The sequence below is a fragment of the Paracoccidioides brasiliensis genome (assembly GCF_000150735.1).
Source record: "Paracoccidioides brasiliensis Pb18 unplaced genomic scaffold supercont2.6, whole genome shotgun sequence".
Lineage (NCBI taxonomy): Eukaryota > Fungi > Ascomycota > Eurotiomycetes > Onygenales > Ajellomycetaceae > Paracoccidioides > Paracoccidioides brasiliensis.
In genome coordinates this window covers 731,023-801,318 of record NW_011371363.1, presented here as the reverse complement: position 1 = coordinate 801,318, position 70,296 = coordinate 731,023, and the positions used below count along the sequence as shown (strand labels likewise).

The following is a 70,296-nucleotide window of genomic DNA, read 5'->3' as shown; positions in this document are numbered from 1 at the left end:
CTTAATATTCATCAACTATCTGGCAAATCGTCTACATGAAAATGAAAACAGAACACTGGCAAGCTTTTCCATGACAGTGATGATAATATTGATTGATATTGATATCAAATCAAAATCCTCATTCTGAAGCTCTTTCTCTTTGCTAATGAGTGTGAAAGAGAACATTTAGACACAATTGTTCAAGAGAATAAAGCTTCTTTTTATGATCATTATATTCAATGCTGAATTTATGATATATACAATGTCTGTTGAATGCTTTGATATGGTAATTTCTCTAATCTTAATCTAATTGAACTCTGCTGACCATGAATGAAGTGAAGAACTATCTGTAAGAGACTATCAAAGAGTCAGACAGAAGCTATTAAAATATAAAAGCAGTGCTAAAAGAATTTATCTCAGAAGATAATGCAGACATGAATTGAGAGAATTTCTATTCATATTTAAAAAATTATAGAGCTAGAAGAAGTCAATAAATATAAAGAGAGTTGTGAATAAAATAAGTGTATATTTCTACATTAAGTTTGATGATGTTTTTAGTGTATTTAGTGATAGAAAGAAACTTCTGAAATTTAGACCTACCTCTATAGCTCTAGCTAGTTCTTTGTGTTTATCAGTTAAAGTTTCAGACTATCAGAATTTTGAGTAATTTGATTGATGCTTTTTGAGTATATTATCTTTGATACTTGATAGTATAATATTATTTATTAACACTGTTTTATTCTCTAATATGAATTCTGATAATTCAGCACTAATATCTCATGAAAGCTTTTTTTGATTTTTTTTCCTCAATACTCTCATTTATTCATTGAGCTTTTTCAAAGTTATATTGATTAGATAATAATAAATTCTCAACTATATTATTATCATCTAATTGTATATTGAATTGAATAACTTCATGATCTGATTCTAATGCTTTTTCTAAATTAATAAATTAATTCTATATTCTTTTCTTATATATAGTTCTTTAGATAAAAAGATAAGATCTATGATTGACTTTTTTAATAGATTTTATTTATAGTATATTTTATTTTCAAATTTACTAATTAAATCAAATTCTTTCAAGATCAGTCAATCTATCAATTTGATTACTCTTATAGATTTAGTATAGTCATCATTTCATCATGAGTGATAAGCATTGAAATCTTCACTTATGATTGATTTTTATTTACTGATAAGTTAAGAAGAGCTCTATTCACTGTCTAGCTACTATTATTTTCCTGTAAAAAATTTTTACTATAAATATTTATTACTCTAGGTTTAACTTTAGTTTTCTCTGGTAAAAAACATTAGTTAGGATATAAATTTTGAAATTGATGTTCAGTATTTAGATTTTCTTCTTATATTAGAATGAAATCAATTTTCTGAACAAAAGCTATATTTAGACAAGAATGAATAGAAATATTACTTCTTCCTACATTATTCTATCAAAATGTAATTTTAGAAGAAAATTTTTGCTTTTTTTGTTCTTTTTTTGTTGTAATAAACATTCAAATCACTATATAAATAAAAAATATTCTCTTTTTAGCATTGTAATTCAGTATTATTAGTGATTACAACAGCTTCCATAGAAATCAATTTCTGAGATCTAAGATTAGATATTCTTGTAGGAGTAGTTGAATTGATAGTTTGTTTAGTTTTTACTAAAGACTTGCTTTCTGATCATCTCTCTACTTGAGAATTCCTTCTTTTAGTTCTACTTCTTGACTGAGAATTTGCTTTATTCTTATTAGAGACTGTTTTATACCTTCAATTCTCTCTTGAAACTTCACCTCTTTTATTCTTTGAATAGAAAGAGCAAGTTGAAAGCTATTGATATGTGATTTTCCTTGCAATTTTTACACTTAACTGTGATGTGAGAACATGATTTACTCTTCACATCATATGTGATACAAGTGTGATCTATTGTGTTATAATTTTCTACACAAATCTCACATGCTATAGTGTTTGCAAGCTTCTATAAAGTGACCTCATTTTTGACATCTTTTGCATTGAATATGAGTTTTGACTATGAATCTGGAGTCAATATATTTAAAAGTTTTTAGCACCTGATCAGCTATAAAGAGTGATGAGATTTTTGTCTGTTCTGAAGACTCAGTTACAATTAATACTGATTCTACTTTTTTCTTTTGTCTAATATCAGATTTGCTCAGTTAAATAGAATTGTTCTTCAGTTGAATTGTAGAATTATAATTTTCTATCTCTTTCTTCAGTACTGTCATGCCTTCTTCATCATCAAAAATATCATTGACAATGTTGTGAATGATTGATTTTTTTCATTTTTCATCTTTATCTAATTTGATCTCTGTCTGTAGTTTTTTTTTTTTAATAGAGATCTTCATTCTTTCTCATTTTCAATCAGAATGTTAGCTGAGAATTCAGATAATGTGATAATTAATTACTACAGAGTTTCTTTGACTGATGTAACTTTTTTTATTTTAAAGCTTTTTTTTTCCCTCTAAGACTTTCAGAGGCACTGACTGACTGAGCAGAAGTAGTAATAGCAGTAGCAGCTATTTATGCAAAAGTAGGCTTTTTAACTGCACACTCTATGCTACTTTTGATTGATTTTGAGTGAGATGAGTAAGAGTTTCTTACCTAGATTGACTAGTTTAAGACTGAAATGAAATATATCTGATTGAGTTGATCATATTCACTTTGAACTTGACAATCTCATGAATTTATTTGCTTTGACATTAGAATGAGAAGATTAATAATCTTCTGATTTTCCTCTTCATATATTTGATTTTTCAAGATAGATGCTGCAAGCTCTAGATTATCAAGCTATTTTTAGCTTGATCTATCAATTTGTCTTTTTTATTTCTTTTTTTAATCTCTCATTCAGAGAGTTTTTGATGAGTTTCTTTCTAAGTCTCTTTCTATATAATTCAGATATAGAGAGTGTTTTCTCAATTTTTTAACTTCTATCTATAGTTCTTGTATATTTGATTTAACAAGCTTTGATAGAAATCTTTCTGATTTTACTACTAGTTCAGTAACTAGACTAGATTTTTCAAGAAAATCTAGTAAACTGAGATCAGTTTTTAAGATCAACTAATAAAATCTTTACAAACACTTCTTGAAATACAGAAGGGGCAGAAAACTAATTATTTCAATTCTGATTAAGTTAGAAAAAAAATACTAGTTTAATAGAAAAACTAGTAAAAAAAATGTATTTTTTTATAGAGATATTGTTAAAAACTGATTAATTCTATCTATATTGAAGAAATTTTCCTCACACAGCTAGTGTATAGCTTAATTTTTCAAAATAGATGTAGGATGTAGGTTCAATATCTAAATTTTTCTTTATCAAAGAAAAGATTGAATTTGAGCAGGATTTTCCTGACTTTTTGAAGAGAAATCAGGAAAAAACTAACATTCTAAGAGAAACCTGCAGATCTCACTAAAACACCTTCTCCACTAGAGCTCAATCAGATTTAGTTAAAGCTTCAGTTGATTTTTAACTGAGTCTTAACTGAGCTCTGTTAAGCTTGTTAAAGAATTAGTTAAAGCTCAACTCTATGGGATGCCTTATAAGTATGTACTTAGTTCTAGCTTGCCCCTATTCTCAGCTTTACCCAGCTAGTTCTAACCTTTAAGCCCATAGGTTAGATGCAGGGGACTTTAGGCCACGTGCTCTTCACTTTCCACAGGTATCTTTTCTGCTGTGTCTAGGCAAACTTTGGTGAGGGCAGTGTGAGGAGGTGGTGGGAAAATCAAAATTGACAGAGTTTTCAACAAGCTCAGATATTTCCTTTCTCAACAATGACTTAATGAATGCTTTGAAAACTGTCTAAATTGTTTTGACCTAGTCAATCTCTTAGTCATTCAATTTTCGCACTCTTTAGATCAAGTGTTTTCAGTTGATGATGAAAATTGTTGTTGAATATTTACTTTTCAAAGAAAAGTATGTTTTCAATAATCAACCCCCCAAATCTTGTCTGAATAGTATGAAAATTGAAATATTGATAAATTTCAGTAAGGGCTTTCAAATGAGAGTATTCTTGAATCAAATTTTCAAAAATTGACTGAGTTTTGAAAAGACGATATGATGAATTGATTACATTTGATGAAGAAAGCTTTAAATAATATAATCAACTATTAAATACTAAGAAAAACCTGTTATTCTAAACTATAGAATTACTCTTATATACATTTTCTATATTTTAAAAGATGAAGTTTAAATATGGAAAAACAATAAAGAAATCTATTCAAAAAGTTCAAACTCTTAAAATAACAAATCATATACTTTTTGAAGTATTAAAATATTCTTCTTCTCGAAAAGTTATAAAATTGAGATTATTAAATATTGCAGAAGTTGAATAAAATGTACGTAAATTTTATCTCTAAAATAATGATAAATTTAAATCTTAATAATAAAATATAGAAGTTTTTATTAAGCAGCTTTTCTTTTATTTTAATATATAAATATTTAAAAATTTAAATATAAACAAATATTAGTCTAAATAAAAGAAAATAAGAATTAAAATTTGAAAAAGCCTCATTCTATTAAATATATAATAAATATAATATATAATATTATATTATTTGATAAAGCAAGAGTATATATATATAAAGTGTATTAATAATATTTACTCTTCATACTTAAAAAATACTCTATTTAAGTATAAAAAATTTAATAATAATTCTCATTATCTTTACCACTGTTGAATTATAAAATAAATAAATATTTTATTTGAAAGATTTAAGATGAGAATAGATCATCACAGCTTAAATAAAGTATGATAATAAATTGATACTTTTTAAAAGTATTATTATCTTTGATACTTGATAGTATAATATCAGTCATTAAAACTATTTTATCATCTAACATAGATTCAAATAACTCAGTGTTAAAATTTCAATAAAGCTTCTCTTGATTGTTCTCTTTTAATACTTATTTGATTAAAGTTTCTATTTATTAAGCTTTTTTAAAATTGTATTCATTAGACAATAAAGAATAACTAACTAACTATTCAAGTATTTTTTTATTATCTAATTATATATCAAATTGTTCAATTTCATGATCTGATTTTAAAACTTCATCTGAATTAATAAATCAGTTCCTGAAGCCTTTTTTTCCTTCTTTAATTTAAATATTAGATGATCTATTATAGATTTCCTTAGATCAGTCAATCTACTACTCTCTCCGCTCTTATAGACCTGGGAGAATTCATCATTTGATAGTAGAAATTATCTTTTTGTTTAATATCACTGAAAGAAGATATTGATTTTAATTTATTTTTAAGATAAACTTACACATACTTCTATTTAAAAGCTTTAATTAGAGTGAGATATTGTTTCTTTAATTTAGCTAGATTCTCTTATTTGAATACTTGTCTTTCTTTAGATATTAATTGTTTTTCTTCTTCGATTTTGAAACTTTGAATGAAGTTTTTTTAAGCAAAAATAGAAATAGCATACACTTGTATAAAAGCAGTTTTTTAGCAAAATTATTAGCTATTTCTGATTATTTTCAGTAGATACTTCCTCCTGGCTGAATTGATTAAATTGCGATTGAAGTAAAATATATTTTATTAAGTTAATCATATTTACTTTCAATTTGAAAATATTATGAACTGCTTTAAGAGAGAAATCTTCTGAGTATACAGAGGTTCCTTTCAAAAGTTTCTTCCTGCCACTAAAAATACACTAAGAACTACACTAAACTTAATGTATAGAAATAAACACTCATTTTATTCACAGCCCTCTTTATATTCATTGCCTCCTTCTAGCTCTATAATTTTTTAAATATGAATAGAAATTCACTCAATTCATGTCTGTATTGTCTTCTGAAACAGATTCTTTTAGCACTGCTCTCATATTTTAATGGCTTCTGCTTGACTCTTTGATGGTCTCTTACAGATAGTTTTTCACTTCATCCATGGTCAGCAGAGTTCAATTGAGTTAAGATCAGAGGAATTACCACATCAAAACATTTAACAGACATTGTATATATTGTAAATTCAGTATTGAATATAATGATCATGAGAAAGAGCTTTATTCTCTTGAATAAATAATTGTTTTTAAGTATTTTTTTCACACTCTTTAGCAAAAAAAGGAGCTTCAAAATGAGAATTTTATTTTGATATTAATTTCAATCTATATCACCATCATTATCATAAGAAAGCTTGCTTGTTTTCTGTTTTCATTTCCATGTAGATTTTATGCTGAGTAGTTGATGAAGATTAAGCCATCTCATCTCATTTTCTATTTCTCATTTCTCTATTATAACTAGCTCTAATTCTTATTTAAGGTGTTAATAATCTTTAAAAATTTAGTTTTTTCTAAAGCAGTCTTAGGAAACTAGCAATAACAAAGTCCTTTCTTATCATAAGAGAAACACTTTTAAAATATAAACTTAAAAGAGTTCTTTCACTGCTTTCAAATGTAGCTTCATATAAAGACCTTCTTTTTAATTCACTATATTTAATATCTGCCACATTGATGAAGAAGAATGATAAATATTTTATTAGATCAAATAAACAATTTCCAATCTTCAAGAGTTCATTCAATCTTTATGTTTAAGACAGAATTGAAGTTGTTGCTATCTTATTTTCTTAGTTAATTTCATGTTAACTTTAATTTTTGAAATCTAGCAGTTCTAAGAATTTTTCATATTATAATAGCAGAAATGTTGAATTCTTCTAGAATGAGTTAACTCATCTGTAATATCAGCAACAATTCTTTTCTCCTTTATTATAAATTGATCAGTTTGCATCTTGGTAATAACTTGTTGCTAAATCTCAGATGTATGTTTAGAAGATTGACCAGAGCAAAGAGTAGCTTTTAATCAATTATTTTGAATAGTTAAAGGTCAATAATTTGATTCAAAGCCTCTTTCTATGATACAAGCATATATTAAGTTAATTAATTGAACAGATAGGCCAGTTATCTCTGAGATCTCAATAGAGGTTTTTCTCTCAATAATAGATTTAAGTATAATCACAAGAGCATAAGTAGTAATATCAGTATTTCAAGCTATATTGAAAGAAGAATTGAATTTGAAAAGAAATTTAAAAATCTATATCAAATTGTATGATTATTCATATGTAAATAAGATTCTGATAAAATTAAGATTTCATAATATTATGTAATATCTTGGCAGAAAAAAACTTTTAAAAAAGATCTCTGTATTAATTATCATTTAATTAAAATTTTATCTATTTGATTTTTTAAAATAGATACTACAAGCTATATAGTATTAAAAATATAGTATTTTTTAACAAATCTTTTTAAAATTTTTTTTAATCTCTTATCTAGAAAGTTTTTAATGCTGATATTTCTCTATTTCAGAGAAAGAAAATAATTTTTTCATATTTCTAGTTTTTAAAATAGCATTTATTGTTTACTGATATGAAGAGCTAAATAAATTATTTATTTTAAATTTTTTTACTAGTAGAAAGAAATTTTTAACATAATTTAATAAGCTAAAAATGAATTTTTTAAGATAAACTGATAAAATCTTTACAATCACATCTTGAAATACAAAAGAAGTTAATAATTTCAATTTGAATAAGTAAGAAAAGATTTCAATACTAGTTTTGAACAGAAAAAATTATTAAAAACTGATTAATTTTATCTATAAAGAAATTTTTCTCAGACAACTATTGTGTCAATCAGACTGCAACTCAATTCTCAATCAGCTTTCCTGTGTATATGACAATTCAAACAAGATAATTGAGGCAGAAGACAAACTGTTAACGGCGCAGTCGCTGATAATATGGATTAAGGTTGATCCACTCTAACCTCAAATCATATTTGGTTGCTCAGATTGATCTGCTCTGATCCCCGACCACCTACTTCTATTCAGCTGCTCGTTCATTCCCACATTCTAATCCTCAGTTTAGTATTCTCGTCGCAGCTGCCTAGTTAGATGAATTGAAGCTTTGTCTTTATATCATCATGACTAGATTGAGCCATGACAGATATCGTTGAAAATAAATAATTTGAATTAAAATCCAGTTACTTGGGCTTCGGTGATTTTGATGATTCACTTGATAGTGAGTTACATTATCTGAAAATAAGCTTCACTAAGTAACACTTGTGGGGCCGAAGCTACGGACAAGTCAAAATCCAGCAAGCATGTGGTACAAAGCCTCTGGGTTCTTAGAGGATATCCCTATAGATATTGATAAGAAAACTATAGACTCCTCTCCAGAAGTTGCCGGTCCCAACAAGCTATTTTCTAGCTATCAAACAAGAGTAAAAAGAAAAAAAAGGAAAGTCAATGGAGCATTTAACAGTAGCGGGATGGGGAATAACAACATGCTTAGTAAACAAATCGAAGCATCCAAATCCTCCTGTATATATAGTCAGGGATTGTTTATGATACCCCATATGTTACACCAGGACCCATTCACTCCCTCGTTTAACGAATTTATCAATCATCAAGGCAATATCGTTGAGCGCGAATCGACAAACGTAAAACCCAAAAAACTCAGAGGCATGCCTTGTGCTAAGTTCAAGCCCAACAAGGGTCTGGGATGAGTGTTTCAGACCTGGGTCTTCGACTTGCCGGGCAATTTGATCTGACTCGATCCGCTAGCTTCAGCTCTGCTCACTGAGGATAAAAAAATGGAAAAGAAAATAGATATGGAGAGGTTATCAGGTGAACAGTGGAGGGACTACTTACCAAGGACTTGGGCAGCATCGAACAATCTCGCCAGAGCACCCATATAGCTCGCGTTAGGACCCGTACACTGCAGCTGTGTGACATTTCTTTTCGGAGTACGAAAGCCATGACTGTCGGTCATCGGCAGCGAATTCATTGTAAGTGTATCCTTACTGCCGTACTTCGATACAACAGAAACAGACGTAGGCCCACCTGTACCAGAGCTCTTCGATCGCAGCTTCCGCCAGGATGTCAAGTACGATTTGCTTGAGCCGCCGGAGGGTTTTGAAGCAGCATTGTCATGAAATGTGGGCATATCTTCTCCTATGGTTGACTTGAAAAGAGACATGGATCCCTGGACTCCAACCTCGTTTCCTAGCTTTTTTGACCAAATATTCTGAACTTGATCTAAAATAGTTTCCAACGATTGCATTTCCTCAAGTACGGCATCGGCGTCATAGGTGTCCGCTTTGGCGAGCTTCAAAAGTGCGGCTGTCAAAAGGTCGCAGCTCGATATTTTCTCTTCCACACCCTTTAACTTAACATTCTGAACTCGCCACACATCCCTTGGTATAAAGAGTTTTGTTGTAAGATATCCACCACGGGGATGAGCAATGGTCTGATAGAGACACCGCATTAGCCAGAATGGGCGAAGAAGAAAGGACTGCGGACATGGCTCCAAGGGTAAAGGAGCATATGGAACAGATAGGTTAGGAGACCCTGGAGTTGTAGGTGAGTGAATATTGCTATCGAAAAGGTTGAGTCCTCCAGCATGAATGCTATTGGCAGCAAGTGAGTTGGTAGGGGTATGTGCAGGAGGCAAAGAAGGAGTAGTCACTTTTCTTTGATCCAAATTCGCAAAAGTCGCACTATATGATGCCCCCGGTGCCTGAGTAGGGATATCAGGTGTTGAAACGGACATGCCTCTAGCTTTCATTGCCTTGAGGCTCGAGGATGATATGTTCTTTCTAAGATTCTCTGGGGCTGATGCAACCTTTGCTACCATACGTGACGGGGAGGGCAGAAAACTGTTGTCATGTGTCTCTCGTGGTTGTAGTTTAGTGGAGTGTATAATGGAATCGGTAAGGGGAGCTTCCACAGGATCAGAGCCCCTGGATGTATCTTTTGTGGGGCTACCTGCTGTGTCTATTTTGATTTCGGAGGCCGAATCTTGCGAAATGGGGACACAAGTCTTAGGCACGCTTTCCAGCACCGGTGAGACCATCGGGGCCGTCTGTGGCCCATTCGTATCAGGTAATATGTGGGAAATTGTCTCAATGGACAATTCCGCAGGATTCTGACCATTCAGTCGCCTTCCCCTCACGCCTGTCGATCCCGTCAATGTGGTCTGAGCAGAAATCGGTCCTAATGCCACAGACGGCAAAGATGCTGCGAATGTCGGTGCCAATACTGGCGGTTGCGGTAATGCAGAGACAGGAGGTGGATGTGGGGGTGAGGATGTTGATTTCATCCTCGCATCCAATGGCTGGAATTCGACCCCCTCTGCGAGAGTGGAGAGCGAAGTACCAGCTGTCGTTAAATTCGAAGCAACGGAACTCCCCCATGTTCTGCCAGAAAAACCACTTGAGTCGGACTGGCGTGGGAGGGCCGACTTCGACTGAAGGTCAAATTCGAAGTCGGCCATCATTTCTTCCAGGATACGTTCTTCCTCCTCAGCTTCAACGTCATCATCATAGCCTGGATGAATTGCATCAACATTTGCCCACCCAGGTTCCTCCAATATTCTCCGTTTTTCTCTATTCTTCGCTGACACGGCTTCAGATTCCAACTGTACCTCCCGAACCTTTTGTTTTGCTAACTCAACGTTCCGCCTCACATTGGATACGATATCATCCGTATACATGGTATCTGCATCATTAGCTGGTTCAAAACCTTCATCATATGCAGCCTCCACAGCAGCATCCAGGGCAGCATCAAATTCTGCTTCAGTACCTCCGCTGGTATTCCGAGCAAGTTTTGGTCTAATATAGAGTAACGACGATCTTGACCGAATTGAGGAGTTTGACGAAGCTCCAGACTCGTCAATAGTGTCAAGCCAGGAGGTTGATCCATTGCTCGCATCACGGGAATGCTGATTTACCAAAGGGGGAAGCGGGTTCGATACTTGAGTTGAGGGTCGATTGGTGAAATCGACCCGCTGAGGATATGCGCTCGGCGAGGAAGGCATTTCCCCCAATGTGGAGGGATCCGAACGAGAATTTTTCAGTGTCTCGGTTGAACTTTGGGGTTTTATTCGAAAATCTTTCTTCAGCGACTTGGACTGTGAATGTTCACGAAAAGGAGCGGGATTTAATTGGGGATTAGCTAATCTAACATCTTCATCGAAGGTTGAGGGGAGGAGGGATTGTCGTCTGGGAGGGATTTGGGAGGGCGCCAGGCTGCGCTGCTCTCTGGAGTTGCTAGCATAAGGAGGATTACTGGTAATAAGTTTTGCAGTTGTGGTTGTGAGAACATGGGTATCCTGACGCTCAGCCCCGGCATCAGGAAAAAGCGTGAAAATCCCATCCGACGGTGACTCCTCGTTTGGAGGAGGATCGGGTAAAGCCTTTCCATCATCGACCTGTTGAGAGGAGAGGCCAAGGCGTCGAAGTTCATTTATCCGACTAGAGTAAGTATTACGCTGGACGTATCGATGTCAGAAATTTGACGCTGCGGATTTTGTGAGGGATCAAAGAGCTTTAAGCTCCCACGGGGCCTGAAGGGGTCACGTCACATACAATCTCCTCCAATTTCTGTTTCTCGTCATTACCACCACTTCGATGCATCACTTGTTGTAGGAGCTGGCACGCGTCGTTGTAGGCATCTATGGCACCCTCGTAGTTTGTAGCATTGTCAAGAAGAACGGCAGCATTCGCTTTCTGTAGCGCCTTGGACAGCATTGTCTTCTGGGATGGTCCTCGATCTGTCCGGTCTTGTCCTTTCTCTGTATTCATTGAGGACAAGAGCAACAGATCACGCCGAGCAAGAAGTGTTGACGCAGAGTCGAGCCTAGCAGCATTAGCCAGCAAAACGGCTTCAGCCTCGTCCGAGAGGCATGAAGACAGTACCTAGGTGTTCTCCTCCACTAGTGCCCAGTGCTGTAGCCTTGTCCCTCCTCTTCACTTGCTGTGGGGTGTCTATTGCGATCGAGGCAGTTCTACTACGGTAAATATACTCACTTCCAGGGAAGGGAGAGGAGCGGGAAATTCTTATCGGTATTGAGGGAAATATTTTTGCCAGGCAAGCTGGAAGAGTGGCAGGTCAGTCGGTAGGGGGATTTGAATACGGGAATGGTGCGTAACGGCTTATTTGGCAGGGTAAGAATTTGTTGTTGAGCAAGTTATCATCGTCAACTCTGTCTTGTTTAGAGTAAATAAGATCAAGCAGCGTTCATTCACAAGGGCCAGAGGTAAACTCAATCATAAGAATTTAATAGGCGATGTCCGGAATGATAGAGGTAACCGGAATCGATGAAATGAACGAGCACTCATTAGCCAGAGAGTGGGGGGGGGGATTTCCAAGGCTAAATAACAATAGTTACTCGTTCAGTCCCAAACATTTTCCAGCAAGTCGCCGTTTGACGTAAAAGGAGCGAGCCCCTGACAAAGTTACAACCAAGAACCCAACCAGAAACACTGGGGAAGAAGTCGAACTCCTCCTACACCTGAAGTAGTAAATCTATCCACACCCATCAACCCATTTAAAATGCTCACAAAATCAATAGACCAGGCTATTGTAGCCTTATAAAAGAGGAATGAAAGGGGATTAAAAAAAAAAAAAAACCTCATCTATTAGAGCTGCTGCTAAGACATGCGACGTCTCTTAACCTTGTGCAAAATCAAATCACGGGAGTCAAAATGTACCCAAATGTTCAATTATCTAATAGAAAAGTTATCTTCTGCAGAAGAAAAATCTAGATCTAGTTCAATAAATACTCTTCGTGAATAAGAGAGGTCAGCTCTCCCGGCGCCGCCCCCCCCCCCCCCCCCCCACCCCCCCGAGTCAAAAACGTATGAAATATGATGATAGAATTTACTGCTCTCTACTCAGATCAGCTGAAGGATCCCTCTCTGGTTTGGACCCGGCCGTAAAGTTTTGGTACGACTATCTTACGGCCCTCCTACGGGACAATTTGATTTTGCTCCTTAATCCCCTCTGACCCTGCCCTTTGGCGGCATATGACCCGCACGCATCTCTATATTGCAATTTATGTAGATGATTAAGTAACCCGAAACGGGTAACTAAAGATAATCTAAAAAGATGTGAGGCTGATGTGAATGTCGACGAAGATAATTCGGAGGCTGATCTTCATTTATTGGCAGAGGATCCAACGGACGCTGATTAGCTAGTTGAGGTTTTTGGCAACAAAGCTGGAGATCAAAGACAAAGGTTGAAAGAACCGTCAAAATATCCGGGTATGGAAGTTAGTCGCGAAGAGCGAGGCATCAAGTTGAAACTCCGACATTAAATCGAACGACTAGTGGAGGATTTCTACCTGGAAGACGCTGTCACTGACTGTCAGTACGCCAATGGAGGAGAATCTTCGAATCGACAATACTCCTGTCCCCTGAGAAGCAGGGGGGTTTACGAAGCATCATTTTCAGCACGGCGTGGGCTGTTTGCTGCAGTTCGCTGTCAAATTGCGGCCGGATATCGCCCTTGCGGCCTCCCTACTGGCCCAAGAAGAACGCAGTCCCTATCCCCCAAACTTGGAAGGCCCTGCTGCACGGCATACGTTACTTGAAAGGAACAAGCGAACTAGGATTATTCTATGCGAAGAACGGTGAGCACGAGTTCCCGAACGCCACCTACCGGCCGCTTGGATACATGGATTCTGACGGCAGGCCCGTTTAATGGCGAGAGGAAATCTGTGTTCTGGATACGTATTCAAGGCTCGCGGGTGCCCCCCACCTCAATGGCGATCTGCAAAGCATCCTTGCGTATCGTTAAGTTCAAATGAAGCCAAACATGTGGCTTGTAGTGAGGCCGTACGTGAAGTGAGGTGGTTGCTCAATATGATGAGAGATCTTAATTTTATATCGGAGGGTCCTATCCCCCATTAAGGCGAACAATAAGGGCTCTTACATATCCTCACTACAGTGACCACACGATTACGGCCCGCAGCAAGCATATCGACACCCGTTTTCATTTTCGCGTACGCAGCTAGATGAGGGGGTTATTTCGCCGGATTATGTTCCCACGGTGGATATGGCGGTAGTTAGTCTTACAAAACCCCTAGGCACAAGTGTCCTTGAAACGTCTCTGCAAATTTACTGGGACTGGACGGCTGAAGCAGGGGGGTGAATAATAAGATTTTGGTACGGAGCGTGTTTTGGACGGATTCTGGGATATTATGGATAGCTGGCTGCGAGATTCCGCACGGCACCGTCTGCTTTGCACGGCCTATAGAGACTAGCTAGCTTTGCCCCTCCGATTGTTAGGGATGTCAGGTGACCCCCTGGTATTGTTCTCGTCCTTTGTCCAACAGAACAGCTGGGCGATTGGGTCTTTTTGCCAACGCAGTCTCACAGCAAACAAACCATTGTATATACGGAGTATTATATAGAGAGATTTCCCTGATTTTCTCCAGTTGCAATAAGTTTGGAAGCAGTGAGCTTGGCACGTCACGTGTCCGACTGAAGGGTTGCCATGAATGCCAAGGCCCGGGGGACTCCAGTAAATATCCCACGGATAATAAATTATCCGAGACCAGTAGCTGAGTAATCCACTGTATATCTTGCTCGCTGGAATTTCTTGTTGCATCCAACATACAGAGAGACCTACGTCAAACGTCTAGACAACCACCAAGTCTCACGCTCGCCACCGTCAAGCTATCCTTTTGCTTTTTTAGGATAACGGAGTTCTGTAGGTGTTTTTACTGCTCCCTCCTGGAGATTTATTTTTATATCCTTTTTATGTACTAACTGACCTGGAAACTCTTGCTAGATCCTAATATTCTTGGCCTTGAAATTTATTATCTTCTGGCTCAACTCCGTACGGACGGCGGCGGCACTTTGGGATGTGGGCATGCAGAACCACGAACCTACCATAACATGGTCATCTGCGTTCATTTATTATTTGAATATTCTCGACGTATAGGGCCATGGATCTGAATCGTTTTGCCGCAACTCGGGAACGGAGGTCTACCCTTCTCCCTGATATTATGAACGACCCTGCCTTTGCCACGAATGCCCCCGGAAAGAGAAAAAGTTTGGACGAACCTGACACTTGTCGAATATGTCGCGGCGAGGGCACCGAGGAGGAGCAGCTCTTTTATCCCTGCAAATGTAGTGGGAGTATCAAGTTCGTTCACCAAGACTGCCTGATGCAATGGCTATCCCATTCGCAGAAGAAATACTGCGAGCTCTGCAAGACTCAGTTTAGATTTACAAAGCTTTACGACCCGAATATGCCTCAGGATTTACCCGCCCCGGTCTTTCTTAAGGAACTAGCTCTCCAGGGTGCTCGGTCAATTGTTACGTGGTTACGATTTGTGCTGGTTGCTTTCGTATGGCTGGGATGGCTCCCGTGGTCCATGAGAGCTATCTGGCGTGGTCTCTTTTGGTTAGCTGACGGGCGTTGGCCTCACTCGGAAATCTATCAAGCCTCACAAGTACCCCCGGCGAGCGAGGACCTCGATCGACTTGCCTCCCAAGGAACTTCTCCGGCCCAAACCTTTGCATCAAACAATCTCACCCCTTCCGGAGTGGCACATAATATGACAACAACACTCCCACAGTTCGTCTCACCGTTTTCCTCCATGCTCAACTTCTCAGCCGGTGAGCCACTGTTATACAGTATTCTAAAAAAACTCCTATTCGGCACCTGGGCAACACTGGTTACTTCATCTGAGGTCGAGACTGCAGGTTCAAACTCGACTAACGCAACTTCTTCATCGATGCGACGGCTTCGCCAGCCATCCTGGCTATCAGATGTTTCCTTTCTAAACCGGCTGACTCCTTATTCCACACTCAACAATATTTTAATAGATACCTTTGAGGGACAAATAATTACTTTGTCGGTGGTTATTGCTTTTATTCTTGTGTTTTTAATTAGAGAGTGGGTCGTGCAGCAACAACCTGCGATTAATATTGCAGAGGCAGATCGAGAAGCTGCAGCGCAGCTGATGGCGGATGGTGGCGTAATTCGACATGCCGAACAACCAGGACAACCTGCTCGGGAGGCCCCGCATCAGCAAAATGTCCCTGAAGATGCGTCTGCCCATGTTCCAGGGTTTAATGAGCATCAGCCGAATGAGACAACTCCGCCTTTGGACCAACCGCGGCAGCCTGATGCTACTGATGAGAGCTCCGGATCACCTGGTCCACAGCAACCTTCTCAGATTGAAGACGGTTCTATCGGTCCCGTCGATGAAATAGCAGGTATGGTTTGGGAGCCGGGAGTCGAGTGCGGTGTCGAGGAAACAGTGGCACCACTTGATAGCAGCAGCAATGTCCCGTGGCCTGGATTAGATGTGTTTAAAGATTTATGGGCTCGTGGCATGCGAAACCCGACTGAAATTTTAAGGATAATTGAGCAAGAGGGGCGTCAGGAAGAACTGGGTTGGGTTATCGCGGCCATGCAAAGGTTAGAGCGTGTGGGCGAATCATCCCGATCTAGCGACCAAACTCGGCACAAGTTACAGGAAAATGGGGAAGAGGCTCTCTTAGATCCATCCGCTTTACTCCATGTCCCAGTGGATCCTAGTAACCCGCAACCTTCGTCATCCGAGATTGCTCAACTTTCTGGAGACAAACAAGATGAAAATCAAGATGAGCCCAGAGGAGGATTTACTATGAGATTTGGAGATCGAACTACGAATTCTGGTGTGTCTGCAGAATCATTTTCACCCACCTTGCCAAAAATGGAATCGTTCAACTCACCAGCATTCTTCGGTTCAGAATCCGCAGGCCCATCTAGATCCATGCGTGCGTTTGACCTACCACCTTCGATCATGGGCAAAGAAAATTCTGAATGCTCGTCGATGCTTCAGGAAGAGCCAAGGCCAGACAATCGAGGCCCGTCACTAACTACAAATCTTCTCGAACCGTCTTCATCATCCGGTGTTGGTATACCCGCTCAAGAAGCTTTACCCGGTGACCAACCCGAACCTTCAGCTGCATCGCCTCAGCAAACACCCCCGATGGAAATCAACGAAGCTCCTCAGAGTCTGATTGATCGTGCCTTGAATTGGTTTTGGGGGGGCGTCACCCCCAGACCTCCAAGGGTAGAAGAGCAAGAAGATCGGGCAGGCGATCGGGATGGCGAGCGCGTCCGTGAAGAACATGGACAGGAGAACCCTTTTGGCCCCTTTGGAGATGGCCATCACCACCACGTTCATGGCCCTATGAACGAGCCGGGATTTGCTGATGGCCCGCGTCCTCCCGCCGACCCCGACGATGTTGATGCTGTGGACGATGCAGATGACCTTGAAGGCATTTTGGAGCTCATCGGCATGCAGGGACCGATTGTCGGTCTGCTGCAAAACGGTGTCTTCAGCGCATTACTTGTGTCATTCACTGTCGCGGTGGGAATCTGGCTACCTTACCTGTGGGGTAAGATTGCTCTTGTTCTCTTCACGAATCCGATACGGCTGTTTGTTGGCGTTCCGGTTGCACTCGTCTCCCTGATCGCCGATATCACCGTGGACACACTACTCGGAAGCTTGGGATATGTTGTCTACTGGGGGAATGTTCTGCTCCGGAGTATGTTCGCTTTATTTGGACGCTTTATCCCTTCACTTGCAAAATATTCCGTCAGCAATGCTGTTACCGCAGCCTCGCTGTCTCTGATTGACGGGAGCAGTCAGCGCCTTAAGGGTGTTCTAGGCGCATTCTTCACCTTCCATGAATCAGACCTGCCGATGTTTTCTGTTCTGTCTCACCAGGCCTTGAGGATCCACCAGGATCGAATCGCAACTGTTTTCAATTTTGTTATTAGTGTTGGGAAAGCGGTTCTCTACGATATTCCTCTACTTCTTCTCCAGAAAGGAGGGCCTCAAAAACTAATTAGGTCCATCCTACCTGTGGAACCTATGAAGCTGCTTTCCGCAGCAACTGCTACCATCGTTGGCGTTGGAAAGTCTGCACTATTCTTTTTGGAGAAAGGAAATTGGTCGAGCCTTAAAATCGGTGGAGTTGAGGAGAAGGTTGCCCTGTCGTTGAACCACGAGTTGGCGCTGTGGGATACAAAAGACCGAATAATTGCGATTCTCGTTGGATATGTTTTTGCCTCAGTTCTTGGGATGTTGTATCTTCGATTTTCTTCATTGTTTACCGGACCACGCCAGGAGCAACGGGCAGAGGGGGCTGTGGCTGACGTTTTGCAACAAGCTGGTGGGGTGATGAAGGTGATCCTGATCATTGGAATTGAAATGATCGTGTTCCCATTATATTGCGGTATACTGCTTGACATCGCACTTTTACCCCTATTCCAGAGTGCAACATTAACGTCGCGGATTACGTTTACGTTGGATTCGCCGTTCACATCGCTATTTGTGCATTGGTTCATCGGGACTTGCTACATGTTCCATTTCGCCCTTTTTGTCTCCATGTGCCGAAAAATTATGCGGAGTGGCGTCCTATGTGAGTAAACCCGTGTTGGGTAGTGCTTTTGTTATTCACTTTAAGACTAACGGTGCATATTAGATTTCATCCGGGATCCCGACGACCCCACATTCCACCCTGTACGCGATGTTCTTGAGCGCAACGTCACAACCCAATTAAGAAAAATCGCCTTTAGCGCCCTTGTGTACGGCGCCCTTGTCATTGTGTGTCTTGGCGGCGTTGTTTGGGGCTTATCCCTGACGTTCCGAGAAGTCCTTCCCATCCACTGGTCCTCCAACGAACCTGTCCTTGAATTTCCTGTCGATCTACTCTTTTACAACTTTGTTATGCCGTTGGCGATTCGCTCGATTCGCCCATCAGATGGACTGCATAAAATGTACAGCTGGTGGTTCCATAAATGTGCTCACAGCTTGAGGCTAACGCATTTCCTCTTTGGTGAGCGGCGCAAGGATGAGGAGGGTCGACCTAGATACCGAAATTGGCGTGAAGGGGTTTTTGGCCGTCGACGCAGTGATGAAAACCAGGGCCATGGTGAATATTTTCTACGAGATGGAAGATTTGTGCGGGCGCCGGGGTCCGATCAGGTTCGAATTCCTAAAGGGGGACATGTGTTCCTTCCAGTTGATGAGAACAATGAACGTATTGATGGTAAGGAGGATCGCGAGGACGGTCTACATGGAAGGTCGAACAACATGTTCGCTCATGTCTATGTACCTCCGATGTTCAAGACCAGGATTGCAGTGTTTATTTTTATGATTTGGGTCTTTGCGGCGGTCACTGGGGTTGGGTGCACTATAGTTCCTCTAGTGGTTGGCCGAAGGATGATCTCCTCGCTATTCCCCAGCCACATCCGTGTGAACGACATATATGCTTTCTCCGTTGGTATATATGTGATGGGCGGAACCCTATACGCATTGATTCACTGTCGTCAGGTGGTCGCCTTCCTCAGACAACACCTCCAACCATACCTTGCATCTCCTCGGCAAGTTTTCCCGCAGACATATAATATGCTTGTAAGATTCGTCAGTCTCGTATATATCGGAGGTGCATACGCTCTCTTCCTCCCTTCCCTCTTCGCCCTGGTTACCGAACTTTACATTCTCATTCCACTTCACACCTATATCGGAGGCGACCAGGCCCATGTCATCCACTTGGTACAAGACTGGACGCTTGGAGTCTTGTACGTGCGAATGGCGGTCAGACTTATACTATGGTATCGCGGTTCTCGCCCTGCAATTGCTCTCGACGCTATCCTACGCAATGGTTGGGCGGATCCCGATATTAAATTGGCCACCAGAGCATTCCTTCTTCCCGCTACCTTGATTGCTTTAGTGGTCATAGTGGGACCCTTACCCATAGGCCTTCTTCTAAACACCACCATATTTCAGGATTCACCGGCCAATGTACACTCCGAGGTATACCGCTACTGCTTCCCTGCGTCGTTACTGGGTGTTCTCCTTTTATGGGCCGCGCACCTATGCCGCAAGCAAATCGCTCGTTGGCGAGCAGGCATCCGAGATGACGTTTATCTGATTGGGGAACGACTCCATAACTTTGGCGAAAAGCGGGCGAAAGACGTGGGCGTACCCCGGCGGATGATTACTCCATGAGCAGACGACTTTCCCTCCATGCATTTTTTTTCTTTCACTTTTTCACGGTTTTTCTTCACTGTTTTCTTTTTTTTTTTCTCAACTTAAACCTTGTTCCTAGTCATTCTTCGACACTGCAACTTCTTTTACATTCACTTTTTCTTCATAACGTTTTCCTGTTTCACATTGTGTATATTATCAGGTTTCGTATATAGGCCTGCTTGCACTTCGAGGTGTCACTCTGAGCAGTTGTACCGGAGTAATAAAGTATAAAGACAATCATAAATTCAAGAAACTCGCCTTCAACAAAGTTCTTAGGGATCTGTTCACGTGACAGAGCTAGGCTGGATCGGGGAGCAGCAGCCTTGGCGTTAAGCCAGGGGTTCCAATGATTGGCCCGTTGCTAGGCAGCAACTTTTATTGCTTTTCCTACTTGATCGCATCAAACCTCTCATGAAGATCATCCCATTAACAATCGTCTTTACGATGCATCGGATATCTCTATGAAGACGTATTCTTTCCTCTTGAACATATACATGGTATTCATTGCTCTGGAAATTTAGGATTTTCTTCATATCAATTCCTCTCTGGATAGAAAGCTTTCACAATCGTAGCCATCCATGTCTGTCCTCAGGCATGGCGGTGCCTTCTTTCAAAGACGGCTCACCAAACTATATACAGATACCAAATCATCCTGCGAGAATGTTTCTAGCGCATCAAAGGCCAACGATGATCCGGAGCTCGTGGCATTGAATTGCAATTTCCGGACCCAAAAGGATAGGCTCCTGGCATGGGGCTTGGATTGGAGTGATGCGAGCGCCGCCCAACCCAATGACATCGATGAGGCTCTGAGTGAGGCTGGCTTTTCTGACGTTGTCGCGAGTGTCATGTCATCTATCCAGGAGCTTTTGAATGAGGCGGAGAGGCTCCAGCAACCGGATGGTGTCAAGTCTCTTGATGGGCCCGGGACGGTTTGCCCGTTCAAGACCTCATGGACTCCAGAGGAGATTGCGCGGTCGAAGGAGTTGTTGGAGGAGTTGACGCAGCATATCGAGACACTATATGATCTCTCGCGGTCGCGAAGGAATATGAGCATGAGTATGAGCAGTGCGAATGCGAATTCCCAATCTGGTTTAAAAGGCCAATATCGGCCAGCGCTGTCAAAGTCATCAAAATCGTCCAAGGAATCGTTTTATTCGCTTTGGAATGAACCTGGTCAATCAATGGATAAAAAGCCGCTGCCAACATCGAAAAGGGTCGTATCGCAACCCCAGCCTGAAGAACTTGGAACCGACCCTCTTGTGGGTTTCCATGCCGATACATTGGCTGATGCGTCTACAGTTGATTTCCCGAAGACTTTTCCTGATTCTTTTCTTCCAACTAAGCATTTCTATATTGATAAATCTGCCCTTCATCTGTCGTATGTCGGAATTTCTCATGCTTCCAATCCTCCTCCATATGAAGCGGTTGCAGAATCTGCGAATTCTCGAGTCATTGGACATTTAGATGTCCCTGCGATGCCTCCTGCGCTGGCAACGCTTGTGAAAGGACCAATTGTGCCAGTCCTCGTGGAATTCTCGCCGATGATGATGGGACAACCGAATTCTCTTATATTCCCTCGCAAAGAACGACTCGTTCAATTATCAGAGACCCTCCAGCGCTTAGTCGAAAACTCACGTGTATCTCATCTCGGATTGCTCAAGTTTGTTGGCTATTTTATCGATATGACTTATTCCCGTTATGCGTTCGTTTACCAGGTTCCGCTTGAAATCTTTCCACTACTAAGACAACCCTCGGATATCCTGAGGGATGCCAAACCTCGACCCCTTGTATCCCTGTTTCATTCTGGAGATAACCGACCGGACTCCCCTATCCCGAACCTTGAAAGTAGGTTTCGTTTAGCATATCATCTGGTTCTTGCGGTTCTTCATCTCAGAAGCCAAAATATCGTACATGGGAATATAAACAGCAACAATATTTTAATATTCCCTGATTTTCGGGTTTCTAATGAAGGGTTTCTAAGAGATTCGAGTTCCGAGTTCAGCCATCCATACCTCACGTCGCTCGCTCAGTTCGATAGCGAAGACAAAAATGCTGTTCCAGAACCCTTATCAGCCAGCATGTACCGCCATCCCGACGACCGTCGTGTTATTACTGACAATTCTTCATGGGCATATGATCTCTATAGTTTAGGCTTGGTATTACTTGAGATTGGGTTGTGGACGCCACTCAGTAAACTTTGGAAGATGAAGTACAACAACGCTATGTTCAAATCACGAATCGAAAATGTCTACGTCAAAAGACTCGCGCCAAAATGTGGAAATTCATATCTACAAATGGTACAGCTTTGTCTCGATGCTCCCAACTTCCACCTTTCAACGGAACCGATGGCAGATTTAGGACTAAGGATTCAACAAACCTACCACTACCCATGGCATGATCCGAGTGCATCTGATGAGTGGAATACGTTTTCCAAAAATTTCGTTTACGCAATTGGCAAAGTCACTTGGCGCTGTGCTTGCCTAGATGTTTTCAATCCACCGCCAGCTTCAGATTTAGATGAGTGTCTTCCTCCACCTCTCATTATTGAGCCATCCAGTTCGACAAGGAAAGAGGTAAACTCTTATAATACTGGTACTCAGCTGGATGTAACCCTACCTATTGGTCCGGAGGGTGGTGGGACAACCTACGGTGAATCGAAAGCATTACAAGAGAAGTGTACTGTTAACGAGAAGAAATTCCGCAAACGAACGTTCAAAAAATGGTCGAATGTCGAAATACCTGATGAAAATTTACGGGAATGGAACACGACACTTATGCCAAAGCTTAGCAAACTTCTTCAGAAAATCCTAAAGGACTCGTCCGAATCCTGCAGTGCAACATTGATGATAGCTGGGGAAACTGCAGAAACCGCGAAGACAACAATATGCGTCACCTGTACCAACATTCGCAGGGTTCGAGCGGCTCTTAAAAAGTACTTCGACTTTGATCGAGAAAACTGGGATCTCATTGTGATTCGGGGAGATGTTACGAGGTCAAAGGTTCCTCGCAGAAGACGCAGAAAACCGAAACGGAATAACTGCCCTGCTGCTGATACCACCCAAGCTGACTTGAACCCACACTATCAGCAAAAGCCTCTCTGTGGAGCGTCAATTGGAGCATTTCGACTTGACGAACATTTACCTCCCGTTTCCTATGGAGGGGCCATTCTTGTTGACGGCATGCCCTACGGAATGACTGTTCACCACATGCTTGATGCTCCCTGCGATGACGACGAGGATGATGACTTGCCTCCCCGCTCGTCAGGCAACTGGACTCCGGGAACCGAGCCTTTTGACGAGGGCTTCTCTTACTCTTGGCGTGGTGAAGACCTACCTGAAACCCTTTATCCCTTTGAAATATCTGACGGCGAAGAAGATGGAGATGAAGGATCCATTGCACCAAGCATTGATGAGTCATATGATGACTACTGGCTTTCAGATGGATATTCTACAGATGACGCGGATGAAGACCCTGACGACGACGATGATTCTGATGCCGCATCTATCGGAGATACTGCTGGAGTAGATCCTGGAGAAGAGCCTAGGATAATTGTCACTCAACCGGCGATTGATGATGTGGAAGACGGTTTTTTCCCATCCTATGAAGACCGTGACGACGAACACCTTGCCTCGCATTCTCTAGGATACGTCCACGCCTCGTCGGGAGTCAGGAGATGGACACGCAATGGCATAAAACACGAAGTGGATTGGGCCCTTATCAAAATTGGCGAGAATCGGATGGAGGTCAATAATGCGATACTTACGAACGTTCATACGTCAGAATCAAATAGCTCCCTCAACTTCGGTCGTCGTGGCCCTCAAACGCAACAAGGCCTCAAAGCGTTATTTGCGAAGCTAGACAAGGTCGCCAAGTTAGAGGATCTGGCGGGCTTGTATGTGCAATGTTGTGGCAGGACAAGCGGCTTGCAAAGTGGACGAATTTCCAAAGCAATGAGTCTTGTAAAGATGCATGGGCGCCAGTCGTTCTCTAGCAGCTTTAGTGTCGATGGGAATTTTGGAGGTACGGCTCTCCCATCCCCAATTCCTAACAACTCAGCATGCTCCCCCACGCCCTTTCTAAATTCACACCAACACTCACTCACCTATCTTTAGTTCCCGGCGACTCTGGGGCCTGGGTCTTCGATAAATCCACCGGTCAAGTATGTGGACACGTCCTCGCATGGTCAGAAAAGAGCCGAACTGCTTACATCGCCCCGATGGAGGTTCTCCTAGACGACATTGCCCGTACTCTAGGTGCCACCAGCGTCACCCTTCCCGGAAGCGAGGAGGCACTGGAATGGACCTGCAATGCCAATAACACGCGGGCAGATGATGTTTCGTTTGGTGACAGCCGCTTACCAGCAGTTGCATCCCAATCTCACATGAGGAAAAGCTTGAGGATGACCCACCACGAAATGGACCAGCTTCCGGTCGAGCTAGGAAGACTAGGTATTGATAGAGATGAGCAGACACGAAGCCGAGGGGGGATGAAGGGGTTAAGGGATGTCCCAACCTCCGCGTATGGTGCTGTTTCTCCGTTGATGCGTCAACCGATTACGATGGAGAGACAGCTAGCATGATAGTGCAGTGCAGTGTTTGAACACTGTTTTTTTGAGTGGTTTTAAACATATGTCTTGTATTTCCGTTACTTTGATACCCATCTGCTGGATTTGCATATATATATTTCTATTTATATGAGAGAAGAGAAGGTATATTTAATTTAATTATCTACATTGACATTTTCCAGTTTTTTATAACTTTCTTCTACAAGATTGCTTGATTGGTTTATTGAGCATCTCTAAATTCATCACTTGAAAGTTTGGATTGTTTTACGTAGTCTCTGCTTCTATGTTCTTGTATTGTATTTTGTATACTTGAGCATATTATACCAATTATTAATATCAAATATGTGTGTGAATTCAAATATTCACTTTCCAATATCTGTAACAGATCTTGCTGGTATACAGTGATTAATGCTTTTAAGTCTGTCAGTTCTCGCTTAAGAAAACGGACGTAGGCGTTATATATGAAACGCGTATGAAACATGGGCGCTATCACTGATCTTAGACATGTTGAACAATAATAGACATTATTGATTAGAAGATGTTTGTCTATCTACCAATCAAGGAAATGTCTAAAAGCAGGTATTGTAATAAAATATGATTAATTACATGATCAACACGGGGAAAGTAAAGGGCGATTGCAAAAGAAATCTAAGGTCCATCGAACGTTTACAGGACTATGTCGATGAATGAAGAAAAAGGAGAAAACAAAATAACTCAAACAAAAAACCATAACAAAGTACAAGAGCAAAAGGAAAACCCCAACAATTCAATAGCAAAACCACCATACACTCCTACACCCCAAAAGATGAAACCAAATAATATTCGTGTGGTTGTTGAAATCCCTTAGTCTGCGAAACATGACGAGAAAGCCTGAAGTTGCAAGCAACATATCAACTCGCTCAATTCTACCCATCAAGGCGACCCCAAATATTTCAATACAGCCTCCCTTTCCTCCACGGGCAGCATGCTAAGTACCTGCTGCACACCTCTCAACCCACCATCCTTGTTCCCCATAAGTAACTGGGCAACTTCAACTGCAACTCCATCAACCTTCATCTGCTCAACATTCTCCAGCACCTTCTTTTTATTCTCCTCGTACCACAGAGCAACCTTGCGATCATTGAAGTCGAACTCCCGATCCAGCATTCCAGTCCACGATTGGAGAGTATTTAGATTGGCATCACGTCTTGACGGCGTGGCGGGTTTGAGGGGGGAAGAAGGGCTGGTGGCAGTAATGTTCGGGACAGCGCTATTGCGTGAAGTAGTCGAAGGAGCGGCTGCAGCCATGCGTTTGAGAATGAGTTCCTCGCTGAGACGGCGACGGAGACGCCAGTAAAAGAACCGCCGGGCATTTTTCCATTGGAGGGCTTGGCGGATGGTTTCTTTGGCCTTCATGCGGCCGGCGCGGTCGTGGAGGTCGGCAAATTGAAGGGCGATTTGCATGTAGACTGGCAGGAGTTGTTCTTCTCTTTCGGTCATCTTGGCTTTGATCTTGGAAAGTTGGTCAGCGGGGAGGAATTTATCGTTGAGTGCTTTTCGAAGCTCGCCGTATTCCGGGTCCAAACGGGCCATGGTATCCAGCTGCTTATCGCGACGGTATTTGATATTGACGATGCCTTCTGGCTCAAGGACACCGCCGCGGGACTCCTCATCAGCGTACATTTCCATTTGTTCTGGATTGATGGTGGGATCGATCACAACCTATTGCAATGGATTAGTATATTTAAAGAAAAAGAACACAAATAAAGTGTTTTAAGGACTTTCAACTTACCCAGGAACCACCACGCAGTTCTCCAAATGGCGGGATATAAACAAAAACAGGTTGCTGGTATTTCACAAGCGCGTCGACAATATAAGAACCGTACTTTAGTACTTCGTTGTACATGTCTCGTTGACCACCAGAGAACCCTCTCCAGTTAGCAAGAATCATCACAGGAAGCTGTTCGCCAAAGTTAAAATCTTTGAGAGCCTGGGCGGTCTTGAATGCAGAATTTGGATACCAAACTCCACCAGCTTCCGTGGAAATCAACTCCATTGAATCTGGATTGGCAGGGTCGGCAGGTGTGACAGTGTCGACAGAGCGTGTCTCCACTGCGATGACGCCAATGGGAATTCCACCAAGTCTAGCACGTCCCACAACCACGGTCCTCGCCCATCCAGCAAGTGTTTCCTGAAAGGAATCCTTGTCGAAGAAACCAGGTAAGAAACCCTCTTCATCCTGCTTACCAGCAATGAGCCACCTAACATCGTAAGTTTGCCTGGCTGGGGGATAATATGCAATATCTCGATCCCAAGTGTCGGAATATGGTCGAATTGGGACAGGCGAATTCTTCTTGTCTGGTATAAATGACATCCATTGCACGATCTTCTGAATACCTTCAAAGTCATCATTTGCGGTCATGTGTGAAACACCATTCTTGTACATAATTTGTGTTCCACCCAACTGCAAGTTGGATGTATAGACTTCTCTTCCAAGAAGCTTGTTGATAGCAGGGGCACCAGTGAGGATAATAGGCTGCCCTTCAACTTGAATTGCCCGCTGGCCCAGACGAACGAGGTAGGCGCCAATCCCAACAGAACGACAGGTCACAAGTGTAATCGTGAAGATGTCTTCGTAGGCCTTCGAGGTGGCGCCAGCAATGAGACCAGAGCCTCTCAGGCACTCGACACCAAGGCCGTCTTCTGCACCGATAACAGTGGTGATCATATGTCTTTCCTCACTGTTTTCCGTGACAAGTTCAGTGATGACGTTCTTTGTCTTCCTCTCGTCTAGTCTCTTCTTCACTTCCGGGGTAAGGTAAAGATACTTGAATCCAGCTTCTGGTCGCTCCGGATCATTCCACGCAACAGAGAAGTGATGCATCAGCTCCTCTGCCATTCCGATACGAGCACCGGAGTTGGCAGAAAGGTAGATACGAGGTATCCCAAGCTTCCTAGCAAGCTCAGTGCACTTATGAAAAAATTTATCTTCTTGGGGTCCAAAAGATCCAATCTGGAATGTGATATCGTTGGCGATAACGATGAAGCGCCTGCCACGCGGGTATTCGGGAGTTCTTGCAGTGATCATCCAGCCAACCATCCCATGCGTATTGGTCCCAGGCTCTCGCGCGACCTCGATTAAATTGTCAGAATCGTCAAGCACGAGTTCGTTGTAGTCGATACACTCGCCCACAGCAGGCCGTTTGTCAGCGAGGGAAGAATGCTCTTCACTAGCCTTTGTCCAGCAGTTCTGAAAAGCCTGTCTGAATAGCTCCGGGAAGTCGTAGACGTATTGAGTACCCATTAAATGGGCCTTATATCGTTTGGGTTGCAGCCATTCCTTCGTGGGATACGGTGTTGAAACTGGACGAAGATGCATGGATCCTATTTTTGTCGTGCCACCGATGCTCTGGAATATCCATTCCCCTTTCTCGGACTTTCGCTCAGCATACATTTCCACTTGGATAATGTATCCTGAGGTGTTATTGATGACTACACGGAGGGGATAGGCCATTCCAGTCGTCGGCTCCGTGCAGAGGATACGGATTTCAGCTCCAGTGACGCGGAGGCGCCAGAGTCGTCTACCAAAGCGTTCCAGGAAGCCTGCCAAGGCCCTTTCGACATCAGCCGGCTGAAGGGGAAAAACGGGCGTAAAGTTGATAAAGATATGATTCAAATCAGAGTTGTTATTGCCAATAATTTCCAGAGCGTCCAGGATGTCATTCATTAAGTTGTCAGCCTCAGAGATAAGATACTCCACCGTGGGAATATCATCTCGCAATCGGCCCGGGCGAACAACAGCTCTCGTGAAATATCGCTTATCAACAGCCTTGTCACTCTCCGGTCCCTTTCCAATTGCCTCGTAAACGTGAATATTCCGATTTTCCGTAAAGACAGGCTTAATTCTAAATTTGGAAAGTCTTCCCAATTCCAGTTGGAAGGCAAGCGCAGGTTCGCTGTGTCGAATGCTCTCATCTTCATTGTAAGTAGGTCCTCTGAACGTAAAATAACCAGGATAAGTCCCATCCTTATGCCCACAGATAAATGTAAGTCTTCTCACCCGGCGAGCGAGAAGCTCTTCTTTGACTTCAGAGACAAGCTTGGTAATGCGCGACACCATCTCCGTATCATCAAGATCCTCGATATCACGGATCGCAACGTTGCAAACGCCTGTAAGCTCATCGATGCTTTCAACACGAGGTGTTGGCTTGCGCAAAGCCGCTAAAGATAGGGTAATGGAGCTTCCGCTGCTCTTCTGCGACTCTGCACGGGGAAAAACCTCCAGTGCCCTCGAAAGCATCTCCTCGGCATCATCGAGATAATTAACGGGAATGATAACCCCTTTCCTCATTGGCTCATTGACCCCCTTGTTAACCAAGTATGACATGTCACTAATGGAGCTGATTTTCTTGAATGGATTGCTTTCCATCGTGGGCGTGGTGGGAGTGGACGGGTGAGATGAACCGGCCACCATTCCAAAATCAGATTGACCACCAGCCTTTCCGAGAGTAAAATCCCAGGAAATAAAGAACGGACTCTCATGCTGGTTGTGATATTCGATACCCTTCAATTTATATGCTCGATAGGCACGGCGGACATACACCTCAAGCGCTGCCAGGGATACCCACTGGTCCTGATGCCCGAAGAACAGAGGGAGAACGTCAAAGACAGTGTACTTCGAGTCAACCACTTCTTTCAAGACATTGATGTCAGGCTCTCTATGATCCCAGCCGGTCTCTCCGTATTTCGATTCCACAACTGAAGATCGCAGGATATGTTCCATCTGGGCGACCCTCTCCTCCAGGGATGGGAGAGCGCACTGGATAAGAACTTCGCGGGCCTTCAGCGCGACTTTAGAAGTTGCGCGGGATTCCAGCTCTGCCAGCTTTTTTAGGATAGGTTTCAAATAGTTCCCCACGTTGCCGGCATTCGGTTTGTTGGGGCGATACATATCCAAAATCGCTAAGAGCAAATTGTTCTTCGCCCCGACCTTGCTGTGGGACAAAACCGTTTGTATGACGCCAAAAATGTCATCTTTGTTCTCCTCTCTTAGTTTAAGGATCACATCTTCGTCGCGCATATTTCGGCCTGCGAATAGGTGTTCAACGTCCCAGTACTGTTGAAGAATGCCAATGAAAACTTTATATTCATGGACTTTCAATCCCTCACTATACCGTCGAATGACGTCCACGAGAGGTTGGAGACTTGTGCGGAGAATATCAGCGTCGGCAGGTGTAACATTGTCATCGATGAAGCGGCTAAGTGTCTTCATCAACTGGTTGGCAGGGAATTCCGCCTTTCGCGTCTTGGCTCTGTCAACAACTTGTGCAAGTAGGGAATCGAGCTTCTGTGGCATCCGTGAGTGAAGGGCTGAGACTTGAGCGTTCCACTCTCCATAGGGAAGTTCGGGGTTCCGCAAAACTTCAACCAACTCTTTCAAAGTGGCTCCCATGATGACTTGGTTGTCAAACCCACGGAGAATATCCCACAAGATATTGTGCAGCAAGCCAAATCGTTGGGGAGGCTTATTACCGACGACTTGCGGGGGGCCTAAATCTGGTAACTGCCCAAGGAATGGCTGCGCGTGTTTCACTCTGGATGGATTGTCTAATGCGAGAATACCCAGAATATCTCCAGCTTCGAGAGTAGATCCAGGTTGCTTTATCAGTTGGACAATCCCATCCTCTTTGGCGATGAGTGGCATGTACATCTTCATGACCTCGACCTCAGCGAATGGTTGTCCGGCTTTAACATGCTCCCCGTTTTCCACAGTGTACTTGACCAGCTTTCCAGGGCTCGGTGTGCGGAGTTGTGTGGGGTCATTCTCCTCCTCGAGCAGACATGTTTTGCCATCGACACTCAGACGAGTTGCAGCGGCTTCCTCCTTCCAATAAACATTATGGCTTCGTCCGTCCAAAAGAACAAGCAATCCACCATCAGCAAGAGCACGAACCCCAACGGAGCATTTGGACCCATTAATGAAGAGATGATAGTTATCGTTGCTTGATCTCGTGGCCGTGAATTTATATCGGAATCCTTCGTAAATAAAATCGACGGGGAAAACCGTTTTCAAAACATCTTTGGAAGGCACTTGACCCTTCTCAATGCCCTTCCGGTATTCCGCGATACACGCCTCGCTAGAAAGATGAGCCCTAGTAACAGCTCCGCAGATCACAGCGATCATTGGATCTGGCCGTTCAGCCGTCAACTTATTGGAAATCAACTGATCCAACCAACCAGTCGTGATGGTATTGTCCTCAAAAGCGGGTGTCTCAAGTAGTTTGATGAGATACTCAACGGTTGTCCGGAAATCGCCTCGAATGCTCAACTCCTTCAGTGCAACGACCATGTGCTTTCGTGAAGCAGAGCGATTCTCACCGTAGGCAAAGATATGGCCGAATTGAGAATCGGAGAAGCTGTGAATTCCACCAGCGGTACCAACAGAGAAGTAACCCCAGACATTAGAGCTACTTCGAAAGTTGAGTTCGTGCATTGTTCCGCTGGATGGCTTGAAGCCTTCACCTGGATCTTCGGAAGTGATACGACAAGCAGTTGTGTGGCCTTTTGGTTTCGGTCGGCGTTGAGTCTTGGTACTCTCCTCATTTTCAAAGTGGAAGTCGATTTCGGAGCTGGTGTTGGGATCCACGCCGTAAAGAAGACGAATATCGCGAATGCGGTGCAGCGGAATTCCCATGGCAATCTGGAGCTGAGCAGCTGGGAGATTCACGCCAGAAACCATTTCTGTTGTGGGATGTTCGACTTGCAGACGGGGGTTGAGCTCCAGGAAATAAAACTTGTCATCCGCATGGGAATAGAGGTATTCAACCGTTCCTGCAGAAACGTAGCCAACCAACTTCCCAAGCCTCACAGCGGCTCGCTCCATTGCTCTAAATGTTTCCGGCTTTGCAATAGTGACAGGAGCCTCCTCGATAATTTTCTGGTGCCGTCTCTGTACTGAACAATCACGACCAAACAGAGAGATATTGTTTCCATATTGATCGGCCAATAACTGAACTTCCAAATGTCTCGCGTTACCCGCTAATTTCATGATGAAGATTGGGGATCCGGGAATTTCGCTTGCCGCAGCATTATACAAGTTGATGAAATCCTCTTCTCTATCAACTTTCCGAATACCCTTCCCACCTCCTCCTTCCGATGCTTTGACCATGACGGGAAAACCTATAATCCTAGCTTTTTCAAGCCCTTCTTGCGGAGAATGTGTGCATCCTTTGTCATAAATATGGTCCTCTACGGTCACGATACCATCTTCATCGATTGTAACATCATCTATACCTTCTCCAGACCAAGGAATGCAGGGAACTCCAGCGTGTTGCGCAACGATGGTGGAAGAGATCTTATCTCCAAGAGAACGCATTGCAGAACCGGGAGGGCCAATAAAAATTATCTTTTTCGGAGATGCGGCAAGCGATTCAGGCAGCTTTGGGTTTTCTGAAGCATGGCCCCTGGTTGGATGTTAACAAAGAAAAATCCCGCCCAAAAATCCAATTATATCAAAGAATGTGCCCTTACCATCCTGCCCAAACAGCATGAACACCCATACGCTCCGCAATGTCCACAATCAGTTCTACATTAGCATAATTGTTGTTATTTGTGCCTCCGGGGACCTAAATCATATAATTAGCTATGTGGCTCTATTCGTTTCTCTTATGAAATGTTTCCGTTCGAAGCTTTAGCATTTCTAAATGATGTGGGCGCCTCGTACCTCAACATATTGGTCTGCCATCCGAATATAGTCTGCATTCGCTCTTAAATCCTCCGGTGTAGCCATGACCGTAAACTGAATTGCCCGCTCATCGCCAAATGTATTATAGGCCCATTTTCGGACATCTCGAATTTCTTTGACGGCAGCAATGCCATTATTTGCGATAAGAACCTAAAAATTATACGTAATTGAAATCTGTCAGTATATACATATATTGGTCCGAAGAAAAAGAAGCAATTGGTATGAAATATGAAACTTCTTATCTACAGATAGATCATAATGGAAAAAAAGAAAAAAAAAAAAAACGTAGAAGGGAAGTCAGCGCACCGAAGTAATTACTGAATGGCCATCATTCTTCGCAACAAAGTCCTTCACTTTCCCCGGAGGTGCAAGATCTAGGCGATTGCCTCCGATAAAGTGTGACGGTAAGTTATGTTTCGCTGCGAATGAGCTCCCAAAGCCATTCGTGGCGGTCGCAGGTGTGTCTGTAACCCCCATAATGACGGTTGTGTGAATAGAACTATATTTCCAACTGGCGGTAATGAAGGCGCGCAAAAAGCTCCCTTTGTGTTACTCGTATAAGCGAATGGAATGGAGAGGTTGATGAGGTTGACGTTTTGTCTCTTTGTCGATATGCCGTTGAGCGGTACTTTGTCGAGAACTTTTTTTTGCGCAGTGGTTCCGCGTGAACGTAGATAGGAGGCTGGAATTGGATAATTGGATATTTTTTCTATAACGAAAACCAAAGAGATCTAGCAACTCAACGCCTGATCCCTAAACAATGCGCATTGGCAGGACACAATTACACAACGAGACAGACAATGTGGGGGAGGAGATGAGGAGTGAGTGGTTTTGACAAAGAGGGCAATCTCGCAAAGAATGGAGACGAGAAGGGGGGAAGAGGAACCGATGAAGAGGGAGGAGGAGACCTTGAATCAAATTCTCACAGGAGGAAGAAGTGAAGTGGAAGAAGAACAGGGCTCTCAGAGGACGAGGGAGAGGGAGAGGACGAGGGAGAGAAATTTGGCTGACCAACAACTTACTACTACTTCTACTACTACTAGTTAACTGACTAACTAGTAACTAAGTTAAACTGACGAAAATAACTGCTTAATATCTACGGAGCACAACCAACATCGGGGTTTGCAGGCAGGCGCTGCCTGCTGCGTAATATGGTACGGACACGTCTCGAGTGGGCCCGCACAACCCAGGTACCACTACGCATAAGCTCCTAAGGAGGGTACTTTTTAAAGTTACCAATACGCGATTTCCCGTAGCACGAGAACTTTCAACTTCAACCCTTTTAGAGGAAAAGGAAGCAGTCTTCATATCAGCAAAAAAGACCGGATCGATATATACAAAGTACTCTGTTAAGAGGGTTCACTGAATGCTGAATAGCACATCTATCACTACATCCCCATCTACGCTGCAACCTTTCAAACCTCGAAGAGTTTGTCTTTGTAAATAATCCTATTTCCCATCCGCCCCAGCTGTCACAAGTCCCGCATCCGTCCCATCTTTAACATTGTGACCAACAACGTTGAATTACCGGGTCGCCTTGGCCCATGTCAAGCCCTCATCCCCAAACCAAGTTTGGCTTCGGAATTTCCAAGGTTGGCACCTTTGTTTTACCGTTCTTTGGCATATTCCAAGATTTGAACCTTCTTGTTCAGGCTATGAATTAAAAAAAGCAGTTCCCAATATCATCAGTCATTGGCGTGCGTCTTCATGTATAACGACCAACAAAACAAGAAAATTCCTGATATGGCTTTGATGTAGCTTTTACCAGAAGAAAATCACACATTCCAGACCATTCAGTGGAGGGGGAAGGGGGGAGGAGCAATGATAAGATTAACAATAAATTCCCACCTCTCTCTCGCCCGACTTTCCTCTCTGGAACATGTACGTGTATAAATTACATCCGCAGAGTTTTTTGGAGCCGTTGGAGTTGTTGAGCTCTGGCATGCGAAAGAAGATGACGTTGGCCCCATCACAACCAGGACGCTAAGAAGCCAATGGTTTCTTTGATTGGCTGCGCTTGGCTGTTCTGTACTGGTTTGTCCCGTTTGCATCCCCCAACAAATTTAGTTGGACTTAACTAAGGTAAACACCTGGTTGGTTGGTTAGTTATAACCGACTACTTACTTCATCTACATTTATAACCACCCCTCCAATTACGCAATGTTTAACTGCAAATTTAATTAATTTGTTATTCAAACATGTAGACCTGCTGCTGCTTTTCGAGCCTTAATTCCAGGTCCACATATTTATTTTCTAATCTCTAAAATAGTGTCTTTTTTCTAAGTCTTTTTGATTTTTTCTATAAGGATACTTGGTGTCAATGAATTAATAATAATTATTATTATTCTTCATTTAAGAGATGTTTAGTCAGAGACTATGACATCTATCTAGTTATATTAGAGTTTAACTATTTTGTTAATTTAATTATCAAATATCATCTAAATTATATAATTAAAAAGTTTTATTTTAGAATAATATAATATTTAGAAAACTTATAATATAAAACAAATTTATATAATTATAATTTTAATTAAAATAAAATCAAAATCAATCAGCATCTCAACTAACTAAAATATTAAAATAAAATAAAAATTTAATGAAAGTAATACTGAACAAATAGAATATTTATTCAAAAATAAAATAATATTTTAAATTTAATATTTATAATTTGTATATATTAAAATTTTTATTTAAATATAATTTTATATTTATATTATTATAATTAATTAAATTAATATTTTTATAAATAATAAAATTATAAATAAATTTTTATAAATTTTTATTTTTTTTTAAAATTTATCAAAAATATAACAAAAATTTATAAGTATTTTAATTATTTATATAATTAATATTTAAAATACTTTTAAAAAAAACTAAATTTTAATTTATAAAAGTTATCAAAAAACTTTTCAGTTAATATTAAAATTTTATATATATATATATATATAATAAAGAAGAAGTTAAGAATTTATTTTTATATAAATTTTAAAATTAAGTTAATAAAAAATAATATATTTTATGATAAATTTTTTATTTTTAAAATTAATATTTAATAGTTTATTTGATAAAAAATTTATATAAATTAATATATTTTCTATATTATATTAATTTTCTTTATAAAAAATTTAAAAAAGATATATAATTTTATATTAATTATTATATACTTAATTAAATTATTAAAAAAATTAATATTTATTTTTTTATATATAAAATATTTAAATAAATTAATAAGTTAAATAATTTATAAATTTTACTATTTTGATTATTTTTTATATATAATATATATTATTTAAATTAACTTGACTTTTTTAATTTTATGAATATTTTAAGTATATTTTAAAAGATATATTAATTAAACTTTATAAGATCTTTTAATAAAACTGCTTCAGTACATATGAATGGTATTTTAATCTTCACTGATAAGATTTAAACATAATATTGAAAGCATATTCATCAGATACTCATATAACTTTAAGAATCTAAGCTAAAGGCTGATATAAACAAATATTACTTTGAAGTAAAATTCACAATCTATTTTGACTTTATCATTGAAGTTGGCAGAGACGTACTCTGCACTTACAATTAAAACTATTTGCTTAGATTATTCTTTTTCTAATTTGTATAACCGGGTTCATCTTTGTAGCTTTCATTTTCTTTCCTTTTCTCCTTCTAATGAATTCGTCTTTTTGTTTTAAAAGAAAGTGCTAGGGCTGTATTCAGTAGCGCGCCCATACATTGAAAGAATGAAGTGCTTCTTTTAATACTTCTCTTCTTCTTTAGCTGGTTTTCCCAGTTGATTCTGTACCTTGTACTTTGCAGTTAGGCCTATTGTTGTATAATAGTTACTGAGCACTTCTCATAGTTAGCAACCTTGGCAATCAACAAGCTTGCCATTCTGTCGTCACATGCTTGAAATCACACAATATATCTCCATCTGGCCTCCCTGAACAGCCCTCTACTTTGCCAGGAATCTTCCACTCTGTGTGTGAATTAGGAAGTAGGTTAGTTGGTAGTTAACCAAAATAACGCTTCCTCATTTTTGCTATAAAGATAGTGGAGAAAACCATTTAAGCATAAAAACTAGCGTTCAAAGTAGGAGACCCACAAGCTTGTGTTAGTTATTTATATAGTTATAACGAACCATCTTAGCCCCTCGTCTCTTTTCATTGTTTGCTGGCTGGTTATGACCAAAGGGTATAGATATTTTGTGCAGTAAGGAGTCCCTTCTCTACGGTCAAGAGGTTAATTTGGTTGGTGTCTTGGGATATGATGTATTGTGTGAATCATCTTCTTACCACGGGGGGCGTTCGGTGACCGAAGTAGCTTGTTTATCTGCGGGTCACTTGGAAATGCCAAAAATGCCTCGATATAGCATTAGCTGGAGAGAATATTACAACGGGGAGGAAATAAATATTTCGAGAATGTTCTTGATAAATTAGAACACTGTAGTTGCTTGGCGTTGGATGAAAGTCACAACTAGTCGACACTTAGCACAGGCTTCGAGCTGGATTTCTTAAAACGGTGTTGGACAGGGTTAAGGAGAGCCCAACCCAGGCCTAAAACTGGACGTGACGGGAGATATTAATTTTCATAAAGCTGAGCATACGTAATTACATCTAGCGACAGACGGAGTAACAGAGTTTAAAGGTTTGTTTAGGTACATGAGATTTATGTAAGGTTCATCACAGATTTATCAGAGGAGTATCAACGTGAGAAAAGAAGGACGGCAACATATCGAAGGGAGCGTGTCATGAACAAATGAGGGGATCATTAATCGGAGGTTAGGGTAAGTTAAGAAGACAAAGTGTGTTTGAGTAGTAAACGATTAAGGGTCGAGGACGATGGTCTGGGGGGTCGTCTCTCATGTAGGATGGAGGACGGGGTATTTGAAAGAGAGGAAGTGACTAAAAGGACACTAAGGAAATGAAGGTAGAGTCATGATTGCAGGTTGGATGGAAAATGGGTGTGTCCTTAGCTTTACCCCATGTTATATTATCGTATCGGCCATCTGGGAGACAAAGAGCCAATAATATAAACCCGACGCAAACCAATTGAAAAAGAAATGAGCAGTAAAGAGCAGAAAAAACCTGCTCAAGAACTTCAAAAGGGGAGGGAGGAAAAAAAAATCGCCAAGGCACTCCGAGATAAAATGCTAGCCGTTAAGATACCATAGAACCGTGACCGTGAATCGAAGCGTTGGATATCACAAAAAATGTATTGAATAATGATGTCATGCTACATGCAAAAAAAAAAAAATACGTAAAAACTGAAGAAACAGCGAAATCAAGAATGGGCAATGGCTAGTAAGTCTCGCCTACTTCGCTTAGTTTATTTTTTCTCTGGGGAGGCCCCATATCCCCATCTCGTCGATCGAGCCCGGCGCTAATGCGACGCGGAGCTGGTAACATAGAAGGGGGAGGAGGAGGGTTGGCAATTACTCCCGACTCCCGTTTCTTGAAGCTTGACGGGGTAGGAATTCCAGAAGCCGCATTATCGGCCTTGTCAAACGTGCTGCGCCGTGGGGTGGGGGTTGTAATATCCTCATTCTCATCGATATGAGACATACTCATCGAATGGCTGTAATTGCTCAGGGATGATCTGGGTCGTCGACTTCCCGTCGTTAGATTGCTTGAGTAGTGTCCAAGTGGTGTCCTTGAGCTAGTGAGGCTTTGGCGGCTTTCAGAGCGCGATTGAGGGATTGAGCTTATCGTGGGAGCGGGTAATTGGCTAGTTGAAGTGCGACTGGATATACTCGCTCTACTGCTGGGCCTGCTACTATCACCCTGGACAGAACGGCACGGAGTTCCCTGAAACCCGAATGAACTCCTACCCTGAGGACCAATGGAGGGTGTCGATTCTCCGTCACGAGAGCTGGCAACGCTTACACCTCCACTTGTTCGTTTCCTGGAGGCTCTTCGGACAGTTACTGAAGACGGAATGTAGTTCTGGCCCAATGCTGAGTTGGGTCGGGGAGACACTCTAGGAGGGGTCTCAAGTGGTGCAGGGAGTCTTGATCTTGCAGATTGTACTCGTTCCTCAAGTTTTTGCATCTTGCCAATGAGTCCTCGAATTTGATACAAAGAACCAGACCGTGGCAGCACTGGGATTTGAGTAAGGCTGGGGCGTGCTATGGAGCCGCGAGGCGTGAGAGACGGCGTCGAGGTACCATTGCTAGTGGGTATGGAAGGGCCCCGGGAATGTCTGGTCCTGGTTGATTGGAATGGAGGTCTCGATTCCGAAATAGAGACTCGTGGTCGTTGGACACTAGGCGTGGGTGTAGCTTTGGGAAGAGTGCATGAGGACTCCGAGAAGGGAGGTGAAGGCGGTGTTTGAGCGTTGGATACGATGGATGAAACAGATTTCGTTGGCGGAGTGGCAATTGTTGGTGAAGAGGTTGTGGTAGCAGGGGAATGTTCGGAAACATCAGGAGTATGGGGAACCGGAAGGCCTGGAGTGAGGGATGCAAGGTTGTTCCGTTGCTTTAGGAGTAGTTCAGATTTTCGAAGTTTCTCCTGAATGATATGCACTTCGATTTTGAGATCGGACAACTCATCCCGAAGACGTTGATTTTCTATGCGCAAGGACTCTCGTTCCTGCTCTCCGTTTTTTATTTCTTCTTCGAGCAGCACTCCTCGTTCTATGGAGACGTTGTACTTCGATTCCAGATCCTCCAAAGACGAGGTTGTGTTGCGCGCTTGGCGTTCAAAATCGTCATTTGCAACCTCAATATCCCTGAGCTTTAGCTGCAGGGTTCGATTCCCATCCCGTAACGTTGTAATCTCTTTCTGAAGGGCACTCTGCGCCGAGTTCGCTTCGGTCTTTGCTTGTTTATATTTTGCCTGTATAAATGGTTAGCAACACTGCCAAATGGTTGCGCTCATACAAAGGGACAATCTACTTGCCTTCCACTCTTCTGCTTCATATCCAGCACTTTCTAGTTTCTCTTTCAACTTCCGTTCCCTTTTCTCGGAGGCTTCAATGTCCTTTTCTAGCTCAACCTCAAGCTCTCGACTGGAAGACTGGAAATCTGCCAGTTCAGCCTCCAGCTGTTCGTACTGGGATTTATAATATGCAATAGCATCCTGTGCGGACGTGGAAGAGTTTGGAGGCGAGGACGGAGGCTCATCTGGCAAGGGCATCCTTGTTGCCTAGTGGGTCCCTCGGAAGGGGGCGTTGCGCAGAGATGTAGACAGGAGATGTCGATAACGAAGGCGTAAGATCAATAGAGAGGCAAGAAGCGTCGCCTTGCCCCTCGGGATCCGATCACAAGGTCGCAAGTTGACTCCTAGCCGAGCCTGACCGGAATGTCCACCGCTAGGGTGAGGGTCTCCCGTTATTTGAAACAAGGGATTCTGCTGGAACCCATACAGTGGTGTCGCCTATGTCGTCTTCATCGTTGTCGTCGTTGGTCGTTGGGATTGGAGCGAAGTAAGGCCGTGGTTGTTGATTGTTTGCATCTCATGATTACATAACCATTCAGGGGCTCCATGACAACGCACGCTATTCCATAAATAGAAATAGACTGCGCTATCATCAAGGTTTCACGCTAGACCATAAGCAGCCCGTGTCAAGGGATTACCTCACCCACATCACATGACCGCCTCTAAACCCCCAAATCCCACGGTTCATGGACTCGCGTCGTGCACATATCAGACCCTCCACAGTTATCCACCAACTCCACGCCGCCACAGACATCGCATCAACAGTAGTCTCCCAGTAAGTCCACCACTTAATATTCCACGCTTGTTGTTTCCTGTTTTCTTAGCATTGCTACGTAGTTGCGATGGGAGTTTAGCCCTGCAGCTTCTGAATTGCGCCACACACACACCCCCCCCCCCCCCACCTCTCTTTCAACTTTACGCTCATCCCAGCCTGTGCATTATGTCCACGCACTCTAACCCTCAAGCTTGCTGGTCGTCTATATCATTGCTGCCACGCACTTGATTTTACCCTTTATAAACCCCCGTTGTTATTACTCTCCTGCTCCGTGAATGTAGCAATGCAAATACTAACATCGCGTGGACAGCAATTGTCCCGCTGGCACCGCCAGATCACGAGATCATGGCCGACACATCAGACTTGAATCTTGATGCTCCCAGTGACCTTCAGGATCTTCCTGATCTGTCAATGGAGCTTATCCCGCCTCAGGAGGGAACTTATCCTGACAGAGCTTCTTTGCTTGCCGCTGTGCAGGCGCACGGTAAAGCGCACGGCTATAACATTGTCGTGAAGTCATCCAGTACACCCACGGAGAAGAAACCAGGCAGGGTCGCAAAGGTGTGGCTGCGATGTGATCGTGGCGGCCAGTATAGACCTAGGAATGGACTCACTGAAGAAACCCGGAAACGGAGACGGACATCTCGGCTTATGGATTGTCCATTTATGCTTGTTGCTGCGGGACATCCGGGTATCTGGACGCTGACAGTTTTAAACCCGACTCATAACCATGGTCCCATAGTGGAAAAGCCTCGCCAGAATCCTCATGCAAAGGCTAAGAAGGGTCAAGTCACGGCAACTCCGTATGATTGGCCTTATGATGCAACATTTACTCCATTTACAACTGCTCTCGTGATTATTGACATGCAGCGTGATTGTATGTTTCATTAGCCTCTCTTAAGTTTTGCATTGGATAGTGTTCTAACTCCAATATCAAACAGTTTGTTTGCCAGGAGGGTACATGGCGTACCAAGGGTACGATATTACGCCAGCACAGCTTCTTATTCCTAAGCTTCAGCGATTGCTTGATGCCTTCCGCTCAGCTGGGTTCCCTGTGTATCATACACGAGAAGGTATTAATTTTTCTCTGAGGGTTTTTATTTCTTTTTCTTTTTCTTTTTCTTTTTCTTTTTCTTTTCTTTTCTTTTTTTTTCTTTTCTTTTTTTTCTTTTGTATTTAACAAAAGGCCGCTTACAATTGTATCCAGGCCACCGCTCTGATCTTTCGAGTGTTTCCAACCGGGAAAGCTTCCGCTCGAAAAATAACCCTTCTGGCATGGGCATAGGTTCAGACGGACCGCTAGGGCGACTTCTTATTCGCGGAGAGCCAGGACACGACATCATTCCAGAACTGTACCCCACCATTGGTGAACCCATCATCGACAAACCAGGCAAGGGAGCCTTCACTTACACAGATTTTGAATTGCTGCTGCGCAATAAGGGGATTAAAAACCTTGTTCTCGCAGGTGTGACCACGGATGTTCGCGTTTTCACCACCATGCGAGAGGCCAACGATAGAGGCTTCGATTGCATCATGCTTGATGATGGCACAGCTGCGGCTGATCCGTCACTCCACATGAGCGCTGTCGACTCCATAAAGATGGAAGGAGGCGTTTTTGGAGCAACCACCAAGTTGGAGGATATGGTTCAGGCCGTTGAGAACTTCAAAGCCATCACGGTGAAAAAACTTGCTCCGCAGATGTCGGCTGTTGCAACTTAACAAAATCAAAAGGAAATAGTTTCGTGGGTGGATATACTGGAGGATTTTGATTTAAAATCTGTGCGGCTTTAGCGTGTATCTGGAAACTGGCGTTATCAGGGCGCCTGTCCCCTCCTTTTGATTTTTCCTTTTCCTGTTGCTCTATAACACAGTATTTGTTAAATATCTTTCGGGACTCTAAATCATCTCTGTTGGTATGTTGATGGCCTCCTTTCCGATCCTTGGTGTATTCCTGTGTTCATTTCTCAGTCTATATTTGTGTTTGTTATACAGAGGACGTCTCTACCGTCTTCCCTATTATTTTCTCTCATTTTGTTCTTGGGACCGTACTTACTTTCTTCCACTTCTCGTTTGGGGTCTTTGAACCTTTTTGTTATATACTGTACAAGAGAACTCTTCTTTCAGTCGTTATAAATTATTTTTGTTTCATGGGTATGGCAATGTTGACTGTGGCAATGAGGTAACTGTTCTATCTGACCTTCTTAGCAATCGAAAGCTCGGGTATCTATGACATATAAAAAATACCATGCTTCAAACACAATCTGCTGCTACCTCGCATCCAAAGGCACATCCAAAACCAACCACGATGATCCATGTTCCCCTTTTTTTAAACAGACAGACAGAAGAAAAGGAAACTCCCTAGAATCAAGTCACACCATCTCAAACAAACAGATGGAAACGCTTGCAAAATAAAACACTTACTTGCAAAAATACGCCCAGCCCCAGCCCAATACCTAAAGCACCACATAGCCATTGAAATCCAAAAGAAAAGTGAAATGGAAGAAAAAAAAAAAAAAAAAAATTAATTTCACAACCACTTCCTCCCCGCCGCAGCCACCTTCCCCCTAAAAACCGGACTAGTAATCTCCATCCCCCGTCTATAAAACGGACTCATCACCGCCTTCACCCAATTCTCGTACACCTCATTCATGAACTGACGGATAGCCTCTTCCGTCTGTGGCGATGTGGGGTTATTTGCTATCGATGACGAGGTGGCGCGGGATGACGTTGTAGGTGTTGCGGAGGCTGACAGGGGACTGGATGTGCTTCCCGCTGCCGTTGCGGAGGAGGCCTGGGGAGGTTGGTGGAGGAGGAGGAAGCGGGCGCCTGAGCCGGTGAGGAAGGCGGAGATGTATGCTGAGGTTGGGGGGTAGGTGTCTATGTGTTTTAGGTACCTGTGATGCAGGGGTTAGTTTGTGTATATAGAGGGCAGTCTTAGCAAAAATAGAGGTGTAGGTTGATGGAGATGTGTGATTTGAGATGAGCGATTGGACTGTGATGGGCTATGATGTCCTATGGATGGAATAGAACATACATGGCGCCGTTCGACCATTGTAGTTCCTCGACTATATCTAGACTGGCGTGAACGATGAATTGGTTCATGTACGGGGCATTGTCTGGGAAGTAGAAGCGGGCAACGCCATCTCCGCCCGCCTTGGAGGTACCGAAGGAATGGCTGAAGAGCGGGACATCGGTTGGGGAGAGAATTGTGAAGTAATATGACATCCCGCTTAGTTTTTTCTTTTAGCTTAGTTTTACAGCAAGGGGATGTGGGATGTGACATGTGAGTGTGTGTTGGGTGTTTTGGCGCATGGAATATTTAACCGTTGTAGGTGTTCTTCAAGCACGAACAGCAAATAAATAACTAGTTATGCGCTTCCGGGAATGAATGAATACTTTAAACTGTTAACATATGTTCCCGGCGGCGGGCGGGGAGGCAAGTCATGTGATAAATATGGAGATTAGCTTTCTCATACGATATACAAGTCTGTATCAGAGGCCTGAGGATTAATATTTTCATCATCCCATTGACTGATGGTTTTTGACACTATAATATCTGCTTAATTGCATGTCCACCGGATTATTCTCATAATGTCCCATCCAACCCTCTCTCATGGCCTGAACCTCCCCGGTAAGAAACCCCAACCCGTCTCCCTCCCCAAGGCCAACACGGTCAACCCGCAAAAGCGCAAAAAGACAATCTTCGATTCAGACTCCGAAGACGGCGATGGACCAAAAGAAACCAATGGCTCCGTCGAAATCACCACCATAGGTGACCTGAACGATGACAGCAATTTCCCCAGCGATGAACCCTCATCCAAAAGACCCGCCAACTCCAAAAGAAAATCCCCCGCTCCCCAAACACTCAACTACACAAACCTCTCCAGCCTCCACAGCAGTAAAAAACATGCCCAAACCGCCGAATCCCTCGACTCAACAATCTACGACTACGATGCAGTCTACGACTCCCTCCACGTCAAGAAGCTTTCGACAACCTCTTCCTCATCTGCACAAGCGGTCTCCACACCCAAATACATGACCGCCCTCTTCCGCAGCGCAGAGATCCGTAAGCGCGACCAGCTGCGCGCACGAGATAAACAACTCCAGCGCGAACGGGAAGCTGAAGGCGAGGAGTATGCTGGTAAGGAGAAGTTTGTGACGGCGGCGTATAAGGCACAGCAGGAGGAGGCGAGGCGGATCGAGGCTGAGGAGGCAGAGAGGGAGAGGGAAGAGCAAGAGAGGAGGAGGGAAGGGGTGGGGATGGTGGGGTTTTATAAGAATATGCTTGAGCGGGATGAGAAGAGGCATGAGGAGATGGTTAGGTGGGCGGCGGAGGCGGCTGCAACTGCAGCGTCTGGGGAGAAGGAGATGGAGAAGGAAGTAGATGAGGACGAGAAGACTGATTCGCAGATTGCAGCGGAACTGAACGCCCGGGGCGCCAATATTATTCTTAACGATGAGGGGCAGATTGTTGATAAGCGAGAGCTTCTTACGGCTGGATTGAATGTTGTGCATAAGCCTAATAAGGCGAGGATGGCGACGGTGTCTGAGAAATCTGGGTGGGGTGGTGCGGACCGACGAAGGGGTGGTTTGGAGATTGGTGGGTCTGGGCGTGCGGCGCAGCGAGCGAGACAGACGGGGATGTTGGCTGCGCAGTTGGAGGAGAGGATGCGGAAGGAAGCAGAGGAGGAGGAAAAGAAGGCGAAGGAACTGGCGGAGAAGACTAGGAGTTCGAAGACGGAGAGGGATGTGCAGAGTGCGCGGGAGAGGTATCTTGCGAGGAAGAGGGAAAGGGAGAAGGAGAAGTAGGAGCTGGGTGGATGGATGGGAGAATATTGCTTATTCATGAGTGCAACGAGGATGATTGAGGTCTTCATTAATATGTTGAACATGGTTGTCTCACCGTCACTGGCAATTTATCAGAGGATGTGGCGCTCTGCCTTCTTTTACTTGTATCCACGATTAACCAGACCTTCGGTGGAAATTATAACATGTACACCTAGCAATCTTAACTATCAGGTTCAAATATTCGTTTGATGAAGCATGTCGGATACAGTAGTCTCGAGTCTTTAACGTTGAATTCGTACAAAAAAGAAGGGGTGAAAAAAGGTGGTTGCTTGAAGATAAACTGATAACACCTGCTCATGAATACTCCACGTTATATGGTACGTAGCTCATAACCATTGAATCCAACAATGCTAATGCCAACGCCAAAGCAGAACAGGACACAATGGTACGCGAATTAGAGTCAAAAGGAAACTCAAATAAAGAAAAGAGGGAGAGAGAGAGAGAGAGAGAGAGTCTCCTGGAGCATCCTTTTCATGCAGTCAATGCAAAACTGAACCCCAAAATCCCCATCCCCAACACCGCAAATCCGATGCAAAGAGACGTATTATGCGACAACACCAGCCCCTCAGAGAAGAGCTGTAGCGATACGCTAGTCATCACCCCCGCAGTAGCAGCAAACATGCCTCCATAAACAGCCCAGGAAACCTCATCAGTGCCTGGAGCTGTTCCGCCATCGCCACTAGTCGCCTTCGCAGCACCCCAGATCCACAACGCTGCAATCCCAGCTCCGGCGGGCTGGCTGATGCCGCCTAGAAGGCTGGACGAAATCATGGCTTTTAATCTTGAGTTCAGGGCTAGGTAGAGCGGGAGGGCCATGACGAACCCCTCTGTGATGTTGTGAATGGAAAGTGCCATGAAGACAGAGAAACCCAGTGTTGGGTTTGCGTGGTTTGTTGCGTAGGTGATGAAGCCTTCGGGCAGCTTGTGGAGGGCGATGGCTAAGGATGTTTGGAGGCCGATGGATAGGAACGCGTTTTGGGGCACATGGTGGTGGTGGGTCACTCCAGCCTCTATAGATTGTTGGTTTGGGTCCTCGAGGTAGCTGGTAAGGCCGTGGATACCTAGGAGGGATGTATTTTCGTCTCTTGAGACCGGCCTGGAGTGGTGGAGGGTTTCGGAGGTGGGGTGTGAGGGTGGGTGTATATTTGATGAAGCACCACCACTGCATGCTTCGAGGGCTTGCTCGCTCATAACGCTCTCTCGGGAGCTCATATGCCTCATGCTCCTCTGATCTATAATCTTAGCGCACTCCTTCCCACAGGCGTGCGACAGGCCATAACAGGGTCCGTCCTTGTTACAGGAGGGTTTGGCCCCACCGACAAACGACGTGAATCTACGAGTTAGTCTGGAAGCGAGAGGTAGCGCCGCCGCTTTCGCAAGCGGAGTTTCGTGGCTGTGAGATGGCATGGATGGAGTAGAAGAGAGTGTCCCCGGGCCTATCAACGGGGTATGTTCGGTGACAGGGGGAGTGGGCGTCGTGATTGCCGCAATAATAGGTTGGGAGTGATAATGAACTCCGGTACTATCAACTCCATCTTCGAGACCCTTGACGTGGTGCTGATGCGTGTGCATACAGTCAACGACATGCGAAGGGATATAGCGATGAATGAAGGAGGAAACTAGTTGTATGATGACTACCCCAGCTAGAAAGAGTCCGATGAGAACGAAGCTAGCAGCCGTGCTAGCGAGTCCGGCTTGCATAAGATATGACTTTGCCGTTGGAAGCATGCTGTAGAGAGACGTGAAGATCTTTCATGCTCGTTAGTTTTTGGTTACTGATCGATAATCCATTAACCCCCGTACTCACCAATACACCTGCGCTCAAACTCAGGGAACATGACAGAAACACATTGCTGTTTGCAATATTAAAGTTCTTAAAGCCACAGCAGTTCCTAGCAATGAGATCCACGCAAATAATACTGGCTCCTAGAACGCAAGCTAGAAGATAGCAGGAAGAGGCCGAATTAGCAACCAGGGCTTGACTGAGAGAGAGAGAGAGAGAGAGAGAGAGTAAACAAACAATCCGGAATGCATCAAATCACCTACCAACACCACTGACACAGCTCATAATCCAACCCCGGGTATCATTGTCCAAAGCCATATTGATGGAGGAAGGAGGATGGGTGGTGTGATCAGAGAGCTTGTTGATCCTAAGCCCACTCCGCGTCGTTCGTTGTTTTGCGGCAGCACACCCAGGGACCCCAGTTGGCGGCAGGTCTTGGTACGCAAAAACCGTGCATTGGCTGTAAGATACAAAACAGCTGCGAAAGGAACAGTCTAAGATGGATAATATAAACGCCTTGATGGGCAGAAGTGGACGGTATATATATAGATGTAGATATGGTAGAGAGGAAAGACAGAGAGCAGTCGTTTGTAATTTAAATATAAGCTGATAATAAAATATTCCTTGGGATTTTTGGCTCAAAAGTAAGTGCTTGTTCGGAGGAAGGAAGTAACGTAACCCTGCCTCCTTCCCTTTTAGGCAAGGTCCGAGGCCGATGAGCCTAAATCATGTGGTTTGCACTATTATTTGTAAGGATGTCAGGTGACCCCAACCGTTTACTTAACTAACTACTCCGTAACTAACTAGTTAACTAGTTAACTAGTTAGTTAGTTTGGTAGTTGCCGAACTGAGGCTCTTGTGATTAGTCATCCTCATGTCACGTGGCTTCAAAGGGCGGTGATGCACGCCGCCCGGTGATTGGTCAGAGCAACTTTCACTCCTTCTCTGCTCTCTGATTGGCTCTTCCTGCCTCAGCGCTTGACAAGTAACCATAAGCTTAACTGACCATCACAAAAGAGCCCATCGCCGGCTTCATCCAGCTTCATCTAAGGCTGGTGAAGGGTACGGTACCTCAATCGCTTTCCTGCTGTGTCTTTGCTCTTGTTTTGCTGTTGTCATTCCTTTTCTGTGCTTCGATCATAGCAAAGAAGAAAAACCAGAAAAACCAGAAACATCAAAAAAAAATAATAAATAAATAAATAAATAAATAAATAAATAAATAAATAAATAAATAAATAAAACAAAAGAAAAAACAAAATTAAAAAAAAAAAAAAAAATTTAAAAATCCCCCCCCCCAGCCATGTCCAAGGCTACCTTCGCTCTCATAGCTGCTGCCGGTGCAGCGACCGGAGCCAGTGTCACTGCTCTCATATACTCCTCCAGAACCCGCCAACAGCAGCTCGGCACCCCTCCTCCTTCTACCCGTCTCCCACCCCAAACTACATCGCAACCAACCTCACTCCTGATACCACCACACCCCAAGATCATAACCCCCGATACAGCTTCACCTGTCGACCCAGTCGGCCTTTTCCAATACGGCTTCCCCGGCCCCGTCTGTGACCCCGTAATCACTCTCCCCCTCGCCAGCGCCTTCGACCGCCGAACCCGCAACCCCTCCTGGGTCGCCGAACACTTAACCCCCGAATCTCTCGCCCAAAACAACGCGGATCGCAAAAAGAGCAACTTCTATGAAGAACAAACAATCCCCCAAGCCTTCCGCGCCCGGTTATCCGACTATTTCCGCTCCGGCTACGATCGCGGCCACCAGGTGCCAGCCGCAGACGCCAAATGGAGCCAGATCGCAATGGACGCCACTTTCTCGCTGGCAAATATGTGCCCCCAGGTTGGCGAGGGATTCAATCGTGACTACTGGGCCCATTTCGAGGATTTTTGCCGTCGGCTGACGAAGGTTTATCCGTCTGTGAGAATTGTCACGGGTCCCCTGTATCTGCCCAAGCGCGATCCGGTGGATGGGAAGTGGAGGGTTACCTATGAGGTTATCGGGAATCCGCCCAATGTTGCTGTGCCTACGCATTTTTACAAGGTTATCTTTGCAGAGGATGGCGTTACTGGTGGCAAAGTCAGCCTAGGTGCTTTTGTCCTGCCCAATGCTCACATTCCGAACGAGAAGAGTCTTGCGGACTTTGAGGTCCCGTTGGAGGCTGTGGAGAGGGCTAGTGGGTTGGAATTTGCATCGAAGCTTCCTGCGGAACGGAGGAAGAAGCTGTGTCAGGAGGTCAAGTGTGAGATTATTGCCAGGCAGTTTGTGCAGAGTAGCAATGATATCAAGGCATTGCGCTCGTCTTAATTGCATTAATGATGCGTACTTACGTCTCTAGTTCTGTTATGGGTGTATGCGCAGGATTTAATGGGGATTGAAGATAGCGTACTTTTGTTTGCCCTTCAATTTTATTTAGATTTGATCATTTTCTTTCCGGTATTGGGAGTCCATGGATGTATATTGGGATCCAATCATATCTGCTTCCTAGTTCATTAATTCTGACGTCAAGCAGTATTATGTATTTCGTTACGTGATGAAAATCGAATCCGGGACAGCAGCTGTGCTGCGGCTGGAATACCTGTAATACATAAACAGGAGAGAAAATTTCTAGATATCAGCACTGAAAAGCTGTCCCAGCCTTCTTCGCTATATTGCTACCTCCGCCAGCAAAACCCGTCCCTTCGCTATTAATCGTAACCAAGCCAGGACGGATTTTGTCATTCTCTTTCTCCTTTTTACCATCTTTTGACTCTTTGCTTGCTTTCCGTTCCGTAACATCCGTCTCGCATACATAGCAAAGCACCTTGTCGTGCGTTTCCGTATCCTTCAGGTCAGTAGAATGCGGATCGGGATGGAGATGCGGAGTCATGAATTTGTTGACACATGGTTTACATATTACATGCCCACAGGGTTTTGTCACTTTGTCATTTGGATTAGTTCAATGGGGATCTTTGCATAAGGAATAGTATCGTGACCGTAAAACGTACATATAGCCTTCACGCCATTGCTTAACCCTTTTTGACAGCTTGGGCATATTCTTATCGTTTCGCCAGATTGGTCATCTTTATTCTCTGTGAAATTAACCGTGACCAGGCCCTTTAGCGAATAGGTATGTTTGTTTCCAGGGGTGGAAGCGGGACACAAGGGTGTTAGTTTGACGGGTTTGCTAGCGTGTGGACCGTTGGACGCGGAGGGAGTGAGTGAAGGCACCCAGAAGGAGGGAAGCTGAGATTTTGATGATTGGATCTGGCATGGTGCAAGTAAAATGGATAATTCGTCAGTATAGGCTCGACATCGTAAAATTCTAGAAGCCATCTAGCAGAGGAAATATCTCACCCGTTCTCTTTCAATTTTCTTCCGAATCTTCTCTCTCTCCTCCTGCGCAATATCCCTCATAGTCTTTTCATCCAACTCAAACCCTTTCCTCCTCTTCCTCGCCAGCTCCCCATTGGGACTAGCATCTCCCCCACCACCTGCATCGGAATCCAATTTCCGCTTCCTCTCTTCTAATCCCATGCTGACCATTTCAAATTCTCTCAATTCCCTCTCCCGGGCCTCCTCAGCCAATCGTCCCTCCCCTTCTTCTCTATCACGCTCCGCTAGCTCCCGTTCTTTCTCTAACCGTTTAATCTCTTTTCGTTGGGCGAGGAGATCATTGACGGCGCATTCGCGACAGAATATGTCTCCGTTCGTGGCGCAGGCAACGACGGGGGAACGAGCGGGGAGAAGGCATAATCGACATGATGAGAAGGGGAGGAATGATTCTCGGGAGAGGCGGGTGCTTTGGGTGCCCCAGGTAGAGCGGAGGAGGGAGCGTTCGTAGGAGGTAAAATGGGGGAGGGAGGTGTTGCGCTTGGAATGCGCCATGGTTGTAGGCGGGATTTTGAGTGTCCCTGAGGCGATTGAGAAGGACAGTATAGCCTTTTAGCAATTTGCAGAGAGATACATAGTCATTTGTGGAAGTTAGACGATCAGTAAGAACAGATTCCAACTCCATAGAAGCATTGTATCGAATGGAATTGCTCCCGGGGCTCAAAACGGGTGACTAAGCTTTTTAAGCCATCTTATGTAAGGCCAATGGGGGGGACCGCTGATCTATTAATATATTTAGTTATTCACTTATTGGATTCTACATTATTCTCGTTTGATATATTTTAACTATTCTTTATTGCTAGTAACTGGCCTCGAGGTATAACAACTAACCAATCGCACGTTTAACGTTTCGACTGATAGCGATGTTCGGTGCTGCAGCCAAACAACTTGTCAACCTGTTTCATGGCCTTGCAATCCTATCACTTAAAATTCTTACTTCCATCGTGACTTATTTTTCAGATGATTGTCAACAAGTTGCGTTTTCAATATGCCTCCAAAGTTGGAAATGGGGCCATCATCTTAACGCCGGCATTTCATGGGCCTCAATTAGACTCATTGGGGAGTGACTTTTCGCCTTTGGAAGAGAAGCGGCAAAAGAAACAGCTCTTGGTCCAACTATGTTGGCAATGATCATATCTATTTTTAAAAGGTCAATAAGGCCTAACATCCTTTATAGAGGTTCAGGAAATCGCTGGCATAGAAAGGAGATGTTGGACGGTGGGACTTGAACACATAACATCGTCCTTTAACTGCGATTCAGTGTCTCGCAAATCACAATTCCACCAGAGGGTGCATTTTTCCTGTCTCTCTTCGAGTTCTTCTTAATTTTCTAACAAAGATCAAATTCTGTTCATGTACAGCCTTGCACCCAGGGACCGCGACTGCCCGGATCCCATTGATCACAACAGGGAGGATATCAACTTCTTGACTCGATGCTTGGAGACACAGGGAGGAAAGTGGGTGTAGGTGCAGTTAGCAGTATCCTTTACCTGACGCCATTATAATCCGCATATCTGAACTTCAAATCATGTTTGTCGACTGTAGTGCTCCCGATTCTTAGGCAACAACGTTTGCACCAAAACTGGCTATGATACTTATATCTCGTCCCGGAGAGCAGAGGGGGATATGAAATGTAACACCCCATGGCCTGTGTTTTGCGACACTTATTGTTTTGTTAAATGATGGAACACGGTTCGCCTTTTGGCTTTTTGTTCCATTTTTGCCTTGTTTTGCGTTTTGCTTTCAATTTTGACTTTTTCCTCTTCATTTGATTTTGGTTGTTGCAATCTTGTCACTGAGGTTTATCGTCTGGCAAGTATAGCGAAGATGGGGAATCAAAGGTGGAACATGGGCTGTTTACAGATATTTCCAATGACATTCGATTCGGTCAGCTGGACTTGGTGGCGTTGGGGAGCTCTGGCACTTGTGCTCTAGCAAGATTCATTGCAAATCTACGCAGTCACAGCTCAACAAACATTCTTTTTTGTTTCGATTAAATGCCATCTCCCATGATTTCTACGACTGCCTCCCTCAAGACCTCTGAAATCATCAATCTACTGGAGAATTGGTGAAACCTAATTCTCCAGTTTTATGGAAGTTAAATGACTGCTGTTCTCTTTTAATATTTCATCTCCTTCGGAAAGCATATCAACCTATAGTGCTAATGGCAAAATAACCACCGTATTTTCTCATATCCACTTTGTTCTAAACGTTATTGAATATATATCTGGGGATAGAATCAATCCCTTGCATGTTTGGTAGAAGTAGGTTAAGGTCCCAGTGTCAGCTTCGGCTTCGGCTTGCCGATGTAAATAAAGTTTTGTCGGTTGTCGGCCCGAGCCGAGGAAATTCAGTTCCATTTTCGTTCCAGCTGTTCCTAAGACGGGCTTCGCAATAGCCAGACAGCCAGACTTACCTTAAGCTTCCTGTAAGCAGTCATGACTTCAGCAGAGTTGCTATAGTATTACTGGTCCGTGATGTTTTCAAGCAAATATCCAAGATAACTAATGCTTACCCATCTCCAACGATCTAGGTAGGAGAATCCGTTTTAAAGAGCTGTTCTCTGAATCAATACTGCTCCACTTAATTAGCCATCATAAATTTCTGAATCTGAGCTACAGCTACTGGTTAAAACGCAAATTTACAACTAATAATTCTGAAACTGCCCTGGAACTTCTAATTGCTCGTCAAATACGTCCTTGGAAACTGGAAAACAAGGAATTAATCTTGAAGTTCAATTTAGACCCTAGGATTGCTTCCCCTTTTCTTGATTCTTATCACCATCAACATCTCCTCCACCAACGTTATCCCTGGCCTTCTTTTTGTATTTCTCACTGCCCTTGCGCTTTGCTTTCTTCGACTTAGCTTCAGCGCCGCTGGCATGTCGGTGACGAGACTGATCGTGTTCTTTTTTTTCCACCTGGAGTTCCCTTACCAGCTCGTCGATATCTACGATTGAGCTTTTCTCACAATTATCCCCTTCATCTCCCGCTTCCATTGTGCTAGTATGCGCCCGTTCATACTCGGAAAGCTTGATGTAATCTCCAAGGTCATTGGCATCAAGCATGAACAGGATTTCCACGTCTCGCTCTTGATTTCTGCGGATAATATCCATATCATTTTTTGAAGAGAGTCCTCTCTGCGTACTTCCAGAATGCGAAGTTTTCATTGGATCTTTCTGCAATTCTTTAATTCGCAAGAAGTCCTTGCCGTTGGCCCCTTGGATTTTGAGAAAGGCATTCTGAGCCTTTGACAAGAACACCATTGCCCTCCCCTCATCAGAGTGCCACGTGCAGACGAATGCACAATGTTCCCAAATCCGAGCAAATCGATTATCAGTTATTTCAGCCTTGAGGTGTATGTCTAAAAGCGTGTGGGCCATCTGCAGGATACCTGCCGGTTCTGCATCGATTACCTTTTCCGTGAAGATGATTGGGAGCTTTAAGTAGATAAGTTCAAACCCAGCCTCAATTCTGGAGTTTTCTTTTCCGCAGAGCTTGCAAGCACACTCAAACCCATACTCCTGCAGGAGGAACTGTTGGCGGCTGGCTCTATCCATGTACAAGACGTCATATGGAATTGTTATCTCCTCCCCCTGCGCAACCTTCTTACAAGCATATACGGTCAGGAAATATCTCTCCTCCCTGTCATCGTTGCATTTCATTGTAAACAACGTGTGCTGGGCGTTTGGAAGACATGCATGGTTGAGGTACGCGGAGCTCAAACCAAGGACTCGACCTCTCACGGCCCCTATCTGCATTGGGATGGAACCTCGCTCGAAAACAGCTGCAAACGGACCCCATTTTTCCTTCGGCAGATGGGGAAGCTCGAAGAACCTGCGACTGAAACTCGGATTCGCCACGGCTTTCACTTGCTGCGCAAGATACTTGTTATATGAAGCGATTGAACCTCCCGTGGTCTCAAGAGTCCCCACGGCGACCATCACTTCTTCACAGACGATACACTCTCCTTCGTCAAAGCTCTCATTCGCGACGAGTCCCTGTCCTCTGTCTCCGCAGGTTTTAGCCTCGTAGATCGATGTCGAGTTAATCAATGTTGACAGATTAAGCAACATCTTGGCGTCGAATTTCCCTGGTTATATGTTCTGCATGTAAGTATTTGGTTAGACGCAATATACTTTCTTTCTTTTTTTTTCCTTTTCCTATTTCATTCTTTTTTCTTTCTTTCTTTCTTTTTTTAAAAGAAAAGCAGCCTGAGACCTTTTGTGAGTGGCTCTGTGTTTACCTGTATTAGATGCGTGATCACTTGTACAGAAGTGCGGAACTCTTAAATTTTAGAACTTCTTAGGTATGATATGTGTGATATAAGGAGTGAAGATTTATCTATTTCGTGCAGGGATTCTAGCATGACATGGAAGAAGAGTAGTAACAGATACATATAGAACAATGATAGAAGAGAAAGAGAAGAGATAAAATAGAGAGAGAGAAAAGATAATAGCATCTGTTGCTCTGACAATGAATTATACCCTGTCAATAACTACACACGACTCATTCTTTGTCAGAAAATCAAATATCACATCTTATAAAAGTCGGCTTTAAGCTTCTTTAGCTGTTTTTTAATTTTAATTTTGTCATCATTCAACACAAATATGAGAATTTTCTGATATTATTATTATATGCTGTCTTTCTCAAATGTTCACAGTTTTCAGATCAATTCTACCGTTGCAACCTGTCTCATGATCTTAGAAAGAAGAAGAAGAAGAAAGTACAAATAAAGAAAAACAGTTAAGTGTATGATAAATTGGCATTCTATTTATCTCTCCATTCCTTTCTACTCTAATTAAACTTAGGTAGTTGTTGGAAATGTATTTTATCAGATTTCTGAGTTATGGTGTCTCGATGAGGAGAAAGTCATGGAAATGTAAAGGGAAGGAAAGAAACTGAGCTTATCATGATGGCTCCGCGTAAACGGTGAACGAGAAGTTCTTGACAGGAAATTATCAGATCAGCTGAAAATCGCCGAATTCGTCCAGATGTACATCCAAAATAATCCTTGTACAAGCAACAATGGCTTTCGAATGGAACAAAGTCTTGGTAACAATCCTCGGCAAAAAGGAAAATCTTTAAGGAAAATTCAGAGATTGTATGTCGGACTAAGATAATTCGATATTTGGATCTATGACAGCGAGTTCTAGCAGATCGAACAAGTCGGGTCCCGTTGTCTGATTTAATGGTTCGGATGCTTTTGGCATCTCTGACTTTAATAGTGAACCACCAAGTTGCTCTGATCTATCCAGGTTCATCATGGGAGGGAGTATCGTTGAATAGTCAATTTCGTCCTTAGTTAAGATGAAATGGGGATAAGGTTGATCAACATTGGTGTCTGTATGATATTGGGGATTGTAGCTTCTCCTCGGTCCTCAGAAAGGTTGTGGTCGAAAGGTCGCTTAAAGGCTTCTCCACTTGGCAAATTATTGAAAGAACAGTCATAGGATAATGGCGAATGAGCCAGAACATTGTTAGTGGCGTTTCTAAGAAACAAGGGAGTGCGAAGTACCATCTGTTCTAAGAATGAAACTCGATGTTCAAGCATTTCATTACGGCGCCTCAATTGTTGAATTTCGACGCTCAATGGTAACATCATTTCTCTTGTCGGAGTGTGTTCGAGTTGGGGCTGAGTGGGGAATTATCGATCTCGTAGGGCTGTATATTTGAAGACTGAGATATATTCGTGAATCCAGAGTTAGATGGAGACGAATTGTAAGTGTTCGAAGATCCTGAATTATCTCTCAATCGCGCAGGAAATCCTTCAACAGAAGTATTCAATCGAGGTAACAAGGGTGGAGACGATGGCCCCCAATCTACGCATGGTTAGTACCCCTGCTCGAATACACGTCGCGGAATTTAACGAATTATGCATTATGATAGCTTGTAGAGAAATGGGGAAAAGGAGACAAATTCTGCTCACATGGGGATTTGGGTAGGGGCGCCCCTCTGAATCTTTCCCGCCACATAGAAGCCCATATCTCCTCCTAAGAGCAATGAAGCTTCATAACGGCTTTGAGCAAGATCCTGTCGAAGTTGGCTATTTTCAAATGTCCGATAACATTCGCTGCAAACGTATTCACCGTGGGTCCGAGAAAAGTGACGCCTACGAAATTGTTAGCACAACGTTCAGTTTATGAGAATGCCATCGCAGGTGTAGAGAAGAAAAAAACCGCAAGACTAGCAATGAGTATTCTTTCACATACCTGAGTGATGAAATGTATGCAAAGCTGGTCCCAGAACATACGAGGTACCTTCGATCACGATCTCCATGGTAGACTTATGGATCACACATATGATAGAGACATGCGAATTGCTGTTTGGCTCGCCCGGGATCTGGGCTCTTGAACCGCTTGCGTTTCCGGTTGTTATTACCCTCGTCATCTTCGTCCTGGGAATTTGTTCCCACATTCGTGTCAGGGTTCCTGGCCTCCGCCACTGTCCCCAGTTGCAAAATCGAAACAATATTGAGATGTAGCACTTGTTGCTTCGTGCGCTTGAAAACTTCCTCCACTTTTATATTCGGAATGACCGGTTGTTTCTGGCGAACTCCATGTTTATGCTTTTCTGGTGGAAAAATCCTAACCTTTGTATCCTGATCGGAGACATCTCTTCCATCAACGCAGCCTTCCTGAGGGTGGAACGTTATATTCCCGGCAATGGGACGAGGTGTAACAGGCAATTTGTCCAAGTGAGAATGCGCTATCGGAGACGAGCCCTTGAGAAGGTCGGGCTCCAAGGACTAACCGAATCGTTATTGTCTGCTTTTGGAGGACCTTCCACAGACGGCTCTTTTTGCACCAGATAGCTTTTTGAAGCGGGTATAGAGCTAGTTTGATATTGAAATCCGCATGGAGAGCTTTTGCAGGTGACTCTTATTCCCGAAGTTGAGTATAGGGGAGGACTAAATCTTTGATGCAATGACACTCGGCCTTTTGTACTTGGGCTTGTATCAGGAAAGTCAACAGGGGTGGAAGCCGGTAGCTCAGGAACAAGTGATTCTGATAATCCATTTCCAGGCCTATCCCGAAGACAATGGGGAGCGTGCCACTTGGCATCAGAGTCGAATTCGAAGAATTAAAAGACCCGAAAGATGGATTTCAATGGTTCGCCAGCTAGTCCTTAGTCCTGTAAAATCGTCCTTTTTGACTTTTATAGTTCAGTTCAAACGTTGGGTTTTGTAGCGTCTCCTTCAGCGAAATAACTTCACCGCAAGATTGGTGGACATGGTGCCCCTTCAAGGTAATCCATAATACTCCCAAGAGCGTCCTACACCAAAAGTTTATTTTCAGGACATAGAAAATTGCTGCTATGATGAAAGCAGCATAGCTCTCCCTTACATCGACAGGTATATTATGGTCAAGTATTGGAGTGATTTCTGATCCGTCAGACCGTCCACTTTCCGTTTCTGTATCCAAAGGAACACAAGAGCCGGAATCTGTCTGGACTGGCATTTTCTTGAAGCGATTCCACCATTTATTTAATATTTTTGCAAGTGTGTGGCTTTTGTTTTCAGAGTTTCTTCTCCTTACTAAAACAATATTAACTTCTTTTTCGCTTTCGAATTTCACTATTATAAGGAGGCAATGGAACGTAAATAGTATCCCAGACACTCGGGCATGGATATTGGGGGGGACTTACAACTTTTCGTGCATGTTTCCAAGGTGCCGTGAAAGTCGCGAGGGTCACATTGGTGGGCATATTTTCTGCTCTTGCCCCTTTTCGAACTTGGTTAAGTTGAAACCAAGTTGAATGTTTTCGTCTTGGGCAATAATATGGATTTACGCTGATGGTTGAATTTTTTGCAAGCCTGAGTTTTACCTCAACAATCTCCTAGAAGACAATTAAGTTCACATCATGAATGTTCAACAAGCCTCTGTTCAACATTCTCCAAGGGCCGCCATAACGGGGAATCTTCGCAAAGGGTCACAGTGATGCCTAGCAGAGATTTGGAAATTTTTATCAACAGTTGCCGCGTGTTAAGGCAACAACTTGAGCGGAAACCGAGTACTCTTGGCAACAATGCTGGAAATTGCCTTGCGTTCAACGGTCAGCTTGTCAGGTGAGCGCAACTTGATACGTAGATATATAGTTAACCTGAGGGTTCCCATAGCTACTATTTCATCAAGGGTGGCCGTCTGTAGATTGGAGTTATTGAACGATCTGGTATTTCCCCATATTACTCCTCTCGTATAATGTTAAAAAAATACAGATCATTATGTATCTGACAAAAGGCGGGGCACTGTAAGTACCCGCCATTTCTTCAGGTACAATATCCGTTTTTGACACCTGGTTGAGTCTGCGGGATACATTGGAAGCTGAATTAGGATGTCTTCCGGGAGGAGATGTGCGTCACTAGCATATTGCATGAACTATGAGCAAGTTGGCAGTCTGCAGACAAATCAAGGTATAATCGCCATCAAATCTCTGGAAAACCACGCGGGGCGCTGATAAATGTCTTTCAAGACAGGGCCAAGAGCGGCGAAATAGCTTAAGCTTCAACGCAGCAGTGCAGCCTTCAATGACTGAATGTGGATCAGTTGCTGATGAGAGAGAGCCGCTTATCGTGCATGCAGAACATGCAGAGGTAGACCAGTAAGAAAATGCAAGTTATCTCATACCTTTTCTTTTGCCTTGGCCATTTTGAACCTCTCTATTCCCTTAACTCTCCCTCTCCCTCACCTGGCTCCACTCCTCTCGTGCACTTCGCTCAATCCGCCTTCCACATCCAATGCTGAAGAGTTCGTAAGGCTTACCCATACCTCTAGTTTCCAAAGACTAGTTTTTCGAACGTAAGTAAAGCGTATATATCGTAGGCAGTGTTGAACTATACCTTGAATGTGTCGAAACGAAGGAAGGAGTAAAATGTATGTAAAGGCATGGCATCTTCTTTTATTATTTTCTTTTTCCATCCTCGATTCGAATAGTTACCATGTGTTGAATCGTGAGCCCTTATTCCTGCCCTGGTCATCACCTGTGTTATCGTCAGCACGCACTGCCATCAAGCCGCCCCTGGCAGGGCAGACTGAAAGGCTGCTTCGCACCTTGGATGCATAACTTGCTTGGTCTAGACCCAACTTGAAGGCCGTGACAATTCTTTTTCGGTGTCCGAACGATTTGTGTAGGACGCAGGTCCTCTGGTGGGAAGAATTTATTTTACTTCTAGCATGTCGGTTGAACTGAAACCATTCAAGAATGAAGTGAATACTTGGAGCTGATCGAAGAACGGATATTGTGGAGACAAAGCCTTGGCACTCGAGTTGGAGGTTATTTAACGGGAACTAGGTTGTTAGACGGGAGGTTAAAATATTAAACTCCAGATATCGAAATCTTTCTTGGGTTTAACTACATAATTAATCTAATCCGCCGGTCAACGGACGCGATTTTTTCTATACTAATCCCCCAAGCTTCAAATGTCAATGTCATGTCAAATAACATGAATATCAAACTTGCAATAGCTGAATATCTCTGTAAGAAAGATACAAATTACACTATTATTGTTGGTAAAATATGGAATTCATCAGATTATTCTTATGTCATATTTACTGACAAGTTAATTTCAAGACTGTCATCTATAAAAGAAAGCTCATAGATGCTCAAGAGAAGCAGCTTTTTTATATAAATCAGCTATCAAATTATAAAATTTCTTCTAAATTAAGTATTTTTGAAAATTTAGTTTAGAATATATAAAAAATCTATTAATAAAAATTAAACTAGAGGAGATTAGAATTAAAATTTATTATCTTTAAATATATATAAAGATATAAAAAATAACTATTTATATAATATTAAAAATATATAACTAAATACTAAAGCAATTTTTTTATAAATATATATTTTTTAATTATATTAAATCTAAAGATTTAGCAAAGTTTCTACATTAAAATATAAATCTCAAAATGAAAATCATACTGTTAATATTTTTTAAAAAAATATAAATTATTCATGAGAATTTTATTTATAAAGTCTTCAGAGTCTATAAGTTATTTATATATGAATATTATGATGATAAGAAAAAGTAAACACAATTTAATATTAATAAAAATGAGTTAATAGTAATAATTTTTACTAACTTAATTAAAACAGCTGTTGAATTTAACTTAATATTTTATTTAATCAATTAAAAAATATATTCATAATTAGAGAAAGAATTTTTATATTTTATTCATATTTAATAAAGAATATATATTATTTATTCTACTGAACAAAAACTGCTGAAAAAAGACTACTAATATTATTTTAAATTTAATAAAAACTTTCTATTTTATATTATATCAAATTCTATTATTTTTATATTATTTAAAAAAAATTTAAAAATTAATTGATTTTATATTATTTTTTATAGTTATTACTACTGATTTATTATATGATAAACAAATGAGAGATAGATAATAAAACTCAGTAATAAGTATAATTCTATCAACACTTCATAATCTTTAAGTAATTAAAAATGATGATTTAGTTTCTACTAATGTATTTATTGTTATAAAATATAATTTTAATCATGGTTCAAAAAATAAAATAATCACAATTTTGCAAGATCTGAAGTTATCAAAGTTTTTAATAAAATAAATCATTTATTTTATAATTTAAAAAAATATACAGCTTCTAATTAATATACTAAAATAGAAAAAAAATTAATATTGAAGTAGAAGTTTTATAAAAATTCTCAATTTTACTTATTTTATTTGTTATATATGCCTTTGATCATTTAAAAATAAAAATGTATAAGGGGTTGAACCCCTAGATTCGCTCTGGCTGGCTGACTCAGCCTAGCCATCGTTTGCACGTGCGCACGTGATCATGCTACGCGAGCTTGCTTAAGCTCAAGTTCTCATCTCATTCTTTTCTTCCCTTTCTCAAGCAATTCATCCTTGTTATATAGGAGGACTAGCCTCTAGTTCTTAGAGCTTAACCCTTTACATTACGAATTGCTTCACTCCTTTCATTGATAGGCCACTGGGAGCCTTAATTCTGTATCATGAAGCTCAGCAAATGTGCTGACATATGATAGGCTATTGGGAGCCTTAAATCCTGCATCACAAAGTTCAGTGATAGCACTGGTATATGAATAGACTGGGTTAGCAATTGTGCTAACAAATGAATGAGCAACATTGAAAATGTCTAGCTGAATGAGATAAAGCAGCAGACTTGTACAACAAATACACAAATGGATCAATGCAAAGCAATGAGCAGGGACGCCCCCAGCAGCTTCAAACAACAATGGATGGCCTTTCTCCAACAGCAGGAACAGGTCCAGTGTGAGAACAGGGATTTAATAGCAGCTCAGCAAGCTGAAATAGCTAATCTACAACAAGCTTTGAACACTCTCACATCAACCCTCTCTCAATTGAACTCATAACCACTCATTGCAGTCAGAAGATCAAAGACCAAGCTATCAGACTGCAAGAAGTATAATGGTTCTAATCTGAAGCACTACCCTCAGTGAGAGCTAAAGCTTCAATCAAAGCTTAAGGTTGATGAGAAAGCTTTAGGCAATAATGAGAAATGTACTTGATATGTGTACTCAAAACTGGAAGAAATGGCAGCAGCTTGAGTTTACCCCTAGGTTGAGAATAATAAGAACAAGATCAACTTCATGATAGAGAGCTTACTGGAGCAGACACACATGTTTTTTAGTGATTCTGCATGACAGAAAAAGACTATGCAAAAGCTCAACAATCTATAATAGAGTAGAAGAGCTCTCTTTGACTTTCTACTCAAATTTAATCAGCTACTGCTGGAAGCTGACAGTCACAGATGAGATGATCACATTAAAAAGAGGTATTTAAAATCCACTCTAAGCATGGAGCTGAGAGAAGGCATGGTGGGTGTAAAAGAACCATCTCTCTATGAGAATTACTGCAAGAAGCTTAGATTAGTTGATCATCAACTCTCTGAGCTTAAGACTTTAAGACAGTGATCTAAATGTTGTGAGAGCAAATCTTCTTCAGATCATATAATGTCTAATTCACACTCTCTACTTTGTCATGCTGTTCTCAATTGATGAAATCAGTCTCAAGCTTCTGCTGATGATCTGATGAATCTCTCTTCTGATGCTGTGATCTCAAGCACTCATCACATTAAATTGATAAATCAGACAGAGGTTAATCAAAGAAAAGAGCAAGATCTGTGTCTGAGATGCAGAGCTGAAGATCATATGATTAAGAGCTGTCTGTTCAAATTTTTCAGATGCTTTGCCACTCTCACAATAGATAAGATGATCTCAGAGCTGGTACTGAATGATGATGATGTGAATATGAGTGAGGATTTGGAAAAAAGAGTAGCTCCAATCAAAAGACACTGGAAGAAATGAAATAAGAAGCTTATGAAGAAGCAATGAAGAGGATTTAAATCTAAAATGATATTCAAACCCTTCACTGTCAATGCTCTAATAGATAATGCCTTTTCAACTAGAGCAATGATAGACAGTGAATGTAATGTCTATGATCTTATTTCTCAATTCTACATTAACAAACATAAGCTTCTGTGCATTGAAATTCCCTCTGTTAAAATGACTGGCTTTGAAGACTTCATGAGACTCTCCACAAGCATAGTGACTGGCATTTTAATTGATATAGGCGTTCACATAACTGAATAAGCCTTTCTCTACATGATGAATGAGTTACATGGTTATGATATGTATCTAGATGACCTCTGGCTGGCCCAGCAAAAGACAACTGTGATCTCTCATTGAAGAATTGTGAGATTTGAAGAGAGTGGCATAGAGGTAGAGTCTAGTTTAAATGCAAAAGCTGATGTGATTCCCATCTCTGTTGTAAGCTTCTCTAGGCTTGCAAGCACTCAAGAGAAGTGAAACATTGAGATCTTCACCATCAGTGTGACTGACATTCAAAAGACTCTAGAAGTGAAATCAAAGATTGACTCTAGAGAAAAGCTGTCTGAACTTTATCATGAGTTTTTGAATGTATTTGATAAGAAAGCCATCAATACTCTATACCCACTTTGTGGCCCAGGTAGAGATCATGGAATTGAACTGATTAAAAAGGCTGATGGTAGTGTGGAACAACCCTCTTGAGGCCCACTATATAATATGTCTCAAGAGAAACTACTGGCTTTGTGAAAGACTCTTACAGATTATCTAGATAAGAGTTTTATTAGAGTGAGCAACTCCCCCACAGCCACCTCTGTACTATTTGTGAAGAAGTCTGAGAATGGGCTAAGATTCTGTGTGGACTATCAAGCTCTTAACAAAATCATCTGAAAGAATTGATATTCTCTATCATTAATCAGTGAGACTCTACAGTAAATTGAACAGACTAAATAATTCACTAAGCTGGACATTATTGCAGCTTTTCACAAAATTCAAATCACAGAAGGTGATGAGTAGATGACAGTCTTTAGAACTAGATATAGACTATTTGAGTGGCTGATTACACTCTTTGATTTGGTCAATGCTCTGAGCACATTTCAAAAATATATCAACTGAGCATTACATGGATATCTGAACAACTTCTGCTCAGTCTATTTAGATGACATCTTGATATTTTCCTCAAGAAGCTTACAGGAGCATTGTAAGCATGTACAAAAGATGCTTATGTGTCTATAAGAAGCAGGCTTGCAGGCAGACATCAGAAAAAGTGAGTTCAAGATGAACAGCATAAAATATCTTGAATTCATCATTGAAGCAGACAAGGATATACAAATAAATCTGAAGAAGATTAAAGCTGTTTTAGAATGAGTGACACCTACTACTCTTAAAGATGTATGAGGATTTTTAAGCTTTGTCAATTTCTATAGATGATTTATCAGAGATTTCTCAAAGATCACAACCTCACTGACAATTCTTACACACAAGAATGTTTCTTTTTTGTGGATGAGCAAGGCTGAGAAAGCTTTTAAGTGTCTAAAATCAATGTTTATTTCCACTTCAATCCTGCTTCAATTTGACTCTGACTGTAAGACTATATTGAAAATGAACTTCTCAGATTACATCTGAGAAGAAGTGCTGCTACAATATGACAAGCAGAGCATTCTACACTCATGTGCCTTCTTCTCTTACAAGCATTCACCTACGAAATACAATTATGAGATTCATGATAAGAAGTTATTAGCAATAATTGAGTGTTTAAAGAAATGAGACACTGAGCTATGAAGTGTAAAGAAATTCAAGATTCTCACAAATCATAAGAATCTAGAATACTTCATGACTACATGCAGACTAAATGAAAGACAGCTATGTTGAATGAATATTCTCTATCAATTCAACTTCAGAATTGATTATCAGCCAGAGAAGTTGAACACTGAATCAGACACTCTATCATGAAGAGAGCAGAACATGTCACAGAGTGCTGATGATGAGAGAATCAAGCAGAGGCAAGCTCAACTACTTAAGTTTAACATACTGGCATCTGAAATGGAATCAATAGTGGCTGCTGCCAGTGTGAAACTCAAGATGTCTCTTCAAACTCAGTGAAATGAGACTCATAAAAATGACAAGATTCTGCAGTGTCTGAAGCAAACTCTTCATAAGAGAAGATTCAGATTTTCTTCTGAACTCAGCATTAAGATCTCCATCTCTGAGTGCTCTTTAAATGAGAACAGAGAGCTTCTCTTTCAAGATTGTAAGTGAGTACCAGACTTCAAATCTCTTCAAATCAGATTAGTACATGAGGCTCATGACTCACCTCTTATCAGTCATCCTGGGTAAGAGCAAATGACAGAAGTTCTAAGATGTGAGTTCTACTGATCAGACTATGCTGCTGATGTGAGAAGAATCATCAGAAACTGCTATCTTTGCAGATCAAACATCACATAAAGAGATCAACATCAAGAACTGCTTAAGCCTCTTCTCATTTCTGAATGCAAGTGACAGAGAGCTTTTCATAAACTTTATCATGAACTTACTGAGCTTTAAAGAATACATGAACATCATGATTATAATGAACAGACTGATCAAGAAGGTTATATTAAAAGCAGTTAAGAAAACTGATGCAGAGACAGTGGCTAGAGTATTCCTTCACAATATCATCTCTCAACATGGCATTTCTAAGATGATAGTATCAGATTGAGGGTCAGCTTTCACAAGCATGTTTTGAACTCAGATGTGTGAGAAATTAGGCATTAAGAGATGACTCTTCACAGTCTATCACTCAGAGACTGACAGAGCTACAGAGTGAATGAATCAGACTCTGGAAATCTATCTATGCAAGTACATTAGCTTTCAACAGAATGACTGGTGTGAATGACTCCCTCTAGCAGAGCTAGTCATTAATAATAGAGATGCTGCCTCAACAGATGTGAGCTAATTCTTTTTAACACATTTTTTTCATATTTTCTTCATTGATATAGCTGATGCATCCTCTGTTGAAATGCCACATAATTCCATTGAGTTTGCAGATGATTATATGAGAAAGATCTGTGAAGTGTTGAAGTGAGCTCAAGTAAAAATGACAGATGCTCAGCAATTTTAAAAGAAATACATGAATAGATGAAGAGACTCAGCTTCAAGCTTTCAACCTGGAAATAAGATTTGGTTGAGCTTAGAGAACATGAGAACTAATCAACTGTGCAAGAAGCTGGATGCAAAATACAATCAATATACTGTGCTAGAAAAGATAGAATTTCATGCTTACTAACTGAACATCTTACTCAGCATTCACAATGTCTTTAATGTAAAGCTTCTACATGCTGCAATGACAGATTCCCTGCCTAGTCAGAGGCAAATCAACTGGCAGCCACTCACTATAGAGACTCTGAAAGAATCTGAGTTTGAGATTGAGAAAATTCAGAGTGAATAAATCTACCAGAGAAAAAAAAGCAATACCTCATTAAATGAGTAGGTTGGGCTGAGTCTACATGAAATGGCATGAGTCTTCTACAAGAAGTGAAGGCCTTGAACACTTGGAAAGCCTCTCAGCAGACAAAATTAGATGTAAAGAGGACTTTAAATAGTTGTAAAGACCCATAACAAAGAGGGAGAAGAGGGGTATTATAAGAGGTTGAATCTCTAGATTCACTCTGGCTGACTGACTCAGCCTAGCCATCATTTGCATGTGTGCATATGATCATGCTATGTGAGCTTGCTTAAGCTCAAGTTCTCATCTCATTCTTTTCTTCCCTTTCTCAAGCAATTTGTTCTTGTTATATAGAAGGACTAGCCTCTAGTTCTTAAAGCTTAACTCTTTACAGTTTCAATTTATCTATATAACTAGATAGTCTGTAATGTAAATACTAAACTAAGAATTAAAATGTGAAATAAACAAGCAACTGAATATGAAGAGATTGAAATTCAGAGCAGATCAATCTTTCAGAGTGAAGCAAATCAATTTTAATTTATATTACAAGCATCTATGCTATAATGTATGTTGAAATAGTCAAACAGCATTAAAAAAATTTCAAAAATAAAACATTCAAAGTGATTAAATAAATTTTGATTTTATTCAAAGAACAGTGAAAAGAAACAAGCTAAAAAATAAAAATATTGAATTTATTTATCTTAATAATCTTCTTATATAGATATTGTACAAAATGAAAAAATAAATTTAATAATCAAAAGTAATACTGAAATTTAAAATATAATATAAAGAACTATTTTTTAATCATATATTAAAAGAAAAATTAAAGAATTATATCTTAATAAATAAACAAAGCTTTAAGAAAAAGAAGATAAAAATTATCTTTAAAAAATAAATTATAAATTTATTTAAATAAGATTTATATTTAAAGTATATAATTAGTAAAATTAAATTTGAATATTATATTATTTTTTATATATTTTATTTATTTATTAATATTTTTTTTAAAGTTTTTTTTTATTTGCATTTAACTTATTAATACTTTTTTTAAAATATTTATTTTTCTCTGTTTATGATTGTGATTTTAAATTTTTTTTATTACTTATTAAATTAAAATTATATAAAATTATTATCTACTATAAATTTTTTTAAACATTATATTATTCTATGATAAAAATTTATAATTATATATTTTAAATTAAGTTTATTGATTAGATTTTTCTAGTTCAGCTAAATAAATATTATAGTTTTTAACTATATATATCTAAAATAAATAATAATAATATTTAAATATATTATTTATTAAATTAAAAATATTTTTCAATATATATATAATATTAAATAATAAAAAAAATAAAATATATTGATAAATTTTAATTAAAAAATAATTTATTAATATATATATTTAACTTTTAAAACTTTTATAATAATTTTAAATTAAATTAAATTATTTAAAAATATTATATTTTAATTTTATATAAATTTTTAAATTAGCTAATTTAATAAATTTTTTGTAATTTTAAACTTTATAAATAAATATAATCTTTATTATGTTAATAAAATTAAAATTTTAAAATATAATAACTTCAAAGCATTTTTCAAAGTCTAGTATAAAAATTAAGATAGTATTAAAATCTATAAATCTATAATAATTAATATCATTCAAAAGATGTAGATACTTAAGATAAAATGCACATTTTATGTTAGTTGCAGTTTTGCTGACCCACTTAGTGGGATGGCCGGCTCGATCTTGGATAATCACCTGTGATGGTACACTGAAGGTTATTCAGGCCGAGATTTTAAACCACTTTCAACTGTACATACATACGTGTGAACCGACCGTCGGTAGGAAAGCTCATCCGAGAGACTCATTCTAACCATGAAAAATAAAAGCATCGAAAATTTTTTGAGAAATCATGTTTTTAATTAGCCAATTTAATGGGGGAGGAACAAAAGGGGGCAAGCACAAAATGAGAAACATCGAAAGTGGTTTTTGTAAAATGCGGAAACACAAGAGGGTGAAAGAACACGATCAAAGGAAAGGAAGAAAAAAGCCATATAAAAAGGAACCTGCTTGCTTCCTAACCCCCAATTTCGAAATTTCCCATCTCAGATAGACACAATAATTGGAATGAGGCTCTGGTCCCACTCGACGAATAAAAGTAAAAAATATTTAGAATGAAAAATGAAATGGCTGGGCGTTACTAACGCGAAACGGAATAAGAAGATGACGTTGGAATTTGGATAAACAAATCATCTGTTCATTTCCTGGACGAAGATGCGCATGTTTAGACCAACGTGATAAGAGGGGTAAAGTTGAGATAAAATACGGTGAACGAAAGACAAAGAAAAAAGGACGTAACTGAATAGGGCGAGAGAGTAAGTGTAAATATTGGTAGGTAATTAGAGCTGGAGTCAATCCATCATGATCAATCATCACATATCGAGTCTAAGGTATTAGTAATCGGGAGTACAAAGGGGAAGGTGGGGCACTTAAATAAAAAGAAAAAGAACAAGGAACAAGAGATAAAAGAAAACTTCAACGACGGGGTATAGTAGTGTGGAAAGAGTAAAACTGCGTTAAATGGAGTCGGAAGATAAAGGAGGAGATGGTTGGATGACCGAAGCTCCTGATCTCTGTGCAATTCATGCACTAACTGCTTGTTCAGGAGTGGTGTGGTTGGGCTGTTCTTGTGACCTGCTACGATGGCAGGAGCCGTCGCGCTTTTTGGGGGTAGAGGATTCATGGTCTGTGGCATCGGCTTGGTCATCTGAGTTTATGGATATTTCTTTTGCATTGTTGCTGTGCTCATCAAGTTTTAGAGGTTGCGAAGTTGGAGAGACTTCGCCGGGTTTGGATTGCATAGGAGAGGCATCTTCCTCGACAACGGGATCAACGGATTTAGATTGAGATTCGTTAACATTCGTGTGTTCCTCAACTAGAGGTTTGAAAACCTCGGGAGCTTCGCTTGTTCCATCAGTAGCATCTTGGTTCCCTATACTCATAGCAGTTGCTGTGCTAGTTGATCGGAGAGAGTTTGCCCGCCTCCTGATGGCAGAGTCCGAAACCAGAGACTCAGTTCCATCGCCAATATTCAAAACTTCAGAAACCCTGGAGTCCTCATATTGTATCGGCTTGCGCAGCTTTAACCGTTGTTCATGAGACATATTCTGCCACTCTGATCCAAAATTGACAACGGATGCCTTTTTGCCATGTAGCGTAAAACTGCCCGCTCCGCGGGCAAGACTTTCCGTCTCGGCAACGGGGGAACCATCATCAGCGGCAGATGTCGTGATGCTTGATTCCCTTCCTTTCTTGCTTCGATGATGATGGTGAAGAAGATGAGGATGAGGATGAGGATGAGGATGAGGATGAGGAAGAGGGATGTGATGTGCCTCGCGAAGGCTACGATGCAAACCTCGACGAGCCTTGCTGCGATGATCACCCGAACTGGATTCTGCCCCTATGTCGTGTAGCCTTTCCTTGTCATCCTCATTTGGAGCATCTGTCAGCTTTAGTGAATGAGGCGAATGTCTGGTAGTAAGGATTCCAGCTTCCCGCAAGAAACGCTCTTCCTCATCATTGACGCTTCGCGTGGGAGTTGAACGACCAGATGGTACGTGAACGCTACTTGAATCATCGACTGTGCTACTGAGCACAGAACTCTTGACGGACAGCTGGCGTGGCGAGACATTTGTGGTGGGATCGACATATGAAGAAGTGACGGAATCTTCTTTGGAACCAGCAGCGGAAGTTTTCTTTTGAACGGAACTGATTTGCGCAGGAACAACAGATGTAAGGGTGCTTGGTCGCCTTGCGCGAGGAGAAATTGTTTGGGATGGCGGGCCCGCTCCTCCTTCGAGAGATACCGGAGTGACAGCCCGAACAGGCCCAAAAGTGCCATCATTTTTGAAGGATATCTGTTCTGCGGTTGTAACTGACTCTGGTTTTGACGGGCGACGTTGGTCCAAATTTGAGACCAGTATAGAATTTAAGGTATTGAGCGATTGTTTCTCCAAGTGCAGACGTTCTTCACCGGATAGATCAAGAACAAGCATTTCGCGATGACACTTTGTCCGTGAGATCTCCAGCCTTGCCCACTTTATCTTTGCTGACATTCTCCCAGCAGCTAGGATAACTTGGTCCCTCGTTCTAGGATGAATAGGAGTTAGGACCTGGAGGTGTCTGGCGTTTCTTAATAATTCGTCGAGCTCCTTTTGCGCAGAAAATAGTTTCTCATTTGCCTCCCTGATTCTCTGTGACATTAGTTCCCGACGTGCCACTGAAACCTCTTCGACTAAGCCGGGATCCATTCTACGATTGGGGGCCGGGCTGTCGGGGACAGGTGTATTTGACGTTTCTGAAGTTGTGGAATCCTTGCGAGTTGATTTCCTATCCTCATGCCCTTCGTAATTGGCCCCAATCATTCCTCGCATTCGGACTCCTGTGGTGCGGAAAGTGGCTGCGTAGTTGATCATGGCAAGCCAATCCAGCATATCAGCCTCACTATTAGCGAGGAAAACCTCTTCAAAACCACCACGGCGGACGAGGAGAAAGGCGTGCTTATGTTTCTTGTAACTAGAATCTAACAAAGCAACTGCATCATGGGTTGACATTATAGCATCTGGCTTGAAATCTGTAATGGGAGGTTTGAAGGTGACCGCTCGGCGCCGGCCGTGCTTGTCATGCGATTCGCATTGAGAAATTAATGACTTCA

The 70,296-nt window shown here is 41.8% G+C and overlaps 15 protein-coding genes across 15 annotated transcripts in view; 5 read left to right on the top strand and 10 right to left on the bottom strand.

The window, feature by feature from the left end:
• Positions 1–8,340: 8,340 nt before the first annotated feature.
• Positions 8,341–11,565, bottom strand: PADG_05330 (uncharacterized protein; the record flags this gene model as incomplete). The annotated part of the gene is made up of 3 exons (XM_010762391.1): positions 8,341–8,528; positions 8,633–11,252; positions 11,350–11,565. The coding sequence occupies 3 exons, from the start codon at positions 11,563–11,565 to the stop codon at positions 8,341–8,343; spliced, it is 3,024 nt and encodes a 1,007-aa protein (XP_010760693.1).
• Positions 11,566–14,714: 3,149 nt separating this feature from the next.
• Positions 14,715–19,787, top strand: PADG_05329 (E3 ubiquitin-protein ligase SSM4; the record flags this gene model as incomplete). The annotated part of the gene is made up of 2 exons (XM_010762661.1): positions 14,715–18,195; positions 18,259–19,787. The coding sequence occupies 2 exons, from the start codon at positions 14,715–14,717 to the stop codon at positions 19,785–19,787; spliced, it is 5,010 nt and encodes a 1,669-aa protein (XP_010760963.1).
• Positions 19,788–20,386: 599 nt separating this feature from the next.
• PADG_05328 (serine/threonine protein kinase) lies at positions 20,387–24,387 on the top strand (the record flags this gene model as incomplete). The annotated part of the gene is made up of 2 exons (XM_010762390.1): positions 20,387–23,828; positions 23,921–24,387. 2 exons carry the CDS (start codon positions 20,387–20,389, stop codon positions 24,385–24,387), a joined length of 3,909 nt encoding a protein of 1,302 aa, XP_010760692.1.
• An 897-nt stretch (positions 24,388–25,284) lies between these two features.
• Positions 25,285–32,572, bottom strand: PADG_05327 (acetyl-CoA carboxylase ACC1; the record flags this gene model as incomplete). Its single annotated transcript, XM_010762389.1, has 5 exons — positions 25,285–26,073; positions 26,144–31,814; positions 31,882–31,976; positions 32,075–32,245; positions 32,402–32,572. The coding sequence occupies 5 exons, from the start codon at positions 32,570–32,572 to the stop codon at positions 25,285–25,287; spliced, it is 6,897 nt and encodes a 2,298-aa protein (XP_010760691.1).
• A 4,823-nt stretch (positions 32,573–37,395) lies between these two features.
• On the bottom strand, positions 37,396–39,234 carry PADG_05326 (uncharacterized protein; the record flags this gene model as incomplete). The annotated part of the gene is made up of 2 exons (XM_010762388.1): positions 37,396–38,918; positions 38,979–39,234. 2 exons carry the CDS (start codon positions 39,232–39,234, stop codon positions 37,396–37,398), a joined length of 1,779 nt encoding a protein of 592 aa, XP_010760690.1.
• Positions 39,235–40,156: 922 nt separating this feature from the next.
• On the top strand, positions 40,157–41,530 carry PADG_05325 (uncharacterized protein; the record flags this gene model as incomplete). The annotated part of the gene is made up of 3 exons (XM_010762660.1): positions 40,157–40,688; positions 40,753–40,884; positions 41,019–41,530. The coding sequence occupies 3 exons, from the start codon at positions 40,157–40,159 to the stop codon at positions 41,528–41,530; spliced, it is 1,176 nt and encodes a 391-aa protein (XP_010760962.1).
• An 808-nt stretch (positions 41,531–42,338) lies between these two features.
• PADG_05324 (TRAPP subunit TRS20) lies at positions 42,339–43,036 on the bottom strand (the record flags this gene model as incomplete). Its single annotated transcript, XM_010762659.1, has 2 exons — positions 42,339–42,705; positions 42,846–43,036. 2 exons carry the CDS (start codon positions 43,034–43,036, stop codon positions 42,339–42,341), a joined length of 558 nt encoding a protein of 185 aa, XP_010760961.1.
• Positions 43,037–43,402: 366 nt separating this feature from the next.
• Positions 43,403–44,620, top strand: PADG_05323 (uncharacterized protein; the record flags this gene model as incomplete). The annotated part of the gene is made up of 1 exon (XM_010762658.1): positions 43,403–44,620. One exon carries the CDS (start codon positions 43,403–43,405, stop codon positions 44,618–44,620), a length of 1,218 nt encoding a protein of 405 aa, XP_010760960.1.
• Positions 44,621–45,130: 510 nt separating this feature from the next.
• On the bottom strand, positions 45,131–46,760 carry PADG_05322 (Zn(2+) transporter ZRT3; the record flags this gene model as incomplete). Its single annotated transcript, XM_010762657.1, has 3 exons — positions 45,131–46,408; positions 46,467–46,597; positions 46,706–46,760. 3 exons carry the CDS (start codon positions 46,758–46,760, stop codon positions 45,131–45,133), a joined length of 1,464 nt encoding a protein of 487 aa, XP_010760959.1.
• A 982-nt stretch (positions 46,761–47,742) lies between these two features.
• Positions 47,743–48,750, top strand: PADG_05321 (ribonuclease; the record flags this gene model as incomplete). Its single annotated transcript, XM_010762656.1, has 1 exon — positions 47,743–48,750. One exon carries the CDS (start codon positions 47,743–47,745, stop codon positions 48,748–48,750), a length of 1,008 nt encoding a protein of 335 aa, XP_010760958.1.
• Positions 48,751–49,057: 307 nt separating this feature from the next.
• On the bottom strand, positions 49,058–50,310 carry PADG_05320 (uncharacterized protein; the record flags this gene model as incomplete). The annotated part of the gene is made up of 3 exons (XM_010762387.1): positions 49,058–49,362; positions 49,431–49,689; positions 49,780–50,310. 3 exons carry the CDS (start codon positions 50,308–50,310, stop codon positions 49,058–49,060), a joined length of 1,095 nt encoding a protein of 364 aa, XP_010760689.1.
• A 2,251-nt stretch (positions 50,311–52,561) lies between these two features.
• PADG_05319 (uncharacterized protein) lies at positions 52,562–53,890 on the bottom strand (the record flags this gene model as incomplete). The annotated part of the gene is made up of 1 exon (XM_010762386.1): positions 52,562–53,890. The coding sequence occupies one exon, from the start codon at positions 53,888–53,890 to the stop codon at positions 52,562–52,564; it is 1,329 nt and encodes a 442-aa protein (XP_010760688.1).
• Positions 53,891–55,584: 1,694 nt separating this feature from the next.
• PADG_05318 (uncharacterized protein) lies at positions 55,585–57,274 on the bottom strand (the record flags this gene model as incomplete). Its single annotated transcript, XM_010762385.1, has 7 exons — positions 55,585–55,636; positions 55,744–55,926; positions 56,114–56,562; positions 56,597–56,694; positions 56,762–56,841; positions 57,031–57,089; positions 57,161–57,274. 7 exons carry the CDS (start codon positions 57,272–57,274, stop codon positions 55,585–55,587), a joined length of 1,035 nt encoding a protein of 344 aa, XP_010760687.1.
• A 1,207-nt stretch (positions 57,275–58,481) lies between these two features.
• On the bottom strand, positions 58,482–58,701 carry PADG_11913 (uncharacterized protein; the record flags this gene model as incomplete). The annotated part of the gene is made up of 2 exons (XM_010762832.1): positions 58,482–58,598; positions 58,654–58,701. 2 exons carry the CDS (start codon positions 58,699–58,701, stop codon positions 58,482–58,484), a joined length of 165 nt encoding a protein of 54 aa, XP_010761134.1.
• A 9,523-nt stretch (positions 58,702–68,224) lies between these two features.
• Positions 68,225–70,296, bottom strand: part of PADG_05317 (Arf family guanine nucleotide exchange factor SYT1) — a gene marked incomplete at both ends in the record, with an annotated part of 4,597 nt that continues 2,525 nt past the window's right edge. Inside the window, one exon of the mRNA XM_010762384.1 lies at positions 68,225–70,296. This exon is cut by the window's right edge and continues 660 nt beyond it. Coding sequence (XP_010760686.1) covers positions 68,225–70,296 — 2,072 coding nt within the window.